We start from the raw sequence: 63,957 nt of genomic DNA, 5'->3' as shown, positions 1-63,957 counted from the left end.
TCATGTGGTCCATCTCCCCATGTGACTAAAGCAGACGTGAAGCAATTTCAAAACAGAGGCTACAGTTGCATTTTATGAAAGGAAGCAGCTGTCATTTTTCATAAAGGTCTGTATTCATTGTCCAAACAGCACACTTTACTGATTAGCCATAAAATAAGAGATTTCAAGTTAAAAAAAAATTATTACAGTGCCATTTTCAAAATTTGAAAGATATCAGACGGGCTTATACTTTGAAAAGATGCAATAAAAATAGATGTAACCTGCAACTAGGGTTGCCACTTATGAAGTTTTAAAAACAAGGACACATTGTCACATTAACTTTAGCAATAAATGGGTTGAGTTAATATGCATTAGTAAATATTGTATATCCTTATATGCTAAAATGAGAACATGCCTGACCCATGACTTATTAAAAAAATGCATCATTTATATGTTAAAAATGTATTTATTTAAAAAACAAAGTTTTGATTAATTGTCTTTATCTTATGTATACATTTTTGGAAGAACAAGGTGTGTACATCATACCTCTTGCTTGTGTATTGTCTTATCAATTGCCTTCAGAGATATCAGCATAAAGCAGTGTTGACCATTTTTAAGGTCTTGCAATTGCATTGTATGGTGACTCATTCAGATAACTGTAATAGCCATGCTCTCTTCTGACAGAGGACAGCCTCTTCAGACCCCTGACCCTCTCTGATAAAATATATATCATTAAAGTAAGCCCTGCTTTGTGCATGTATACAATCCTCGGTTTTGTGTTTCCGGTCTGGTTAAATGATACTTCTGCTTTGGTCAATAAACATGTATGTAATGTATTCTAGTTGAATACATGATAAACGTAAGCTGTATGAGGAGTCACGTGAAAAAGGGGACAAAGTGAGGATACAGGAAGTACAAATCTGGAAACCTAGTAGCCAAGATCATATGTTCTTCCCACACCTGATGGAAAGGTTTACAGAACAAACAGAAAGCATCTGTTAAAGACAAAAGAACAAGAGTTTACATCAAAACATGAACAAACTGACTTTTACGTGAGTCAAACGCAAATGCAATGCTACAAGAAGAAATTAATCCAGACTTACCTGTTGTGGTGAAGCACACAAGTCAAAATGGTTCACCTGAAAGACAGAGCAAGACCACAATATTTGGAAGAGAAGTTAAAATGCCATCAAGATTTAAAGACTATAAAATGTGCTAGAATAGTTATTGATTTTAAAGGCCTCAAAGTAAATGCTATATGGTACAATTAAGTAATAGATCTAATGTTTGGTGATTACATTGTTGACTGTTGTTAGACAAATGTTAAGGTCCTGAATTATTTAAAGAAAAAAAAAGGGGGGGGATATAATATATTCTAGTTTAATATGTGATATGTAAGATGTAGGTATGAGGAGTCACGTGAAAAGGTTGACCGGATAAATGCATGTCAGTTCAGTAACCACCTGTGTGTCGTCTGATTTATTATTAATAAAATAAAACACAATAATACAATGTAGGCCTAATATAATTTAAAGTTGCCCTAAGTAATTTTGTTTAATTTACCAAAATGATAGTGGTCTTGGACTTTATACTGACACCTATCGGTACTGATGCAGCATTACACAGAAGCGAAGGTCTTGCCATTGGTCTGATGGTCTGATGCCATTGTAAACGTATCCTGTTTGTGGGCTTATTTTATCATGATTAAAGGAATATTCCAGGTTCAATACAAGTTAAGCTCAATCAGCAGTATTTATAGCATAATTTTGATTAAAAAGGATTTAGACTCATCTGTAGTTTATTTTAAAAAGAAAATTGCTGTTTACAGTAAAGCACTTACAATGAAAGTGAATGGGGCCAGTTGATAAACATCAAAATATGCACTGTTTCAAATGTTTAGCCACAAGATGTAAACATTATATGTGTTAACATGATTTTTGTGTGATAAAATCAGGGATTTAATGGCATTTACCAGAATACAGGGTTTACCAGTGTTCAATTGTCATCAAAGTTGTAATATTTGATATAACTTTACAATGACATGGTTTGTAAGTAAATTTATAACATTAAACTCATGTTAACATGTGTACTGTTTCTGTCTTGTGGCCATACTTTTAAAATGTTGTGTATTTTAATGTTTATGTACTGGCCCCATTTACTTCCAATGATAGTGCCTTCCAATTTATTTAACATTATGCCACAAATGCTTTTGATTGAGCTTAACCTGTATTGAACTCAGAACATTCCTTTAATCTTTTTCGAAAGTGTACGATAATAGGGAGATAATGGAATAATGAAGTGGGTAGTATTCGACTGAGCATGTGATCTCAATATGGCATCATGTTTAAGCACGCTTATGTATTTTCTGAGCCTCTATATGACTGGAGTCTCACACGAGTGTCATCTTTCAAATATACAGTACTTGTATATCAGGAAAATCCTACTGTTCTCACTCTTACAGGTGAGAGCTGGAGCTGCTGCAAAGGATAACGTATTTCATACAATTGACCCATGGCTAAGCTCTGCCACCTTGGTTACAGTTGCTCGCTCTGACAAGCTTTGCAGAACTTCCCATAGGAATGAAAGGGAGCTTGCTGTGAACAGTGCGGTTCTTGTCAAAATATGATCATAAACAGAATTTACAATATTCTTACGTGGGATTGAAGAGTGACATTCCAAAGCATGTTTATCTAATGTTTTTTGTAAAAGAAATCATACAGTAATGTGACTGAAATCTGTAGAGACAGTGAGTCAAGGGACAAGCGAAGGGTCAAGTGTACACACTACGCTGAAAAGTCACTACACATTTCTTTTTTTTTAAAATTGCGTCTCTCTTGGGGGGTATTTACAATTGGTAACTTCACACCCACTCGCGGGGCAAAGCCACTTGGAATCAAATAAAACATAACATCTTTTAAATTCGCTGCCTGCCGTTAGCATAATCACAGAAGAGAACTCTGTTTTCCTTGTATATAGCACGGGAATTCAAGATCTGATTTATATCCATTTGGCGGAAACACTTTTATGTGGCCAAGTGTTAATGGAATGTGCTTGTTCAATCGGACAGCTATTCAATCAGTTAAAACGCATTAAGTGATCAAGTATAAATACCCCCTTAGACTATGATCTGTCCTGTGATAGACAGTTATAGTTTGAGTCAACTATAGGCCTACTCTGATTCAGAGGAAATGGATTGAGACTATTTTTATAATCCACATTTGGCTGGACAGTCATGACTGAAACCATTTTTCTCTGTTGCAGTCCTGGTGTGGTTACTACATTTTGTCTATGTATGGTAGCATACATTTGCTACACTAATTACAAAACAATAGTAAATGTATATGTTTTGTTATAGAATTTTTGCCACTTTTAAAATGTGATACAAGACCCAGGTTACTCTATCTTACAGTACATTTTCTCACACAGTGTGTGAATGCTGTACTGCTGGGTGTCGCAGTACATTACCAGTTCTAGCCAAACCCATGGGTGGTCTTTATTATTGTCCTCTATGAGGGTCTGTTAGGAGGTGCAGCCTATGTGAATTCCTTCTACTTCACCAGCAAGGAGGTATGTGAGCAGTCATCAAATTATTTGATTTATGCATATCAATTTATGGTCCATATTATGCATTTTCTTACATTGTGTTTCTTGGCAGACTGCTGACCATGAGAGAGAATTCGCCATGGCTGCAGCAAGTGTAGGGGACAGTCTGGGAATTGCTCTCTCTGCAGCTGCCACCTTCCATGTTCTTCATTATTTCTGCTTGTTATGAGAGGAGACAGAGTGTGTGAAAGAGAGAGACAGAGAGAGAGACGTTTACATTGTTATGATTTAATCTATATCCTGTATATTTCCTTTGTGGACTAATGATTTGACTAAGGGTGTTTTCACACCTAGTTCATTTAAGCACTCCAAGCAGTCTTCAGAGCGGTATTACCCAAGTGGTCTCAGACCCTCCTAAAAGGACCCAAAAATGAACCGTACTCAGACCACCTCCTGATCCGTACTTATGCCATAAAATGCAAAGCAGACTGGTGCCTCTTTGCCATGTACACCCCTTCATGGCAACAGTATTCCCTGATGGCAGTGGCCTCTTTCAGCAGGATAGTGCAACCTGCCACACTGACGAAATTGTTCAGGAATGGTTTGAGCAGCATGATAAAGAGTTCAAGGTGTTGACTTGGCCTCCAAATTCCCCAAATCTCCGATTGAGCATTTGTGGGATGTGCTGGAACAGCAAGTCCAATCCATGGAGGCCCCACCTCGTAACTTACATGACTTAAAGGATCTGCTGCTTCACAGGTCTTATGGAGCCCATGACTTGACGGGTCAGAGCTGATTTGGCGGCATGAGGGGGACCTACATGATATTAGGCAAGTCGTTTTAATGTTGTTGCTGATCAGTGTAAATAGAAAGAAAGCAAGCAACTTAAAGCAGATCCCAGACCTTTTGTGGGTTTGTTTACATTTTAATTTTTGGACAGTTGGCGTTTGAATTAACGAGCATTCCATTGGCCTGTTTGTACATTCCTTTAATGCAAGTCTATGGGATTTTTCCAGATTTTTGATAATCTGATATGTGAATTTGTAACACCCAGTCTACACCAGAAACGAGTGTCGCGTCAGAAGTAATAGAACCCCATTATAATCAATGAGTCTGTCTACACTGGAAGTGTCCATTGCTGTACAATATATGGAAGGTCTGATACATTTCTAGTACCGGTAAGTCAGTTTTTAACCATAAATTCTCCCTGCCCAGTAAGGGGCGATATGCATGAAGAATGCCAATCACTAAAAACAAAAAAGAACTTAAATATTGATCTGTTGCTCACCCACACCTATCATAAGGATATAAATCCTAAACTGCGATTATAAAATCGAAATCTTTGTGAGTGACTCTATACACTTATGGTGGAATATGAAAACGACTAAAATGAACCAGTACATGAGATGATAAATCGATTATGAGAGTGTGACGAGGGCTTTTATTTTGAAACGCTGTGTGTCTGTCCACCATCTTGGACATCTTCAGTGTAGCAGACTTCACATGTTCAGATAGATACAGGAAATCATCAGAGGGACTGAGTAATATCGAAACTGGTGAGGTTTGCTTATGTTTTAGTTCACTAAATCAAAATAATGAAAAATATGTTCTATAAAGATGATATAAGTGTAGTTGTACTTATCCTATCTATTCTTATTAACGGCGTTTGAGGTTTACCTAACTTAGCAGCATTATTAACAGAATAAGGTTATCTTGGTAAATTCATTAGGGTGCTTTCATTATTTGTTTGGGTCACGAATAACATTTGACTTCATTCTGTTGTCGTGAGTGCTAATTGTGCAGTGGATATCAAATGAGTAACTGATATCAATCAATGAATTGGTATCACTAAAAATGACACTGGTTAAGTTCACTAGTCAAGATCACTGCTGTTACACAAAAGTCATTTTATACTGTAATTAACTGATAGTAACTACTCATACATGTTTATGTGCACATCAGCAAAGTTCTCATCAATCCTGGTTTGACTCTTCTTTCTAATCTTTCCTTTGTTCTTGCAGGAAGTGTCTGGTGTTAAACTAACATTGTGGTATTGTTCATAGGAAGGGCTCAGCTGTGCCTGGGAGCCCAGGGAGCCACTGCCTGTGTCCCTAGAGGTAGACACCGTTAAATCACAGGACATGAACGCAGACAAAGGAGGCCTGGTCATCTTCACGGCCAACTCCAACCCCTCCAGTAAAGAGCTGGCAAAGAGGATCTCAGAGTAAGTTGCCTGTATAGTAAGGGAACAAATAATTTTTAGATTTTTTTTTTTTTTTAAATAGGTGACATTTGAAAAGAAGGTGCCCTCCAGTATGTCTGGGTTAATCTCACGGAGCCCATCAACAAAATGTTTGGGTCATATTTTGCACCAAATCAAAATTAAATTATATTTAGCATACAGACAAATATGCCAATTACTCTTGTTTCCCACAAATTATCATTACTATATTACTATAAAAGCTTATTCTCTGTGTAATAAACAATAGAGGTTGACGATAGTGGATTTTGCCGATATGATGACTAAGGTGGTGGAAAAGGCTGATAACGACTCGGTTACTAACGTAACCTCGGTTCCCTGAGAGGAGGGAACGAGTATTGCGTAAGTAGCTTACGCTATGGGAAAACTCCGTTTCTCGAGAAATATTGAAGTCTTTATGTAAAACGCATTGCAGCTGCACAGCAGACAGCAATGAGCGAGGCAGCTCGGTTATTGGCTGTGCTGCAGCAACTTGCTCGACCCAATGACGGGGCGACTCTGAACGCGCGACCAATGGGCGCGTGCTTCGCGCTCGCACGCTCAGAGCCCGCCAAGATGGCCGTGGCTTAGGGCTATATATTAGGCGCCCCGTCATGAGAGTTCTTTAGGTTCAATCAACTGAAGCGAACTGACCAAGCACTAGCACGGCAGCTTACGCAATACTCGTTCCCTCCTCTCAGGGAACCGAGGTTACGTTAGTAACCGAGTCGTTCCCTATCGAGAGGTCTCTCCTATTGCGTAAGTAGCTTACGCTATGGGAACACCATGCAAAACGCCGTGCATGCTGACTTCGCTCTATAAAGCCAGAGGCAGATGCCTGAGCCTTAAAGCAAAGTGATTATTCCACGAGCCGGCCAACGGCGAGCTACATAATGGGATAGTATAGAGCGCCTTCCAAGGTGGTCCATGGTGGGGCGCTCATAGTACATATCTTATGTACTGAGTTTTTTATGTACTGATATGCATAAAAAATCCTTTAAGTCAGTCAGAGACGGACCTATAAGGGAGGAGATAATGCTCAGCATATACATACTCCAGTCCATTCTATTAGTCAGGCTGATAGAATGTTGGAATGCAATGAGGGGACCTGTAGGTTATAAAACCTGATAAATGTTGAAGGTGAGGCCCAGCCGGCCGCCGCACAAATATCTTCAATGGGTATCCCACTGGACCACGCCCACGAGGAGGCCATGCTCCTCGTAGAGTGAGCTCTGACGCCTAAGGGGCATTGAAGGCCCTTGGCTTCATAAGCCAGCGCTATAGCATCCACTATCCAGCGCGATATTCTTTGCTTTGAAACTGCGAGACCTTTAGTGCGGCCGCCAAAGCATATACGAATAATTGTTCCGTCTGTCTGAACAGGGCAGAACGTTCCAAATATACTCTGAGCGCCCTGACCGGGCAGAGTAAATTAGCGTCACTTTCGTCTGCTGGGGACGATAGCGCTGCCAGAGATATCACCTGTACTCTGAAGGGTGTGGAGAGCACTTTAGGAATATACCCGTGCTTTGGCCTAAGGACAACTCTGCAGTCGTTAGGTCCAAATTCCAAGCAAGCAGCGCTTGATGACAGCGCGTGCAGGTCGCCCACTCTCTTGACTGAGGCGAGCGTCAGCAAGAGTGCAGTTTTGAGCGAGAGCTGTTTAAGGTGCACGGTTCGGTAGAGGTTCGAACGGGGCACTCTTGAGTGCGTCCAGGACCGTGGCCAGGTCCCAGATCGGCACCGAGGGGGGGCGAGGAGGGTTCATCCTCCTAGCGCCTCTTAGGAAACGAATGATTAGGTCGTTTTTCCCTAATGAACGTCCTTTATCAGGATTGTGTGACGCCGCTATGGCAGCCACATAGACTTTGAGCGTGGAGGGTGTGCGGCCCGCCTCCAGCAGCTCTTGCAAAAAAGGCGAGTACACTTGGTATCTCGCACAATTTGGGGTTCAAGCTCTTGGTATCACACCAGTCACTGAACACTTTCCACTTTTGGGCATATAAGCGCCTCGTAGAGGGCGCTCGCGCCTCAGTGATGGTTCTCAAAACTCCACTGGGGAGGTTCTCGGGAACCCGTTGAGGGGCCATGCATGGAGGGCCCACAGATCGGGGCGGGGATGAAGAATCATCCCGTTGGCCTGCCTGAGGAGTTCTAGCCTCAACGGAATCGGCCATGGGGCAGATTGCATCATCTGCATCAGTTCTGGAAACCACATCTGGTTTTTCCAGAGTGGGGCTACCAGGAGCACTGCACATTTCACTTCCCTGATCCGACTGATGACCTGAGGTAGCATCGCGATCGGGGGAAAGCATACAAGGGGCGGCTCGGCCAGACTTGGGCGAAGCGTCCGTGCTCTTTGAGAAGAAAAGGGGCAGTGCGCATTTTCCCTGGAGGTGAAGAGGTCGACCTCTGCCTCGCCAAAGGTTTGCCATAACCACTGAACCGTCAGGGGTGGAGAGACCATTCTCCTGGGAGAACCTTGTCTCTGGACAGCATGTCCGCTCCCTGGTTCAGGGCCTGGCACATGCGCTGCTCTCAGCGAGCGCAGGTGGTGCTGTGACCATAAGATGAGCTCCCTGGCCATAGAGTGCAGGGAGCTCGACCTGAGTCCACCCTGGCGATTTATATACGAAACTACCGTCATGTTGTCCGTTCGGACCAGGACGTGTTCGTTTTTCAGGTACGGAAGCAGGGCTCTGAGAGCCAAGGCGACCGCTTTCATTTCCAGACAGTTTATATGTAGGCGCTTTTCCGGGTTTGACCAAAAGCTGGAGACAGGCCTGCCCTCGTAAAGGGCCCCCCATCCTATTTTGGAGGCATCTGTCGTGATCATTTTTCTCAGCGTATTCACGCCCAGACTCACGCCGGTTTGATACCAGTTGACAGCTTTCCAGGGCGTCAGGGCTTTTATACAGCCGTGATTCGCTCTGATCAAAAAGTGGCCCGAGCGCCACGCGTGAGTGGGGACACGGCTCTTGAGCCAGCGCTGGAGAGGACGCATGTGCAACAATCCTAGCTGGAGTACAGCTGATGCCGAGGCAGAGGCCATGAGACCGAGCATTCTTTGAAATCGTTTGACGGGGCGCGCGCGCCCGTTCTGAATGACGTTGCAAGGCATCGAATAGAGAGTCTAGCACTATTCCCAGAAAAGAGATATTCTGGCTGGGGGATAGCACGCTCTTTGCAAAATTGATTCTCAGACCCAGGCATTCTAGATGGCTGATAATCCAAGATCTGTGTGTCGTTAACTGACCCTCTGATTGTGCTATGATTAGCCAATCGTCGAGGTAATTCAGTATTCGCACTCCCCGCTGTCTCAGGGGGGAAAGTGCCGCGTCCATACATTTCGTGAATGTACGGGGGGCCAATGATAGGCCAAATGGTAGTACTGTGTACTGGTATGACTGTCCCTCGAAAGCGAATCTCAGAAAAGGCCTGTGATGAGGCGCTATCGGAATGTGAAAGTAAGCGTCTTTCAAATCCACTGATAGAAACCAATCCCTGGGGTGAACTTGCGCGAGGATATGTTTGGTTGTTAACATTCTGAACGAGCGAATCATTAAAGCTTTGTTCAGATGTCTGAGATCTAGGATGGGGCGGAGGCCAGTGCTTATGGGTGGGGGTGCATATACTGTAGTAGGCACGCGCGCCACTTTCATAAAGCCTCCCGCTCGCGGCGGGGTTTTTGGCCATGCATACAGTGTTTGTGTGTAGGGGTGCATGCATCACAGCAGGCATGCTCGCTACCTTTATAGTATTTCCCGCTTTTACTGGGGAAGTGTGTATAACTGTGGGAACAGTGCTTGGGTGTAGTGGCGCATACATGACAATAGGCTCACGATCTACATTTATGGGGCATCCAGCTCGAGCTGTGGAAGTATTTGGCACTGTTTGGACAGTATTGATATTTGGGAATGCGCACTTTAGTGTGGACACGTGACCCCCGTAGTGACACAGGCAGAAAATGTGATTTCTGTGTGTTGCCGTTAAAACGGCGTTTGATTGCAGGTGAGCGAGTTCTGTGACTGGCCCATTGACTGCTGTACAGACATTTCCAGCCGCCTGTAAGGGGACTGGGTAATGTTTTACACGTTTTGGAGACGGGAGGCGCCGCCCTGGCTCGCTGCTGCTGCTGAGGTGGTCTCTGGCGGCTCTGTGACGAGCTGGAGCGCTTGGGCAGGAAGTGACGCATAGCCTGTGAATCCTTCCGAGCTTCACGTTCAGTGAACTCTCTTACCGTTTTAGACAGGATGCAGATGATCTCTGAGTCCATGCTGGTGCCCGTGCTCGTGTCCGCTAATGTCGACGGCGCGGGGTCGAAGGCCGAGCCCGGTCAGTCAGCGGATGCAGCGTCAATGGAAAGGCTGTCATCCTTTTCACCGTCGTCCCCTGACGCGCCGAACAAGACGAGACCCACCGCTCTGTAGGAGGGATGCTGGTCCGCCTGCGTTGAAATGGAAAGGCTGTCATCCTTTTCACCGTCGTCCCCTGACGTGCCGAACGAGACGAGACCCACCGCTCTGTTGGAGGGGTGCTGGTCCGCCTGCGTTGAAATGGACTGGCGGCGGGGAGTTCTCGGGTAGTGGTGAAGCCCGGCGTGACGTCACTGAAGTCCGCGTGCTCTGGCGGCCTCCGTGAGCGGCGCTTTTTCTTGCGCGGCTTGAACAGAGGGGACGGCAACACGATGGTAGCAGGCTGGTTCGCGGCGAAGGCGGCAAAGCGCGCGCAGCTCGGTGAGGCCCAGGGAGTTACATTCGGGGCATCCGCCTCGAGTGAGAGCAGCTTCTGCGTGGTCAGGTCCCAGGCAGCGAGTGCAAATGATGTGACGATCCCCGTCAGGAAGAGGGCCTCTGCACGAGGCGCAGGCTGAAGGCATTTGCAACAACGCCTTGAAAAATTACTCTTTTACTCAATCAAAAAACGTCGCAGAGGCGAGCGCTTGCAGTAAAAGGATATAGCGATGCGTGCCGGATGGCGTAGCAGAAGACTTCGAAGGCGGCTGAAGGCGCCGGCGTCCTCTTAGCGGTCCTGCTGTAGGCTTTTCGACGGCGGGCGAAAGACTCCAACAATCCGGAGGATCCAGCGAAGAGAAGGTCTTTGCTGAAGGAGATTAAATCTAAAGAACTCATGACGGGGCGCCTAATATATAGCCCTAAGCCACGCCCATCTTGGCGGGCTCTGAGCGTGCGAGCGTGAAGCGACCCATTGGTCGCGCGTTCAGAGTCGCCCCGTCATTGGTTCGAGCAAGTTGCTGCAGCACAGCCAATGACCGAGCTGCCTCGCTCATTGCTGTCAGCTGTGCAGCTGCAATGCGTTTTACATAAAGACTTCAATATTTCTCGAGAAACTGAGTTTTCCCATAGCGTAAGCTACTTACGCAATAGGAGAGACCTCTCGATAGGGAACCGATTAAACGTCTGATAGATTTTAAAATAGATTTATATGATGCTTAAAAAAGATCTTTCCTTTCTGTGACGGGTGCAGACATAGAGGCTACAAGAGTACAAAGTAAATGAAATCCCAGTTCCATTTTATTTGTTTTATTTATTGATTGATTTTTTTTTCCCCCACCAATTTGGAATACCCAATGCGCTCTAGGTCCTCATGATGGCATAGTGACTTGCCTCAATCCAGGTGCTGGCGAGGACAAGTCAATATAAGAAGTTTTGGTGCATAACATGAGACTTTTAACTATAAACAAGCCTGAAACACACAAATGACTCTTATTTTGAAGTTGCGTAGACTGGGCTCCATTACAGTGCTCTATATAGTTAGTACCTAATTCAGTTTTTTATATCCTATATATTTCACCAGATGAGGTTTAATGAACAATATAGTTTATTACTCACAAAGATATTAATCTGGAGAAACAATGTATGTGCTGACGGGAGACGTTTTTATATAGTCACTTTTTGTCTTTGCCTGCCCTCACTTCAATTTAAAACACTTGATTATCTAATCAAAAAATAATGAATATGCAATGAAGTGAGGATAAAAAATCCAGTAGTTCCAAAGAGCAAATATTGTCACTGATTAATTGGTAATTCAAATATATTGGTTTACATCTAATAAATAATGATATATGATTTAAATGGTTAACTATTTTCACATTATGTTAGTATTTGTTGTACTGCCCGTAATTTATACTGAAGCAATTACTGCATTGCAAAAATAAAAAGTCTGGATACTCTATAGTAATGTAAAAAATGTGCTTAACTGACATGGAAATGTAAAAAAGGGTCCTTCAAATATGCTTAATTTTCTTCATGCAAAATGCATTTTTTATTTTGGGGTAAAAATGTTATGTTTTCATGGGATCTCAATTTGACATTTGTGCATAAAAATGCCACAGATGAATTAATGACTTTTTAACAAGATGAGTCTTTGTGGTCAGCTCTACCTTGAATATCAAAATACTCATAAGTGGTGTTTTGACTGATTTTAGCTGTTATCTTATTCCCTTGAACTTCTGGTCTTTCACAGGCGGTTGGGTGTGGAGCTTGGGAAGGTTCGGGTCTATCAGGAAGCGAACAGAGGTGAAAGCCTCTTTTCTTTGGAACTTTTGGAATCTATAGTCTTTAAATTTATACAAGCCATGGCTGCTGCTGTGAACTGAAGAGTGAATGTTCATTCTTTGCATACCATGCTGGAGAGTGTAGACAAAACACAGCTGAAATCTGAGCTACTGTTGACTAATTAAACCGACAATCTTTGTTTTGGGTCAAGCTTGCGTATATATAGAAATGGCGATATGCTTGCTTTCCCACATATACACATTGTGATGAGATTATCACAGCTTTCCCTGCCCAATCAAGTCATTCTACATCTTGTAGTTCAGCCAGTCTGTTGGATTATTGCAAAAACTATTTAGCTAACTTTTAAGGTAATTTGGAGCAAATTTGACTCAAGTTTGCCAGAACACTGTATTTTTGTAAGGTTTCATATTTACCACAGACCAATGTGAGGCATTGTTAGTATACATTAAAATATTTAATTCATTTTATTTTCAATTTTATTTTATTTTTTGTCTTGAAAGTTTAGTTTTCACTTTGATTTGTTAGTTTTTCTCTATATTTAGTTTTAGTATTTTAGTGCTCCCAAAGCAAATATGTTTAAAACTGTTAAATTAATTCATTTTTAGATTGAGAGTTATTGCTCTCTCTTTTAGATTAAATTAAGTTTTTCCAATAATGCTAGTTGTTTTTGATTTCAGTTAACAAAAATGTTTTCATTTAATAAAAATTTTCCTTAACGATAAAAACACTGCTTGGTGGATCTAATTGAACATTAAAATAAAATCTCTTTCCTCACAGAAACACGTGTCCAAATCGAAGAGTCTGTGCGTGGCAAAGATGTCTTCATCATCCAGACTGTGTCCAAGTAAGGAGCTCTTTAACTACAAACACAAACATCACAATATCATAATTTTCATACTAGTGCATATCCACGTTCAAAACCGGTAATACTGTTAGTTGGGCACTCAGTGGTGCTTTGCTGTAATTTTCGTTGCTCAATGGCCTACACAATAATGCAAAGCAGATTTATTTCAAACTTTTAATTTAAATGAAACTGAAAAAAGTGCCATCAGATTAAGGTTGTTCAACGAACAAAACTTACATGCCAAACAATAAATATATACAGTGGTCATGCAAATGTTTTGTCAAGAAAGAGCATGTCCACCTTTTCAGGCTTGAGCCGTGATCTCTTAGGGGGGTTTTTGCAATTTTTTGCCATGTTTGCCATTAGCAGGTAACGCAGCTCATTGTCTTTTCATGGGAGATGTCACTCTTTTATGGGAATCATACATTCATTCATTCCGATAATTCCGCCCTTGAGCTAAAACAACACAAGATGCACGTTTTTAAATTATTTTTTTTAACTGACAAGCTGTCAGCTGTCAAAGAGGTCCAACTAGAACATAATTACATTGAAAAACACCACCGACAGATGCAAATACTCGTTGCGAACAGCCCCAACAAATAGGCCTAATGGTAAAAGCTACGACTAGGGAGAAAGGAAAAAAATTATTTCCATGTTTAATTCTAATAAAAACACTACCTTTCCCAAAAGTATGAATCAATGGCGCAAGTAGGCTATTTTTTCTGTTAAGGGATTTCTTCCCTGTAGTGAATATGCCTTTTCCTTTTTTAAATCTCAACGAAAAGCATGCTCTGTTTATAATTGGGCTCATCTGTTTATTGTATTTGACTAACGGCTAAAATAGTATCACTAAAAATACATTTGGCCTTTTAGGGCCACTGTTTTTGTACATGTTAATCATGTTTTTTTGTTTTTTATAGAAAAGGCTTTACACAAATGTAGTGTTAGTCCTTGTTTGAGTCTCTCTCCATCTGCATCATGAATGTCTTTACTGGTGTTTTGAAGTCTGCAGCTGGATGCATCTCTAACTCACACTGAAGGTGTCTGTTTCATGTCAATTACTCTAAATTTGCAACATGTTTGGGTGCAAGTCGCTAAAATACAGGGCAGACGCTTCCCTTTCGCACAGTTGTTGCTGTCAATTTAAAGTAACGTCTTCTGTTATTGCGCATTCACAGTCATTTTGATATGTCGATAAAGAACATCTGGCTTTCAATGTGTTCATTTAGGTTTATTTATGAGTCGCAAACTTGTTTGGTGACTCTATATAGGCAATTCTATTAGTTCGGCTATTGATATAGGAACAGTTGCCATTAACCTCTTAATGACAGGTGGGTCAAAAATTATCCACTTGTGTATTTATTTACATTTAATTTGTTTAAGCTGTGAAATTGCAAAGAAATATTGAGATCCAGTATATCATTTGAAAGATCTGGGTCTCAAGATTTTATATTTTAAACAGAATTTGACTATCACAAAGTTACAATAATATTTTATAAAATGTGTCAAGAGTGAAAATCAAAACATGGAAAACGAAACTGGATAGCACTAAACTAGATAACGTAAAGATTTGCGTCATCCATATTTGTCTCTGGATAAAGCCGGCCAGTTAAAAACCTTGATCATTTTTGGCTGATGGGTCGTGTAGCTAATGAAAAGATGAAAACAATGATATTATGGTTGTATATATATATATATCCCTGATGCTGATTCATGAAGGTTTGGAGTGGAAAACCGTGGACTGTGTTTGTGTAGGTTTTGCGCTTTAACGCATGGTGAGCAGTTATAGCATGTTACTGCCACGCTGTCGACAAAGAACTCTGCTTTTGGACCCACGATCTGATCCACCCTCCTCAGGGTAGCAAGGAGCGTGAGGGTTTGGAGAACACACACTCACGACTGCATTTTTTAATCAATGGTAGTGCGGGTTGTTCACTAATCGCAGGGTTGGTGGTTCGATTCCCGGCCCACGCGACTCCACATGCCTAAGTGTCCTTGGGCAAGACACTGAACCCCAAGTTGCTCCCAATGGCAGGCTAGCACCTGGTGTGTGAATGTGTGTGTGAATGGGTAAATGAGACGCAGTGTAAAGTGCTTTGAATACCGCCAAGTTTAAAAAGGTGCTATATAAGTGCAGACCATTTACCATCCAGCTCTTGCATGTCATTCAAGCCGAGATGAGCCACCCTCTCCAGCTTCACTCACCGTGAGTTAGACCCCAGAGCGCACACACTCCCAATGCATTGACTGACTTTTTTCATTGCTTTTCTTTCAATTTGCATTGGTAACAGGTGTGCTCCAGGCTTCACTGATTGAAGATGGGTAGAGCGAGGCTACCCGGGTTGAGGCAGTGGCTAAAGACCTTGGATGAACGGCAGAGCAAAAGCTCTGAAAAAGTTCATTTGCATTTTTATGGGGAAAAAATGAACAGAAGCATCTTTAGTGTATGTAAAAGTTTTATTTCCATTGCAACATTTCAAATTGCAATGTTCTTTTACCATTGTTTATAAAATGCATAAATATATATGGAATGCATTATAATATATTCCAGCCTTCAACACTGATTTCAGACCAGCAGCCAGGGAGTTTTGTTTAAATATTAGCAAAATGCAAATCAGAAGCCCTCAGTCTGACACTAATACAGATATAAAAACAAATCCCTGTGTATGCTAATTTGATTTCTTAAATCACAACCTTTAAGAGGCTTTTTTCTACAGGGATGTTAATACCGCCATCATGGAGCTGCTCGTCATGGTATATGCCTGCAGGACCTCCTGCGCACGGAACATCATCGGAGTCATTCCCTATTTTCCCTACAGCAAACAGTGCAAAATGAGGAAAAGAGGCTCCATTGTGTCTAAGCTGCTTGCCTCCATGATGTGTAAAGCTGGTGAGAAAGTCTGTCATTGAATTCTGTTTAAGAGCAAGTCAACATTTATTTTGAAATCTTCCTTCCTTAATTTGGTTCATAGGGAAATTGAGCAGTTATGGTCCAGCTCATTTGCATTTTGTCCACTTTGGCTTTGAGTAGGTCTGACTCATCTCATTACAATGGATTTGCATCAAAAGGAAATCCAGGGTTTCTTTAACCTTCCAGTGGACAATCTTCGGGCTTCACCGTTTTTACTACAATACATCCAAGAAGAAGTAGGTCCTTGCGTAATGCTTTTGTAGAGCTCATTTGCATTCATTGCACTGAAGCATTGAAGTCCTCTGGATAGTTGTTCTTGCCGTATTAATTGATAAAACCCTCAGGTTAAGCAAAGGAGCAGTCCATGTTTCACTTTATGCATATGATGTCACCTGATGTTAAAAGGATAGTTCACCTAAATATGAAAATTATCTCATCATTTACTCACCCTCATGCCATCCCAGATGTGTATGACTTTCTCTCTTCTGCAGAACACAAATTATGATTTTTAGAAGAATTTTTCAGCTCTGTAGGTCCTCACGATGCAAGTGAATGGTGACCAGAACTTTGAAGCCCCAAAAACCACGAAGGCAGCATAAAAGTAATCCATATGACTCCAGTGGTTTAATCTATGTCTTCTGAAGCAATCTAATCAATTTTGAGTTACAACAGACCAAATTGTACGATCATGATTTCAAGAACGATTACACTTCCTAGTGTTTGCCACATGCGCAGAGCGCTAGATGGCGTTAGGAAGTGTAATTTAGCTTAAAATCCTGGTCCCCTGGGAGACTGTTGACGCCAAGATTTATAGTGGTGGTGGTGGTGGTGGTGGTCTAAGCACATAACTGGTAATCTGGTAATCAGTAGGACACTGGTTCGAACCCCACAGCCACCACCATTGTGTCCTTGAGCAAGGCACTTAACTCCAGGTTGCTCCAGGGTGATTGTCCCTGTATTAAGGGCTCTGTAAGTCGCTTTGGATAAAAGCGTCTGCCAAATGCATAAATGTAAATAGTGAATAGTGGTCTGTTCTCACTCAAAACCGATTAGAATTTTCATTTTTGGGTGAACTATCCCTTTAATAAGCTATGTTCCCCTTCTGTCGCTCTCTCCACGTTGTGTCAGAGAAGCGACACTAGGGGTCTCTCTTGAGCGCCGATATTCACCTCTGAACTATGAAAAAAGGCCAATGAGAGTTGGCAACCAGTATTTGCATGTCCCGCCCCCGGACATACGGGTATTAAAGCGGCGCAAATACGGGAGTTCATTCAGAAAATTTCTTCGGAGCCGATGGTCGTGTTTGCAGACTGCTGCGTTTTACACACCGAGTTCCTGCTATCCTCTGCTGCATGCTGTTGGATTCTACGGCACACAACAGCGGCTTTCTCCTGTTTGCACGGCTGTGCACTTCCTGCCCCTGAGCGCATCGACAGTTGCAGATAAGAAAGATCTCTCACGAGTTCTTTCATTCATAAAAGAGTGATTTTATTTAAAAGAGTAATTTCCACTAAAACAGCAAAAACACAGCGGCGTTGAACGTCCTTTTAAGGACGCGTCTTTATAAAGATGACTTTCCGCCCCTGTGTTGTTCCTGGATGCGGTAGAGTACTCTCCCCTTCCGACGGCCACAGGCGTTGTCTCGTGTGTCTGGGCAGCGATCACACTGAGGCTGCGTTTGTGGATGGTTCATGTTCTCATTGCGAGAACATGACCATGACAACGTTGCGGTCGCGGCTTGCTTACAACCGTAAGCAGGCCACTCCAGCCGCCCCCCCGCGTCGCTCCTTCTTCCCACGGGATTGAGGATGATGCGGCTGGCAATGGAGGCGATTCGGGGATGGCAGCGGGTGCAGCTCCGCTGGGTACGCCCCCTCGGACCACCCGCGCCCCGGCACGCTCGTTGACTCCCGTCCCCGCTCGAGGTGGCGGCGACTCGCCTCACAGCCAGTCTGCCTACCCTCTTGCGATGGAAGCAGATGAGTTCGCCGCGACATCGGAGGGCGTGGGCTCTGATGCTGAGGGCTCCTCTGGGCTGCCGCCTTCGGGCTTGCACGCCCAGGAGGAGGCCGACGCACAGATGTCCGATATGCTTTCCCGGGCAGCCAACAGCATGGGTCTGGATTGGAACCCTCCATCCTCCCCACAGCCATCACGGCTGGACGATTGGTTCTTGGGCGTTGGGCACCGCTCACAGCCTCGCCCCCCCCCGGTTCCTTTCTTCCCGGAGGTGCATGATGAGCTGACGTCTTCGTGGAGAGCACCCCTCTCCACTCGTTGCACCGCCACCTGCTCATCCGCCCTCGCCACCCTCGACGGCGGAGCGCGCCACGGGTACACGGAGATCCCCCAGGTGGATAGAGCTGTTGCGCTCCACTTATGTCCCGGAAGCACTACCACCTGGCGGGGCCGCCCTGTACTCCCTTCTCGGTCCTGTAGAGCAACATCCTCGCTCACCGCGAAGGCCTACAGTGCTACCGGACGCGCCGCTTCTGCCCTGCATGCAATGGCTCTCCTGCAGGTCCACCAAGCCAAGGCACTTCGCAACATGCACGGGGGTGGCCCTGATCCCGACACGCTGCGGGAACTGCGCTCAGCGACCGACCTCGCCCTGAGAGCGACGAAGGTCACAGCGCAGGCAATCGGGCAGGCGATGGCCACTCTGGTGGTCCAGGAATGTCAGCAATGGCTGGACTTGGTTGAGATGCGTGAAGCTGACAAGACTCGCTTCCTCAACGCCCCTGTCTCCCAGTTCGGCCTCTTCGGCGACACCGTTGAGGACTTTGCCCAGCAGTTCTCCCTGGTGAAGAAGCAGACGGAGGCCATTTCGCACATCATGCCGCGCCGCAAGCTTGCCGCCACGGCCCAGGCTCCACCTGCTTGCCGAGAGCGTCCTCCCGCGGCCAGAAGACCTTCTGCTCCGCCCCAACCTGGGCCCAGCTCTCAGCCCCGGCGTCGAGCAAACCGCAGGAAGCGTACGCCCCTGCCTCACGGACCCCTTCGAGGACCCGGAAGGCTCCCAAGCGTCCCTGAGACAGCGGACCCAGAGGACAAGAAGTTAGCTCCGAAGGTGGTAAGACCACTCCGTCCCCTGGTGGAGGGCCAGAAGGAGAATCTTTTGTTTTTTCATTTGCCGCACCCCCTGACGGGGGCTGCGGTACCCAAATTCTCAATAACAGAGCTATTTCCTTTACCTCTGGGTCACATGGCCCGCAAATGCCGTTCTCACGGCACTGTGCTTTCAGGCCTCAACAGTCTCGGCGCCCAGGATGCGGTGCTCCCGCCCTCAGCCCCACGAATGTTCCCCGGCCGGCTGGTTCAGACGAGTCCAGAGGACGCCAGCATCAGACCTCCTCCTCAGTCACGAACCCGCCCCCTGCCGGGTGCGCGGAACAAGGTAAGTGCTTTGAGTTTATTCTCAGCACCAGAGCCTCGGGACGCCACAGCGCCTCCCGACGCCGCGTTACCTGTTCCGCACCGCTGCGAAGCCCCGCCGGGTACGTCCAAAATACTCGTCCCCTTTGTGCCCCTAGCACGGAGCTTAGAGGCATGGCTTTCACTGCCCAGCTCGTCACGGTGGCTGCACCGGACCATCCGACTCGGTTACGCAATTCAGTTTGCCAGGTCTCCACCCCCCTTCGTGGGCGTTCGTTCCTCCGCAGTGCACGGCGAACATGCCCACTCCCTGCGCGAGGAAATCGCCTCCCTTCTAATCAAGGACGCGATAGAGCCTCTCCCTCCGACCGAAACGAAGAAGGGTTTCTACAGCCCTTACTTCATTGTACCCAAGAAAGGCGGTGGCATACGACCGATCTTGGACCTGCGAGTTTTCAATCGGACCTTGTCCAAACTCCCGTTCAAAATGCTTACCCAGAAACAAATTTTATCTGGCGTCCGGCATCTAGATTGGTTCGCAGCGGTAGACCTGAAGGACGCGTACTTCCACTTCTCAATTCGCCCTCGACATCGACCCTTTCTACGGTTCGCGTTCGACGGCCAGGCGTATCAGTACAAGGCCCTCCCCTTCGGCCTGTCTCTGTCCCCTCGCGTCTTCACGAAGGTCGCAGAGGCGGCTCTTGCCCCGCTACGAGGAGCGGGCATACGCATACACAATTACCTCGATGATTGGCTCGTTTTTTCCTCCTCGCAGGAATTACTATGCGCACACAGAGACCAGGTGCACGAGCACCTCGGCCTTTAAGGGTTTCAGGTCAACTGGGAAAAGAGTAAGCTCACCCCGGTCCAGAGCATCTCTCTTCTTGGTTTGGAGTTAGACTCAGTCTCAATGACAGCATGTCTCTCCAACGAGCGTGCTCAGTCAGTGCTGGAATGCCTCGCTTCTTTCGAAACAGGCACCGTGGTCCCTTTGAAACGTTTCCAACGGCTCCTGGGGCATATGGCATCCTCCGCGGCAGCCGCGCCACTGGGGTTGATGCATATGAGACCACTTCAGCATTGGCTCCAGACTCGAGTCCCGAGACGAGCATGGCGCCACGGCACGCATGGCGTGGAAGTTACCCCTGCCTGCCGCCAAACCTTCAAACCGACGCCTCCAAATTGGGTTGGGGCGCCGTGTACAACAGGCGCGCAGCCGCAGGCCGGTGGAACCGAGGCCCGCTGCGTTGGCACATCAACTGCCTAGAGCTGCTGGCCGTTTTTCTTGCCCTGAAGAAATTTCTTCCGTTGATTCGTGGCAAGCACGTCCTAGTCAGGACAGACAGCACCATGGTGGTGGCCTACATAAACCGCCAAGGCGGAGTACGCTCCCTCCACATGTCACAGCTTGCCCGTCGTCTCCTCCTTTGGAGTCAGCAGCGACTGGAGTCACTGCGCACCACTCACATCCCCGGCAACCTCAATGTGATAGCCGACGCACTGTCAAGACAAAACTTGCCCGGCGGAGAGTGGAGGCTCCACCCCCAATCGGTCCAGCTGATTTGGGACAGGTTCGGCAAGGCCCAGGTAGACCTGTTTGCCTCCCAGGAAACCTCCCACTGTCCGCTCTGGTATGCCCTCATAGAGGCTCCCCTTGGGACAGATGCTCTGGCACACAGCTGGCCCGCGGGGCTGCGCAAGTACGCTTTTCCCCAGTGAGCCTTCTTGCACAGGTGCTATGCAAGGTCAGGGAGGACAAGGAGCAATTCACTCTGGTGGCCCCCTACTGGCCCTACCGGACGTGGTTTTCGGATCTCACGCTCCTCATGACAGCCCCTCCCTGGCGAATTCCCCTGAGGAAGGACCTTCTTTCTCAGGGATGGGGCACGCTCTGGCATCCGCATCCAGACCTCTGGAATCTCCACGTCTGGTCCCTGGACGGGATGCAGAGGATCTAGCCGGCCTACCTTCGGCCGTCATAGACACTATTAACCAAGCCAGAGCCCCTTCGACCAGGCATCTTTACGCCCTGAAGTGGCGTCTGTTCGCGGACTGGTGTTCTTCCCGAGCCGAAGACCCGCAGAAGTGCGCAGTTAGGTCAGTGCTCGTGTTTCTTCAGGAGAGGCTGGAGAGGAGGCTGTCCCCCTCCACCCTCAAGGTGTATGTTGCCGCTATCACGGCCCACCACGACACTGTAGACGGCAAGTCTCTTGGTAAGACGACTTAATCGTCAGGTTCCTAAAAGGTGCCCGGAGGATTCCCTCCTGGGATCTCTCGGTCGTCCTTATGGCACTCCGGAGACCCCCCTTCGAGCCGCTTGACTCAGTTAGACTCAGGGCCCTCTCTCTCAAGACCGCCCTGCTGATCGCGCTCGCTTCCATCAAGAGGGTCGGGGACCTGCATGCGTTCTCTGTTAGCGACGCTTGCCTGGAGTTCGGTCCGGCGGACACTTTCGTGATCCTAAGACCGCGACCGGGCTACGTGCCCAAGGTTCCTACCACACCCTTCAGGGATCAGGTGGTGAACCTGCAAGCGCTGCCCCGGGAGGAGGCAGACCCAGCCCTTTCACTGCTGTGTCCAGTACGTGCCTTACGTATTTTCCTGAACCGCACACAGAGCACCAGACGCTCTGAGCAGCTCTTCGTCTGCTTTGGGGGACAGCAGAAGGGGAATGCTGTCTCCAAGCAGAGACTTGCCCACTGGGTTGTCGACGCCATTTCCCTGGCTTATCACACCCAGGCCGTGCCCCCCCTTTGCGGGTCCGAGCCCACTCCACCAGGAGTGTTGCGTCCTCGTGGGCACTGGCTAGGGGCACTGCCCTAGCAGACATTTGTAGAGCAGCGGGCTGGGCAACACCTAACACTTTTGCGAGATTCTACAATCTCTGAGTTGAGTCAGTATCGTCCCGTGTTCTCTCAGGTACCGAGCCCGTAGAACTCGGAGGCACGTCCACGATCTGACCGGGTGAATCGCTTGCACCCAGCGCCCTTCCCCCTAACCAGGGGAAACAGTGCGCCTTCATTCCCAGGAGATCCCAGGTTTGGGACACTGGTTGACTCCTCCCTAGCCCCCGTGGGTCACAGTTCTGCGGAGGAACTCGCCGACCCAAACCACTGCGGGTACCGCAAGCTACCCTGTACTGGTATAGGTGCCCCACAGGTAAGGCCTCCTGTTCGGACTCCCCCTGTGTGTAAAACCACGGTTCTGTCCCATCACGAGTTGACTCCGTGTTTCCCTTAGGCAGTTACAGCTGCCTCGGTTGCCGTGCTGTATGCTTCCCCCCTCTGCGAGGCTGGATCTACCACCGCACTACTTTTCCGCCTAAGACCTAAGTATAGGCCAAGCGATGTATTTGCCACTCAAAATTTGCCTCCCCTCCCGGGTAGGTGTGGCCTCCGCAGGGTCTTCTCCGCCCTAATAAGGGCTAAGACCCCCTTCCCTCAATGCGTGTAAGGGCCCCGGCCGTAGTTGCTCTATGCGAGAAACATAGAGAGAAAAGAGGCCCAGCCAGGCTGGCCCGTTCCCATGTTGGCGGCCGTCACCTTGTTCCCCCCTCCAGGGTAACGATAAGGAATCCTGATGGCTTAAATGGGGCATTGGGGAAGGGTACATGCAGCCTGATACAGTTGGTCGTTCTGCACGTAGGAATACCTGCTCGCTCCTGTATCAGCAGATCACGTACACGGCTCAGCGCATGGCTCTTTTTAAGTGGACCCCTAGTGTCGCTTCTCTGACACAACGTGGAGAGAGCGACAGAAGGGGAACGTCTAGGTTACGTATGTAACCTCCGTTCCCCGATGGAGGGAACGAGACGTTGTGTCTCCCCTGCCACGTCGCTGAGCCGAGCCCCTGTTGTGGCCGGACCATTTCCGGCTCCTCAGAAAAATCCTGAATGAACACCCGTATTTGCGCCGCTTAAATACCCGTATGTCCGGGGGCGGGACATGCAAATACTGGTTGCCAACTCTCATTGGCCTTTTTTCATAGTTCAGAGGTGAATATCGGCGCTCAAGAGAGACCCCTAGTGCCGCTTCTCTGACACAACGTCTCGTTCCCTCCATCGGGGAACGGAGGTTACATACGTAACCTAGACGTTTCTCTCTTCATTATGTTGTTTAAACATAAAAAGCCAGAACATTTTCGTGACTCTGGCATTTCTCCCCCAAGACATGTAATGCTGAATAAATTCCTTCATTGAAGATTATCCAGTCGTTTTTTATTCATAATGTCATAAACTTTATGTATGCTTGTGTGTGCCTCTACTTTTAGTGTCTTCATGTGTTTTTTCCTTTCTTCTGCATTCAGATTCCTGATTACAGAAATGCTGTAATTGTGGCCAAATCTCCAGCATCAGCCAAAAGGTAAAGTCATATCTCACTTGTTTGGTTTCACGTCATACAGTTCACTAGACTAACATGAAAGATGTAGAAGATTCACACACCTAAGAAGCTACTAACAGTTTTGAGTAATGATTTAGGCACATTGCTCAGACTTTAAATGCATACAGATGCATTGCCTTTGTCACATGATTGTCATGTGGTGTGTGGATCTTTAACGTTTGTATTAGTTCTCTAGTGTTTTGTTTTGGGATTTGTGTGTCCCTTTGGTTTGTGTTACTGCAGTTCAGTACAGCCAGACACCAAAAGTGTCCTTTCACAGGGCCCAGTCATTTGCTGAAAGGTTGCGACTGGGCATTGCTGTGATCCATGGTGAAGCCCAGGACGCTGAATCGGATCTGGTGGATGGACGTCACTCCCCCCCACCCACTGTCAAGAACATTGGAGCTATCCATCCGAGCCTAGAGATACCTTGTGATGATCTGTTCACAAAAACTCATCATTAGATCATTCACTCATTAGATCATTTAGATTATTTTTCTTCCCATTATCTGAGATAAGACTTTGCATTAAGTGGTCTTTTTTCTTGCACAGTGCTGATTCCCAAAGAAAAACCCCCGATAACAGTGGTTGGAGATGTGGGTGGACGAATTGCCATCATAGTGGTGAGTTCAAGATGATGTGAATGCTTTCCTCTATCCAGGGTGGAATCTCCAAGTCATCACTCTTCTAATCAATTATTATTATTTTTTAGGATGACATCATTGATGATGTTGATAGTTTTCTGGCAGCTGCCGAAACTCTGAAAGAAAGAGGTGCCTACAAGATCTTCGTCATGGCCACTCATGGAATCCTGTCCTCTGATGCACCTCGGCTAATAGAAGAGTCTGCCATAGACGAGGTCATTATTTTTTCCATTTTAATTTCATGTTAAAGATTATGGCTGTGTCTGCGGATTTGCAGAACAATGTAAAAGTGTTGTCTTATTTACATTTTGAATGTTGTCTTTGTGTACAGGTAGTTGTCACCAACACAATTCCACATGAGATCCAGAAACTACAGTGTCCTAAGATTAAGACGGTGGACATCAGCATGATATTGTCGGAAGCCATTCGGCGCATCCACAATGGAGAATCCATGTCCTACCTATTCCGTAATATAGATATGGACGATTAACAGAGCCATATATAGCCAGTCTTTCCATGTGCATGTCTCGTTAATTAATTTTTGCTCAAAGCATAACTGGTTTTGTATGTGAAGCATTTTAAATAATACCTCAAAGGGCCACCAAACAAGAAGTTTAGCATTGTCACATGTGTCCAAGAAAGCTTTATGGAAGGATGATCTAATTGCAGAATTACTCCACACTTGATCTTTAAAAAAGAAGAAAAAAAAAAAAAAAGTTTAGACTTTACTAGATTAAAAATCTAGATTAATGGATGTAAAAATTCTGTCTTTAATCCATTTTTTTAACTGTAGATCAGCTTTTGATGTAGCTCTTAATGTTTCTATTGAAGGATTGTGATCTCCACTATGTGGCCAACAATTACAGAATGTAACGATTTACATGTACAAGTCAGAAGTTTATATACACTTAGTTTGAAGTCATTTAAACACCGATTTAATATTTGCAAACTATTGTTTTGGCAAGTTGTTTAGGACATCTACTAATTTTTTCCAACAGTTGTTTACAGACAGATCATTTTACTTTGTATTGATTATATCACAATTCCAGTGGGTCAGAAGTTTACATACACTAAGTTAACTGTGCCTTTAAGCAGATTGGATAATTCCAGAAAATTATGTCAAGCCTTTAGGCAATTAGCTTCTGATAGGAGGTGTACTGAATTGGAGGTGTACATGTGGATGTATTTTAAGGCCTACCTTCAAACACAGTGCCTATGCTTGACATCATGGAAAAATCAAAAGAAAGTCAAAACCTCAGAAAAACATTTTTTGAATCTCCACAAGACCAGTTAATCCTTGGGAGCAATTTCCAAAGGCCTGAAGGTACCACGTTCATCTGTACAAACAATAGTACGCAAGTATAAACACCATGGGACCACACAGCCATCATACCGCTCAGGCTTCTGTCTCTTAGAGATGAACGTAGTTTGGGTCGAAAAGTGCAAATCAATCCCAGAACAACAGCAAAGGACCTTGTGAAGATACTGGAGGAAACAGATAGGCAAGTATCTATATCCACAGTAACATTTAAATTATTTAAATTAAATGCTACCAAATATTAACAAAGTGTATGTAAACTTCTGACCAACTTTGAATATGATGGAAAAATAAAAGCTGAAAAAATTATTCTCTCCACTGTTATTCTGACATTTCACTTTCTTAAATAAATTATTGCTCCTAACTGACCTAAGACAGGGAATGTTTTCTATTATTAAATGTCAGGAATTGTGAAAAACTGAGTTTAAATGTATTTGGCTAAGATGTATGTAAACTTCTGACTTCAACTGTATGAAAGCTCTATGCTGTGTCATATCAGTGTCAGTGCCTCATCACTTGTGTAATTATTGTGCCACTAGATGTATCTCTGTGTTGAACACTGGGCAGTGCTGATGTTAGATTCAATAATTATTTTGTATATACCAAGTACATTCATAAACTTAAATTATTGCTTAAAATATAGAAGCTAAAGCATTGTAATGCACTTGATTGAATGTTTTTCCCCTGCTATATTGCTCTGCTAATGCTTCAACATGAGCACTTGTTTATTAATTTATTTTCCAATAATGGGAATATGGGACCATCATTGCCTCATAAATGTTTGGCCTTGGCAGCCAGAATTTCTAAATATCTTGCCTGAGAGCTTGACTTCTCATTTTAGGTGAAATGCAGGGTTTTTGTTAAATGACAAAGAATTCAGGTTTTTGTATTTATTTAAGCAATTAATGATGAAGAATAAACTATTTAAAGTGTTTTTGAATATTTTAATGTAGTATTTAATTTAAATACATCTGATTCATCGGTTCTGATGGGTTTTATAGATTGAAAACTTGTTCAGGACATGAGTTTCCAGTTTGGACTTTGTTGTACCATGCAATTCCATTTCAATATAGAGTTCAGACACATGTTTCTGGAGTTACACTTCTCTCTGACTTTTCACATCCATCTCCATTTGATTGATCAAACACTTCAGACTTCACAAATAAAGTCAGTCAATAGAGGGCACTCAATCCTTCAAACTCTTTCCAAATGATTTGCACTAAACCTGGTGAACTGAATTGACTCTGAAGTCTATGATGGGGAAACAACTTTGTTGTAACATCTTGCATAGCTTCTAACAGTATTTAGCAGTTTTGATAATTTAATGATCTAAAATCGAGGTCACAGTGAAGCACTTACAATGGAAGTGAATGGGGACAATGAAAGAGAATGAGGCCAATTTTTGGAGGGTTTAAGGCCAAAATGTACTTGGCGCGTCCGCGTTGATGATCGCAGTATGCGTGATGTAAATTTCGTCATAATCCGGTCCGCGCGGTAGGACCGCACACCGGCCAGCTTTTCTGAACTGGCGCACACGGTCATCATCTGTGCGCATCGTCGGCGCATGCCCAGGTCATTAACTACTAAAGAATCACTTTCTGCCTGGTGTGCTGAATACTTACCTTCCTAACCAGAAACTCCTGCTTGGGTTTAGCCTTTGGCAGGTTCTTTTTTTTACATGATTTGGCAAAATATGTCCCCCTTCTTGTTTCACCTCAACCAGCAGTTGGGTGACATGTGTCCTTTCTAAAAATACTGTAAAGATCATGATGTAGCTTATCTATACGCATTCCATTGTTGTTTGTCTTAAGTTCTGTAGGCTCAGTTTTGTTTCTTTTCTCGAAATGGTTCTCACAGTGGTTCTCGTGGTCTTTTGGAGATCAGAATCCTCTACTATTAATTGCAAACAGTTTATTCATTTTCAGAAAAGCCTTTTTAGGAGAGTCTTCCTCAGATTTCCTCTTTGACACTGTCTAATGGCTGACCTTACCTTTCTGCAGTAGACGGTGGGCCGAGGGCCCGTATCTGCTTTACTTTTCGAAATGGATGATCCCCATGGAGGGAGAACCTGAATTTGTAAAGTTGGGATGGTTGTTTTATTCTCAACGATATGAAAAGTGTTGCCACTCCCATTTATTGCACATTTTCCCCCGAAATCATAATGCACGACCGTAAATATGCAGGCAAACGCGGTTGCCTACTATATCAGTCGAGCCAATAGCGTGGCAAGATACTGACATAGGATTATTGTTAACCAATCAGATGTAGCTTATTTAGAACAGCTGTTACACGGATGATTCAGCTGTCAGACACGAGCAGCATCTGCGGCGGCAGCAGCAGCAGCACCACCACAGTGACTATCGCCAAGGACATTGTTTTTGTGATTGTAAGTATTAATTTAATTAGAATATGATATCTATAAAAAAATGTTTGTTTTGTACACTGTGTTGTTCAAACGTATGTAAGCGTCTCGTTAGTGTCGTTTTAAGTAGGGTAGTTTCAGCTGGCTAACTAGCAGTAGCTAGCATCATGCGATTACATATTTGATTTGGTGTAAAGTTTAAATACTTAATTCTAACGGTAACACTTCGTCCAACTCACATAGGCTACAGCTCCACTGTATGTCCGCGGATAATTACCTCCGACTGTTTTGCAAACGTTCGCCAAAAACTCAAGGTAAACATGAACCTCTTGATGGTTAAGACATATATTTAATTATCAGTTACATCTGACATAACATTTAAAGGGTCAGCAAGCAGCCAATATTATAACCGGAGAGCTAAGAGCTCAAGAAGAACGGCATGTAATAGAAATAAGATTATACTGTCAAAGAACATAGGCTATCAAACAGAGCAGTTATAATGTACATAAACATCGTTCAGATTTACTTTGCAGGAGTAGCCAACACACCCCTCCCCACATGTGTATTTACAAAACCACATGTGCCCTAGTCATCTTCAAGTGACTTATTGTCACAGTTTACACACTGACAGAGGTTTGTACATGGCAGCTCATGCAGTTTACATGTGCATCTACCCTTAACACAATTTGTTTTTTTACATGAGCAGTGCACAAGTTCCAGTATGGCCTCTGGAGCTGGTGGAAGTGTCATCCAGTCCACTCCGTAGAAATCTCCTACCATCTTCCAGCCATGATTTACAGGAAGAGGAATGTCTGGCATGCACTCAAGACTCCTCCTGTGTACTGCAGCCTGATAGCTTGCCTGCTGGACCTTCATTTGCAGTTTCTTCAACTAATACTGCCTTCTCTCTTCTTCTTTGTGCTCGTTCTATCTTCGTGATATTTGTGAAATGGCTGTAGCACTCCCTGTGGTAGCCAATGTTAGCTGGTTTGACTAACTGGTTTGTAGGTTCCTGGTTTTGTAACTTGTATGCCTGTACTGCCTCTTCTGCTGTAAGACTTTCTCTGCATTCAAGGTCTTTCCACAGAAACACCGATTTAATAAATTTCTCCCAACTTATGTCTGTGAAGGGAATGGTGGGTCCATTTCCCTCACATATATGCATGCAGCACTTCATGTTTTTGCCATTTCTTCCACAGTAAAAATGTGCGGGAAAAAGAGTATTGTCTGGCTCGTTTTTATCATAGACATAATAAATACATAGACGCCCAATTGCCCACTGGAGCGTACGTCAAAGGTGCCGCCACATAGCGGAGGGCAACTTTCCCATAACTTTCATACTGGGAATTGAGAAAAATGTGTTTTGTGTGCTGCTTGGGGCTGTACAAATCGCCACACAATTGAAAACAGGTCTCGAGGGATTACCTTTCACAAGCAAGAGTGAACATTTGTTTCTGGTTGTATTTGGCCATTATATAATTAGAAATTTCAAAATACTACTGTTATTGTGTCACGAAATGTAGTTTTAATAGTTTTTCAGTCGACAATGTAGTTGTCTAAAGCTCAAATCTATGGTTTATTCATAAAGATAGAGCCTATTTAAACGTTTTCGGAGTGAGAGATCCAGGCGCTCAGCGCTCATGTACCCCACCTGGAACAGCCTTACCTCGGCTAGTGCTTCTGACGTTTGCCGCTGGCTCTGATGTCTAGTGGTTAAACATGAGATATAATTCATCTTGTGTGTATCTAACGGGCAATCTTTGGTCTCATTAATCTATCATTTGTTCCTTGGCAAATCGTTTTGGCTGAGGGCAAAGTGAAGTTTCGTAACTTTATATTTAGGCTATTTTAACGTTGTATCCTGCTGTAGATGTCTATGGTTTTTATGATGTTGTGTTTCCAAGCAATACCATGGATCAAATGTGTGAAATCAGAACGGTATATTTATTAAAGATTACAACGAAATGACAGGACATCGTATGACAAAAGATGGTTACATAAAATAAAAACAGTGAAAATGCATAACGTTACCTCTACATTCACATTTTGTGTCAAACTGAATATGTAGCATAAGTGGGCAAAATGAGTTAAAAAGTTCAATCTTTCCTGGGCTAAAATCACTTCTCGAAAAGATGTGCACAGACAGCAACTTCATATCAGCGCGCCAGTGTGTTGACAAACGCGTCACCAACACCGACACTTTCCCACACACGCTATTGGATGAAGGCAACAAATACGTCATGCATGTCGGACCCCACACGTAGCCGCCTGCTCTATTCGCCGGGAAAATAACCTGGAGAAAGTTACCGATATTATAGTAATGTGCAAAGTATGTGAGTGGCAACAATTTTTATTTGCTTTGTTGAGAAGTGTATTGGTTATATATATATAAAAAAACTGGGTTATCCATCCCCACAGATCGTCTGAAAACATGAAATCTCCCCTCGGCCCATCGTCTACAGCCTCTTGCCATCATCACGGCCCGGCCACACCCTACTCACACACTGTTTTAAAGCTACCTCAAGGTTGGGTGAATGATTTAATCCAGAATGTAAATTGGCCAATTAGTTTTGCAGTTACTTACTTTTATGCAACTCTACAGACTTTGTCACAGCTGTCTTTTCTGGTATTACAGGAGTTACAGCTGCTTTATCCTGCAAAGTTGTGCTCTAGACAGATTCACTGTCTGTTGTCGAATGCAATTTGCTGACAACATTAGCTTCTGAAGGTTTGAAGATGAGCGCACATATTATGTCCAGGTATTCATGGGGCTGTAAATCCTGTAGTGGTGTTTTCTCAGCTAACTGTACAGATTGTTCATTACAGATTAAATCCAGACTTACTTTAGACTGCAAATCTAGTAGTGGGGCATTTTTCAGTTTTCTTAGCTAACTGTAAAGATTGTCCATCACATATTAAATCCAGACTTATTTCAGACTGTAAGTCTTATTTTTCTCAACTAACTGTATAGACTGTCCTTCAGCCTGAATCTCTAACATCTTCTCATGTGTATATATCTCATGTTCTTGCAAAAACTTGCATAGTTACTCGCTCTCTAATATTGGCCCTGATTTAACTTCAGGCTCTTGTGTTTGATGTCTATGAATTTTCTCATCCAATTTAGCTTGAGTATTATCATCAGACTTTAAAACTGCCTTCAAGTTCTCTTTCTCCGAGTGGTTGTGAGCTCTGTGAGTTTCGATTATGTGTGGGACTTCAGGCTGTTCTTGTGATCTAGACAGAATTTTCATGTTGTGATGGCTTGGCTCAGAGTCACACTGTTTCTCAGTTTCCTGTATGGTTATTTCTGACAATTTCTTTATTTTCAGTGTAAAAGAGGACATGGAGTCTTTGACTGTGTCATTTAGAGCATTTAAATCCTCCTCAATATGCTGTGAGTGTGGTTCCATCTCATGAAACATCCTGACATCTCTGACTCAAATCCCAGCATGTCATTACATACAAAGTGTTTCTATTAAGTTGAAGACAAGTTGAATCCATCGTTAGGAATCTGTGCGCAATAGCAGTCACTTACTTGCTTGGACAGTGGTGGCTTTGAAATTGAATTTGGGATTGGAGTGTTGGACTCTTTTGATGAGAAATTGAATGCAGTACTGCAAGAGGCTTTCAGAAGTTTTGGAATAATCCAGGTCTGTATCAGACCATGTTTGCAGATAATGGATTAGGTTTTCCTTTTCCAAGTTGTGCAGTCCTGGGTGAACTGGTAGCATGACTTGTGTATCTTTAATTTGATTGATGGCTTCTGTCTTATTCTTGGTGGTGCTGTTCTTCGCACTCATCTGATCAGATACAGGTCCATTGGTGGTGACTGCACAGACCAAAGAGTTTTGGGGTTAATGAGTTTGAGAGCCATTGTGGCTGAGGGAAAAAGAGTGGGTACTGCCTGAGAGACAAACTCAGGTTCAGGCTCACTGCTCAGATTAATTTTGTTCATGCACACCTCATTAGATATCACAAACATGTCTTGAAAGAATCTGTCAAATGTGTCTACTTTGTGGCCTGTGACCACAGTAATGAGGTTTCTGTCCAGTGTGGAGGCAGTCCATGTGAAACTGAAAAAAAAAAAAATAAATAAATTTAAATCATTGTTCTTCAGAATCAGAATGAGCTTTATTGCCAAGTATGCTTACACATACAAGGAATTTGTCTTGGTGACAAAAGCTAGGTTTGTTTAAAGTGATTTAAAGCTATTTCCTAGCTTTAGTAGTAGTAATACAAGCGAGAGCTGTTGTATGTAAACGGCTGACGCGAATTCACTTCATGTCACCTAACTGGCTCATATTACATAAAAATTATCTTTTGCCACCACCTGTTGCATATGTAATGTAAAAAGAGACACATAGCCTACATTAGCTCTTAACACGTATGCACTGCTCTTACACTTTAGTTTAGAACAGCACGAAAACAAGCGTGGTGATACATACAGTGAAGCGTGTCAATGCTCATGGAACATCTCTCGTCCAATCAGATTCGAGGACCGGAACTAACTGTTGTATGTGTGTGTGTGTGTATATATATATATATATATATATATATATATATATATATATATATATATATATATATATATATATATATATATATATGTATATATATATATAGTTGAAGTCAGAAGTTGTTACAAACACCATAGCTTGTCACAATTCCTGACATTTCATCATAGAAAACATTCCGTCTTAGGTCAGTTAGGGTCACTTCTTTATTTTAAGAATGTGAAATGTCAGAATAATAGTAGAGAGAATGATTTATTTTAGCTTTTATTTCTTTCATCACATTCCCAGTGGGTCAGAAGTTTACATACATTTATTAGAATTTGGTAGCATTGCCTTTAACTGGTTTAACTTGTGTCAATCATTTTGGGGTGCCTTCCACAAGCTTCTCACAATAAGTTGCTGGAATTTTTGGCCCATTCCTCCAGACAGAACTGATGTAACTGAGTCAGGTTTGTAGGCCTCCTTTCTCGCACATGTTTTTCAGTTCTGCCCACAAATTTATTATCAGATTGAGGTCAGGGGTTTGTGATGGCCACTCCAATACCTTGCCTTTGTTGTAGCCTTGCATTAGCCATTTTGCCACAACTTTGGAGGTATGCTTGGGGTCATTGTCCATTTGGAAAACCCATTTGCGACCGAGCTTTAACTTCCTGGCTTGATGTCTTGAGATGTTGCTTCAATATATCCACATAATTTTCCTTCCTCATGATGTCATCTATTTTGTGAAGTGCACCAGTCCCTCCTGCAGCAAAGGACCACCACAACATGATGCTTCCACCCCAATGCTTCACAGTTGGGATGGTGTTCTTTGAGTTGCAAGCCTCATCCTTTTTTCTCCAAACATAATGATCGTCATTATGGCCAAACTGTTAAATTTTTGTTTCCAAGCTGCTTAAACGCACAGTGAACTTAATGTATGTAAACATATGACCAACTGGAAATGCCATATAGTCAATTAAAAGTGACACATTCTGTATGTAGACAATTGTTGGAAAAATTACTTGTATCATGCACAAAGTAGATGTCAAAACTATAGTTTTGTTAAAAAATGTGTTTAAATGACTTAAACCTAAGTGTATGTAAACTTTATATATAATAGAATGGCATGTAAAAAATATCCCTTCGTCCTGAAAGATACCACAGGGAAAAAAAGGGTCCTGAGATACCTTATCAGTCTATGTGACAGCAACAATAAATAAATAAATAAATAAAACGTATCCGTGGTTGTGTCTTTCTCCTTGGTTTTGCCAAATTTCTAAAAAGGAGTGAATAATAATGTCTGACACATTATATAAAAAACACAATCTGGCCACTATGAACTACACAGAGGTGTATAGTAATGAAGTACAAATACTTTGTTACTCTACTTAAGGAAAGTTTTTAAATTATTCTACTTTATTGAGTATAAAAATTTCTTTGGACTTTTACTTTCACTTTACTACATTTTGAAGAGAAAATTGATACTTTTACTCCGATAAATTTCTCCAGACAATATCGTTACTTTTGTGACTGAATACAGCAAAAACAAATAGCAACTGTACGAGTAAAAATGCATGCTGATTTCGTTAAAAGAATCAAAAGAGTCTAATCTTTTAAGTTTTATTCCTTTGAACTGAACAAAAAGATTCAGAAAGTGGTCTGAATGAATTGTTTTGTGAATCACGAATCTGAATCAAAATCACAAGCGAAGCGCGCGCCAGATTGCAAATTCACATTTTATTTTTATGCAAAATAAATTTAATTTAATTTTATCTATCAGGTGGATTGCTTCACTACGTGCAGTGTAATGTAGTGTTTATATTGGGTGTAATCTAACTACAAAGTAATTAATTTCTGTAATTGAATTACGTTTACAATTCAGAAAGTAGTGTGGCACAGTCAGTGATGGGCAGTAGCTTAGCTACAAATAGTTCAGCTATTAGCATCATGACAGGGCGTGGTCGGGTCGTGATTCTACACACCCGGTCCCTTATCAGGCTAATCAAGATTCTGAGAGGGATAAAGGCCGATTGCGGACGGTGGTGCGACAGAGAGAGAGCGTTAATGGTCAGCTGTCCGACACAGTTGTGTGTTTGTGTCTTTTTGTTTAAGTTCTTTATTAAAAATATAATTTATATTGTCAAGCCGGTTCTCGCCTCCTCCTTTCCATTAATACCTTTACACATTACTACATTTGTCAGTAGCGATGTGGTAGCTTTGCTATTTTTTAAATCAATCTGAATGACTTAGAAAGCTAGCGCAGACACTGCTAAATAACCAACACACTAAGGGAATACTTTAAAACACAGAAAATTAAGTTAGCGATTACTATTTGATGAAGTAATCCATAATCATTAATGGCAAGCAAGTAGTCATTAATCTAACTACAATTTTATAGTAATTAGACATTTTAAGCAAATTACTTTTTTGAGTAACTTACCCAACACTGCCTATAAGTAACAGCAATGAGTAAAACTGGTCTAGAATTAATTGATGTGGGGAAATTCTGACAGAAATTCATGGAATAGAAAACATTTTGTATCTTCACCCACATACTGCACTGTCCAAGTGTCATGAAATCTGCATTTTCTGCACGGTGTGTAATAATATTAAAAAGGTGTGCGGAGAAATGAGGGGAGAGCATCGTCTGTGGTCCAGCCACTCTCCTGAAAAAATGGATGTTGCATTCAAACATTTCAGAACACACTGATGGAGAGCCTGTAGCATATCATAGAGAAGATATGGAACTCTTCATTCTCACACCATACAAATACCAGGGCAAATACACTTTTTATGACCAGTGCTTCTGAACAGTCAAAACGCAAACTCATGAATAAGACTAATAAATCCATAGATGTATCATATTTCTCCTACTCACACATGCCATCATTGTCTTCCTTCACGTGCAATGTGTAGTCCAATCTGTTAATTCCTCAAAAAAGATCTTGACAGAATGAATATCCAACCACTTCTGAAGTATGCATCAGAAAGATAAACTCTTCAAGGATTATCTAGTGTTTGATCTGACTGAAGTTGCCTTTCATCACAAAAAGTGTTTCAGGCCTCAAAAAGTCTGTGAGATTTTATTGTGTAATTAACCAGTTGATTAATTAACAAGTGTGTAACATATATGTGTAATCTTACAAGATAATTAGGCTATATATCCCACCTAATTTACTTTTTAAAATAAGTAGTGACAATCAAGAAAATAGTAATTTTGATGTCTATTTTTAATTAAATTCTGACATCAATATACTTTTAACATGATAGAAAATTACTTTAAATTTTTTTTATATTTAATTATGCCTTACTTTGACTTTGCAGAACATCAGAATGTGAATTAATGGAAGGTGAATTCATCCTGAATGCCCCTGAATTCTAAACTGGCACTTTCCCTACATAGATCTTAATTGGGCATGCGTATTCATCACAATAGTAACATTTACATTATCATACAATAAATAAGCCAAAAAGCAATATAAACAATATATACATTAAAAAAAAAAAACATGTGCAATATGAAGGAATTAAAGGATTGTAGTTATTATCTAAATTTACAAGCAAAGAGCAAAGAATAATTGTGTTCAGAAGAAATGCATTCAGAATTTTTTATGCAATTATAATCTACTAAAGTATATCTGGGTATTATTTTTGTATATAGTGGCCTTTAACCTAAAATGCTGAAAAGTGTCAACTTAGTGTCAACTGCATGATTATACTCTAGGAACTGTGGCTGAATAAGTCAATTTGCTTGTTCCAAAGACCTTTTCAAACACAAAAAATAATTTGATCATTCCAGTCATACCGCACCAACAAAATTTTCCAACAATCGACTACTCCCATATGAACACGCGGTATTGTGTATTGTCAATGGGTGTCAGTGATAAATAGGCTGCACATAATCTGGAGGAAAAAAGCCCACATGTCCTCGGCAGCGACCTTTCCAGCGTTGAGAATCTGAGCAGTCCAGCAGATCAATGACATCACCCCGCAGGAAGTGCAACTGTGAGTTGTGCTGTGGATTAAAGTCATACAGGGCATGGGCATGATGGGGCCTCTGCTGGGAAACAATAACAGACAAAGTTCATCACAGTTGTAATCTTATACCACAGAACAATTACTGCCTTTACATTTTCCACATGTAGGTTTTAATACCACCATAACAATTAAAGTAGAAATGTTCATCATAATATCATAGCTGTCAGGTATTTAGTTTGCTTTTCCTTATGTGGATTGCACTTTGTTTTGGATAAATGACAGTCAATATCCTATTGATCTTTGATTAAAATTAAATAAATAAAATTTCAAGAAAGAGCTGCATTTGTAGGTTTTCTCTCACCCCGAGTGTGTGATCTGTGTCTCTAAGAAACACAGTCCTTTCCTTTGCAATGCTGTTGGTCTTGTAAAACTCCACAAGTTGATTTAAGGAAGGAAAGACCTTCTCCCAAACAAAGTAATAGCCATCTCTGTCCTTTAACACCTTGAAATGCTGTACATGATCACCATAGCTGCTCAGAGGAGACAAAAAAGAAGATAAATCTAAGCAGAGCAATTACAGATTACTTGAGCACTTACAAAATAACTTATAAAATATAAATATAAAATATAATACAGAAGCCCCAGAGAGTTTGGACACTCAAGCCACTCTTACAAATGTATTGTCATTGCATTCGATAACAAAAGAAATGTGCAGCACACCTTTCAAGCAAGCAATTTCACAAACAGACGTTTTCTAGGGTTTAAATTATCTAAACATATATATAATTTATGTGAAGTGAGTACCGGAATATCAAAATATCCTTTCTACACTCAAACCAGGGGCATAGCAAATACATCATTATGATTTTGTTCCTCACATATTCTTCAGGTGGCTTAATGTGAGGAATATTCCACATGTATCTTACTGATTTCAGGAGGGGGAAAAAAAAACACTTTGGGCATTATACTGTAGATAAACATCTAATAATTAAAAATAGCTACATCTACACATGTGACATGGTAGGAGACAGGGCAGATTGTCTTTGTTGTCTCCCTGTCTTTGCAGATGGAAAACAAAGTCTTGCAACGTTTTACTCCAACAAACAGGATATTACTATATAAAACTATTTCATGATAACAAAATGTCTTCCAAATAATGTTTAGATGTTTCTTTATTTAAGGTGAAGTCATCAAACTCATTTATGTTTTTGCTTTGAGACTCTGCAAATCTTCTGCAAGCATTTTTAAAGCTGTGATATCATTTCAATAAAGCAGCATTTAACACATCCACCATTGTTCTTCAAACTGTGTGATGAAAATATGTTTAAGCATGGACTATGCTTTATGCATATTAATAAGATGTCTTGATATCAAAGTTATAAGCATGAGTCATGTCTAATTGAGGACTCAAAATGATACATCATGACATTTCTCTCTTAAAAAGGAATTTGTCGCTTTTGTGCAATTTAAGTAAGACTAGCTTGTCGCAAGAGAGTAAAGCCATACATAAACTTGAACTTGCTTTTTTTTTTAAAACTAAAAGCTGGTGATTCTCAATGTGACACAGAGTACTTCCTCAAAACCTTCCTTATAGTTAAGGGTTTCAAACATGCATCATGTAATGCTATTTAGGTTCTGCTAAATTAGTCAAAAACTCAATCACAAGACCAGTAGAATAAAAGGAAGTTTCTTTAACAGATATGACTGCTTGTAACAGCTTTTACAGTTCACTGAACACATATTATTGACCATTTGTTACAACATGCCCCAAATAGACTAGGTGTTAGAAACTAACATACAAAACCACCACTAGAGGAAGCACACACATACGGTATGTGGAATTGGACTTAACGTCTCTGAGATATAGCTCTTGTGACAGCTTCCCCTGTCCACCATATTATAAAAGTGATCAGGGCATATGAACAGCATATAAGGAACTATGATTTAATTTCCTAGTCAGCTGATTAATTTTGATGAAGGATGTCTTTTAATTTGCTCTGGGGGTCCCTATGTGCAGGAAATGAGGAGGTTTGGGCCAAGGGTGATCTTTAGAAGATGTGCTTAAAATATAGATGTGCCAGAGTTGTGCTTCGTCAGCAGATACTACCGCGTCTCTCAGTCCATCACTGTCATTAACAGTGACCTACATTCTGTGCCCAAATCTTCCGCTCTGTTGTGGCTATGCTTGCATATTTTAAGGCAACTCAGCTGTTTAAGGGAGCAGGCAGCTGTAGTATGGTGCATGCCCCACAGTTTACAGCTTCTAGTTTCATTTCAATCCGTTCACTAAATTCTTTTTATTACATTTCATTATTTTATTTTAAGAACGTTTTTACACGCAATTTAATTTACTTCTAATTAATTTAGTTTCATTAAACCAAAATAATTTAGTTGGATTAGGTCAAATCAATTTACTATAGTTGGCTTAACTCAACTTTATTAGGGTAGTCAAACGTCATGGTTACTGTTGTAACTTCCGTTCCCCGATGGAAGGAACGAGACGTTGTGTCGATTGTAGTGACACAAGGAATCTCTTCTGAGAGCCTCGCTTACCTCTGAACTTGAGATAGGGCCAATGTCTAGTTGGCAGACAGAATTTGCATGCCCCGCCCCCAGACTTACGGGTATAAAGGGGAGCGGGTAAGCGAATGTCAGACAGGTTTTCACTGAGGAGCCGAAAATATGGTTACGGCGCATTACATTGGTAGGGATAGTGACGTGGCAAGGGGAACACAATGTCTCGGTCCTTCTAACGGGGGAATGGAGGTTACAACAATAACCATGACGTTCTCCTTCTGTCACTCACTCGACGTTGTGTCAATTGTAGTGACACAAGGGGTGGCACTTCAAAACACCATGCACTACCCATGTTACATGACTGCCGAGCCAGGTGCAAGCAGGCTGCTGCGTGCTAGAAGCAGCTGGGAAGGCTGCACATAACCCTCCCCAACGACTCCAATAAAAAGTGTCATATACCACTCTTAGGTTCCCAGTACCCATACAGGAACAGCCGACATGACTTGTATGGGAGCCAGCCAGCCAGCCACGGCCTTTTCTCTCTCTATGTTTCTCGTCGTAGAGTTAAAAAGTTAAAATCTTAACGCTATAGATGCGTCTGGGAAGGCGTCCTTTCCCGTTCCGATTCTTTCAGGGGGAAAAGCGGAGGCCACGACCTGCCCAGACTGGGGGGAGGGAACTTGTGGCCAATACACACAGGTGTTGTCAAGCCACCCATATATAAAATTCATAATATAACACTTAGTTCCAGTCCCATGCAAAGCATGCTGAGAAATCAAAATCACTTAGCCAGTTTCATCAATGCTACAAAAAATACGAATGTAGAACTTACATTTTTACAAGTTTAATTGAATTTAACGTAATTAATTTAAATTAAGACAAAATGTTCTAGAATTGTGTTGCTTTAGTTCATACAGTACGGTAATCAATTTTTTTGAGTGTGATTGACAGTTGAATTTACTATATGTACTGAAAAACACTGTGGTAGCTTTCTCTCCCCAATGCAGGATTACCTGCTTGCTGGCATTCCCTCCTTTCCATCTGTGAGGTGAAGGTGATGATGACTGACAGTCTGAGATACTGTCTGTTTTGTCATATTAAGCAACATCATGGAATCAGTTGAGCAGCAAAGTGAGGATTCAATGCAATCTACATGAGTAAAGCGCAATATTTTTTATTATTTAATGGGCAATTCAATTTAATTGAATTGCCCATGCAAAAGTCACTTCCATGTTACTTGGCTGTTCTGAGTGATTTCCATGACATTGCTAGGTGGTGGAGTGTTGATGATGATGTTTTGGGTGGTTGCTATTAAACCCAAGTCAATAAGCTGACTCCAAGTCTCTATAAAATTATAGTCTCTAGGTATGAATCAGGCCCTTCCTTCAATGTTAATCAATGGGATTTTTTCCCCCTGTTTTAAATTGTAAGTTTAATGGCTTAGAAACAGTTGAGCACACTTCTCCTCAACAAGCTGCATGATTTGAGGTGTCATGCATGCCTGTAAAACTAAGGTTGCATGTTGAAGTTTAATATGTAGGGTTAGGGGTGTGTTCAGTGATGGTTGCATGCACCACTAATTACTATCAAAGTGAAGAATATACAGTATAGAATGTATACATTACATACTGTATAGTGTACACATATAAGAATGCCATAGCTTAACACTTTGTTGGTTAAAATCTGGTTTTGTGGAAGATCTCTGAAGACTTTTTCCTTTTAACAATCCATATCCAAGACAGTGTGTGCCCCACTTTGAGATAGAGCAGATGGTACATAGAGATTGCACAGCTGAGTTATCAGCACCAATCATTCACCAAAGTGTAGTGACTAGACGTGTGGCACAATGCCCGAAGACACACACAGTATCTCCTTAGCAGCAAGCCTGGGCAACCTCTGTGAACAGGCTTGACAGATGCTCTGCTCACAGAGCGAAAGCTCCAGCAGGTTTTGTCTTTTTTTTTTAATTCAACGGAGATACAATTTGTACAATTTCTGTTATGTAATCATTTAAAAATATTATTTTAAATATCTTTACGAAATCGAAGGCATGTTTAAAAAGCTCTCTAGAATGAGAATATCCCTCCTCCTAATACCACCTACAACTGAATAGCACATGGCAGATCAGGCCTTGCATACCAAATGGGATAAATCATCCTCCGAAGGGCACTTTGAAGGGAGAACAATCATGGCAGCCACATTGTAGAGTCGTTCCAAACTAAAGTGCTCAAAAATAAAAGGCACTTTAAAATCAATGTTTTCATAGGGTTGAACGGATGGACATTTCACTCACAAGTGGACTGAAACCAGACCATTTGTCATAAATCTGCACAAGGTTTGCAGTTCTATCACGAATTAAACCAGCTGCACCTGCAAACACATTTTGGTTCTGTAAATGTGCGACAAACCCTTTATCTCTTAGGTTCATAAACAGTGCTGGGTAGATTATTTCTGAATCATAATCTGGTACTGATTACAAATTACATGAATACAATTGTAGCCAGTAATGTAATCTCTTGTTTTACATTTGAAAAGTAATCTAATCTGATTGCTTTTAGATTACTTTTGGATTACTTCTGACCTAATTCTTGTTTATTTGATGTCACATGAATTTGACTAGGATTTGACTTGGATGATTTGGGACATAATGTTACTTAAATACATTAAAGAAATCATACTTTAAAGAATCTCATATTTTGACTTAATGGATCAAAATATGAGAATTGATATGATTGTTTTGTGTGTTTTACTGGCTATTTGCCTGTTTCTGAGTGAAATAAAAAGGTACTAAATGTACTACTTGGCTTTACAAATGCCATCCATGTGTAGTAACATCAGACCAGTTCGATTTGTGAATCAATGTTACAAAAAAGTTGTCACAAAAACAAAAGCGCATCCATATGCATTTCTGAATACAAAAGCTATTTTTAAAAATGTACTTTACCGCACAAATGCAATCAGCTGAGAATAACGTTTGAATTAGCATTCCATATTTAGTTTAATTATAGCCACCTGGTTGATGGCTGGTATCAGGTCTGTATGTGCAATTCCACAACACACAGCCCCTTATGAAAACACTCGTAGACTTACCTTCTGTGACAGTCTCTGTTTTACTTTTAGTTTGTGTACTTTTATTTTGAAATTCCTGTTCAGTTCCTAGTTTTGTCACATCCTGTTTTCCCTCCATGTTTTGTATCTGGTTTTTATTGGTTCATTGTTTGATTACTTTGATTCAGTTCTTGTTTGTCATTGGTTTTAGTTAATTATCTTGTTATCCTGTTTCAGAGTTCTGTTTGTTGATTGGCCTTGTTACCCTTGTCCTTGTGTATTTAAACCCTGCTGTTTCTCCATTCCCCTGTTGATTGTTGTTTGTGCATGTCATTATAGTCTGTGTGTTTAAATCCCGTTTATGGTTTTTCATGGTCATGTTTATGTGGTGTTTTCCCCTCGTGGTTGTTTTGTTTGTTCCTGGGTTTGTTTTATTTTGGTTATCCTGCTCACGCCTCGTCTGCCTCCTTCTGCCAAACGTAACAGAACGATCGACCCAATAATGGATCTAGCGGTTCAACAGGCCAATTACCGTCTGCTCAGTTTGAAGCAAGAGGACCGACCTGTGGAAGACCACATCCGCGAGTTCCTCGAGCTGGCGAATATTGCGGACTTCCCAGACTCCTCCCTTGTGGCTTTCTTCAGGGGCAATCTGAACGCCGCACTGAAGGAGCGGTTGCTGCAGGCGACGCGCGACTGGACTCTCCATGACTTCATGGAGGTGACTTTGCTGGTCTGCGGCTCGCCGTTAACCGTGGGTGTTGCTGAGGAGGACCCTAACTCTGCTCCCTCGGTGGTGACTCTCCAGTCGTCCATGGCGCCTCCTGTCACGCCAGTCCCACCTGTCAGCGAGCTCACCCCCATGCCAGTCACTTTCCATGAGCCAGCACGGTCAACTTCCTGTGCCCGGAGGAGGAAGAGAAGACGGTCAGCGAGCCTGAGCCCTCGTCAGCCACGGTCAGCGAGCCTGAGCCCTCGTCAGCCACGGTCAGCGAGCCTGAGCCCTCGTCAGCCACGGTCAGCGAGCCTGAGCCCTCGTCAGCCACGGTCAGCGAGCCTGAGCCCTCGTCAGCCACGGTCAGCGAGCCAGAGCCAGCGCCTGTCGCCACGGTCAGCGTGCCAGAGCCAGCGCCTGTCGCCACGGTCAGCGTGCCAGAGCCAGCGCCTGTCGCCACGGTCAGCGTGCCAGAGCCAGCGCCTGTCGCCACGGTCAGCGTGCCAGAGCCAGCGCCTGTCGCCACGGTCAGCGTGCCAGAGCCAGCGCCTGTCGCCACGGTCAGCGTGCCAGAGCCAGCGCCTGTCGCCCCGGTCAGCGTGCCAGAGCCAGCGCCTGTCGCCCCAGAGGTCCCTGAGCCAGCGCCTGTCACCCCAGAGGTCCCTGAGCCAGCGCCTGTCGCCCCGACCGTCCAAGAGGCCCCGCCCCTCAAGTCTCTCGAGCCTCCCAGGGCTGCTCCTCTCGAGCCTCCCAGGGCTGCTCCTCTCGAGCCTCCCAGGGCTGCTCCTCTCGAGCCTCCCAGGGCTGCTCCTCTCGAGCCTCCCAGGGCTGCTCCTCTCGAGCCTCCCAGGGCTGCTCCTCTCGAGCCTCCCAGGGCTGCTCCTCTCGAGCCTCCCAGGGCTGCTCCTCTCGAGCCTCCCAGGGCTGCTCGTCTCTCGAGCCGCCCAGGGCTCTGCCCCAGAGCCTCCTACGGCTCTGCTCCCAGAGACTCTAGCGCCTTCCAGGTCTCAGCCTCTAGAGCCTCCTACGGTGCCACCTTCCTCGGCTCCGCCTCCTGAGCCTTCCTCGGCTCCGCTTCCTGAACCCTCAGCTCCACCTCCTGAGCCTCCCTCGACTCCGCCCCCAGAGCTTTCCATGATTCCGCCTCCCTTGGCTCCGCCTCCTGGGCCTCCCGAGCCATCCTCGGCTCCGCCTTCCTCAGCTCCGCCTCCGGAGTCTCCAAAGCCCCCCTGGGCCTCCCTCGGCTCCGCCTCCTGAGCCCCCCACGGCCCTGCCTACGCCCCCTTCGGCTCCGCCTCCGAAGTCCTCCTTGGCTCCGCCTCACACGGCTCTGCCAGCCTCTGCCCCATGGCCCGCTCCCAGACCTCCAAATCTGGTGCTCGCCTCGTGGCCAGCTCCCGAGGCCCCCAGGTCTATCCCCACATTGTGGCCGCCTTCCAGGCCTCCTGAACCTGTCCTAGGGCCACTTTCCTGGCCTCCTGTCCCAATCCTGCGGCCTCCTCCCTGGCCTCCTGACCCTCTCCATGTCCTGTGGCCTCTTCCCTGGCCTCCTGTCCTGTGGCCACCGCCCTGGCCTCCTGTCCCAGTCCTGCGGCCACCTCCCAGGCCGCCTGACCCTATGCCCGTTCTATGGCCGCCTCCTGAACTAGTCCCTGTCCAGTGGTCACCTTCAAGGCCCCCTGACCCAGTCCTTGTCCTACAGCCGCCTTCCAGGCCCCCTGACCCAGTCTCTGCCCTATGGCTGCTTCCCAAACCCCCCGACCTGGTCTCCACCTTGAGGTCATTCCCTTGGTCTCCTGGCTCCCCTGTTGGTCTGCTCCGGTTTGCTTGGTCTCCTGACCACCCGCCTATCTGCCATGTTCCCCCCGACCTTGCCTTGAACTGCCTGGTTGCCCCCCGTGACTCCCTGAACTGCCTGTTTGCCCCCTGTGACTTCTGAACTGCCTGTTTGCCCCCCGTGCCACTTCTGTTCCCCTACACTCCGTGGACATGTTGCCTTTTTGTTTTTTTTTGTTATTTTCTTTATGGAGCATCTGGAATCAGCTCCTTAAAGGGGGGGGGCTTCTGTGACATTCTCTGTTTTAGTTTGTGTACTTTTATTTTGAAATTCCTGTTCAGTTCCTAGTCTTGTCACATCCTGTTTTCCCTCCATGTTTTGTATCTGGTTTTTATTGGTTCATTGTTTGATTACTTTGATTCAGTTCTTGTTTGTCATTGGTTTTAGTTAATTATCTTGTTATCCTGTTTCAGAGTTCTGTTTGTTGATTGGCCTTGTTACCCTTGTCCTTGTGTATTTAAACTCTGCTGTTTCTCCATTCCCCTGTCGATCGTTGTTTGTGCATGTCATTATAGTCTGTGTGTTTAAATCCTGCCGGTACTCCCCGTTTATGGTTTTTCATGTTTATGTGGTGTTTTCCCCTCGTGGTTGTTTTGTTTGTTCCTGGGTTTGTTTTATTTTAGTTATCCTGCTCACTCCTCATCTGCCTCCTCCTGCCAAACGTAACACCGCCGTGAAACAGCTCTAGGTTGATACAGAATGAAACATTTAAATATTTAAGTTATTAATGAATAAATAATAATGTAAAATGTACAGTTGACTGATTAATAAGTAACATGTAATTCATAAAAAGTAACTTTATAAGTAATTAGATTTGATAACATTTTAAAATAAAGTAATTATTTTTGTAATCTGATTACATAATACAAATTGCATGTAATCTGTTACATGCCAGCACTGTTTATAAAAGCCTTTAATCAGTGTAACCTTTTTAAACCAATGGCTTTCTGTTTTATTTTTGTTTGAAATAGAAAAATTAAATAAAGAGTTAAAATTAAAGAAATACATATACTCTACATTTCTTTACCCTGCAAAACATGGAGCTTAAACGTTTTTCTTAATATTTAAAAAGATAACCATTCTTTTTGATTTGGAAGTTAACAGTAGTTCAAGTATAAAGATTTCTGATTTATGAACTTATTTTCATTGGTGTCAGTGTTTGTGCAACAGTGACAGCTGCTTAGAAGACGTTAAGGTGTGTTCTGAATTACCATTATATTGGCTATTTAGAAAAAGGTGGACAAGCTCTTTGATATGTCCAGCTCTACTATTGGTATTAACAGGAAATATAAAAGCAGGAAAGAAAAATGCGCTTGATAAGCAATTTTGTGGTGTCTTTATAAAAAAAATTCTTTGATCTGACAAACATACTGTGGAAAATAAAAAACCAAGGGCTTTTATTTTTTTTCATTGTCCAAGGTTTTTCCCATTAATCATTTCAGGTCTGCACTAAAAATAAGTATTCATATTGCTCGTTTTGTGCCGTGGACGTACAGTACGACCTTGATTTTGTCATTTTGTATGGACATCAGGAATGCATAGCAAAGGACAGCTGCATGCACAGACCTCAGCAGAGACAGAGGCGGAAGAATAAAAAAGGCACATCGTTTTTTCCTGTTTCATAATTCTTTTTACTTTTCTCATCTCTGCTCCCTTGCTTTTTCATTTAATCTCTTCTGCTTCCACTCTGACCTCATCACCCTCTTTATACAACTGACACTTCTTATATTATTTATCTTCATGTCTTTTCACATTAATATAATGTTATTTACTGTATTCTGTCATTAACATTTAGGACCTTATAGAAATAATATGGCTGAACCATGTTACAGTGATGGTGTCAGTATGGTAATTATGGTAGCCTACATGTCCAAAAAATGATAATACCATGGTATTTTTCAGAAAATTAGTAGTCTAAGCTTATTAGTTTAAACAAAAACAAACTGGCTCTTGCTGAATCAGACATCTCCTTCAGTTTATGTCAATATTCTGTAAAAGACGTATTACATTTCTATCACTGAAAGCGACTCGAATACTCCCATTATAATGAATAAATCTGTTTACACTGCAGGTGTGCCATGTTGGAAATATGGTTGCAATCGTGTATTATTCTTTTGATGTACTTACAACACAATAAATAGAGTGGACTTTTTATCTGACCTGTTACTGCCCTGTAATGCCACTTTGATGTTCCGGGGCGAATTCAAAATAAAATGTTTGCTCCCTTGAAGGGTACCGCTACTAGAGGGGATGCCACTCGAAAGCTTGTTCAAATTAAAGTAAGAAAACTCATCTTCCTTCAAAGGGCCCTTCTACAAGAAGAAGGGTACTTTCACACAGTAATGCTGTGTTCACTTCAAGGCTCAGGAAGGATCACTTGCTATTAGCATCCGCCCCCGATCTGCTGTAGTGCACTGTTAAATGCACCTCCACTTAATTTTCTCTAATCTCGTAACAACACAATATTCCTGTTATTGTGAGATTATTTTTAGATTTTACTTCTGTTTTATTCAACTATTTTATTTAGTTATTTATCCTCTTTTCTGGATGACCAGAAGGACACTTTTATATTTGTGAACGAAAGCCCCGGCTGCCTCCCTCCTTTCTCTGTCACTGGCAAGGCAGTGTGCATCTGCGTCACACATGATCTCTGGACCTGCAGACCAGCTGCCATCCACTTTCCACAAGGTGCTATGCATTCATTTAATCTCACAATATCTGGAGCCAGAGCTTTCACACCTGGGGCCAGCCCAACTCAAGACTGCAGAGCTCATTATCTCTAAAACCAGCCAAATCGTTCCTGTGATCCCAGACAGGCTTTTGCTCTGCCATCCAAACTCAACACCATAAAGCCATAAAGAACTTGATGTAATGAGCCAGACTGAATAAAAATGTGATCCCATTGCTAGCGCACTTGATGAATTTTAAATGAAATCTCTGCTTCGACGTAATAGCTTTCTGATGCTCTCATTTTCAGACAACTTCATGGTACATTTTCTTAAGCAGCAGGGGTTATTGGTGTCCCTTGCTAAGTAGGTCACATGCGTTTTAATAGACCCAGCAGTCTTCCTTGTTATTCAAATTATATTAATGCATTTACAAGGCATGCAGAAAACAGCAAATCATGGTGATCCTTGTAACAGAATACATCAAAGTTGGATAGACAGGTTGGGATAGTGCACATGACTTCCTCACCTTACTGACATCGAGAATTCCCCTGGGGCACTCTCACTTTCTCTCACTAAAAAGCTTCCACACTCCCGCTGGCGTAGCCGACCCTCTGACACGTGTCTGGAGATACGGCCCGCAAACCATCTGTGAACAGTTGATCCAAATTATAGGAGCACAGCAGCACTGTTAGACATGCAATAAACAACCAGCTAGGCAGCATCCAGTTCACATCCTGCTTTATGTTAAAGGAATATTAAGCTCATTTGACAGCATTTGTGGCATAATGTTGATTACCTCAAAAAATTATTTCAACTCGTCCCTCCTTTTCTTAAAAAAAAAAAGAAAAGGAACAATCTGACTTACAGTGAGGCACTTACTATGGAAGTGAATGGGGACATTTTGGAGGGTTTAAAGGCAGAAATGTGAATCTTATAATATTATTAAAGCACTTTCATTAATTCTTCTGTTAAAACATGTATTATTTGAGCTGTAAAGTTGTTTAAATTGTAATTTTTATGGTCGTTTTAAGGTTTTAATTTTTATGGTGTTACGTCGACATGGAAACAAAGTTGTAAAATTTGAAATAATTCAACCCAGCTTAGTGAATTTTTTTTTCACACTAAAATCATGTTAACACACATATTTATTACATCTTGTGGCTTTGAAACAGTAAGTAATTTAAAATATACATATTGGCCCCATTCACTTCCATTTTAAGTGCCTCACAGTAACATCGATTTTAACATTTCTAAAGAAATGGAGAGACGAGTTGAAAGTTTTGTGGTATTCAATATTATGCCACAAAGACTGGCCACATTCACTTCTATTGTAAATGCACTCTAAGTCCTTGTGGTGGCATAGTGACTCTGAAGAAATTCAGTTGCATCTGCGTCTGAGACCGTCAATCCACGCATCTTATCAAGTGGCTTGTTGAGCTCGTTATCGCGGAGACGTAGTGCATGTGGAGGCCCACACTATTTTCCTTGGCATCCATGCACAACTCACCACGTGCCCCACTGGCAGCGAGAACCACATTATAGCGACCATGAGGATGTTAACCCAACATGACATGGTTGGAGTCACTCAGCACGCCCTGGATTCTGGATTCACGCCCTGAGCTACCCAGGCCCAAAATGTATTTATTTTTACATAAATGAGGGATGAGTCAAAAACATTAATGGCAACATTTTACCTCAAATGATGTCAATTGAACTCAGCTTACACTGAACACAGAACATTTCTTTGCTTTATTATAGCTCAGGAAACATAGTGTAGTTACTGTTTATCTAATGGAGCCTTAGATAGTTTCTACTAAAATTCCTTAGAATGAATACAAACGGACACAAATTATAGAGCTATAAAATTTATGTCGATATTGTAGTTTAAAAGAATTTAATGTGAAATGTTTCAGAGTTTGGTGTCTGAGCACAAATATGACAATGTTCAGATCTATTCTGGAACTAAAGATGACTCATGCCATGATTTGTGAGAGATTCTTGGGAGTCTTTTTCTCAAGAGAAACTTTTGAGAAGCGGAAGACATAAGCAAAAGCCTCAAAATATCTTCCATATTTACTTTCATTACTGTCCAGGAAAAACAATAGCTTATATTGAAGAGATCTCATTTGTGATTATTTGTTTCTCTTGTCTTTTGCTCTAGAATGTGACAAGACTGCAATACCAATTCCAGACAAATCAATTCTTTCTTGCAATCCACCATTCTGGCAATCTTTCTGGCAAATGCCTACTGACTTAATTGATGTTTGATACTTACGTGTGTGGCCTTACACTGATATAGTTTTTAGGAACGTAGCCCTTCCTGTTTACAAACTCTGCTGTGAACCAGTTAGGATCATCTTCCATATTAGTGATCTAGTGTAAGAAAAAACAGTCAGCTGTGAACAAAGCATCCCAAAGGATCGATTTGAATTAAATAAGAATTTTGACTCCCCTCACACAGGTACTTCTGAAACAAACAAACTAAAACCTATAATGAACAAAAACCCATACATATGCTCCTACCTTGAGTACATCTCCCTTCTGAAAGCTTAGCTCATCGTTTTCCGTGGCACAAAAGTTGTAAAGAGCTACTGCTTCCATCCTGAAGATCACTGTGCTGGAGATAAAGCCAGTCTACAGAAGATCAATGAGGTCCCACAGCCACACTATACTGAACAGAGACAAAGATATGTCACCCAGGGAGCATCCAAGAGAGCATCCACGCTGAAATAAGCTCTCCGTTGATGAGCACACACTATCAAATACTCTGCCCTGATAACTGAACTGAGAGAACAAGCATGAGAATATGTTAAGAGAGAGTGAGAGCATGTAGGAGACAGGAGGGGGTGGCAGTTCCTGTCTAAGCGTAATCTAATAGAAGGAAATGTTGCCATGTGAGAAACAGGAAAAGTTGAAACAATTATGGGAGGACAAAGAAAAGAATAGGCTTTATAAAGCTTCTCATCTGCTATGAACTGGACCTGCGTATTATAAGTAAGAAAAACAGGCAAGTGCTGAGTGGTCATGGGCCTCTGTTTTAATAGACAGGTGCAGATCTGAAGGAATTCAAGATTGATGAGCAAATGAGTTCTACCAAAGTGGTGCTGTTTAATTAAAGGGATTGTTGATCCAAAAATGTATGTTCTGTAATAATTTATGCTCTCTCATGTCGCTCCAAATCGATTTGGCTTTTCTCTTCTAAGGATCACAAAAGGAGAAGTTTTGAAGAATTTTCATGCTGCTCTCTTCCATATAATTAAAGGGGAAGGGTTGTCAAGCTCCAAAGCAAAATAAATAAATAAATAAAAATGTATAAAAACATAAAAGCACCATAATTAGTCCATATGAATTATGCACTATATTGAAGTTCTGAACCTATACAATAGCATCATGCAAGGAACAGACCGAAATGCAAAATGCCTGACAGCCATTGTCACCATTTTCATGAATTGCTGCTGCTTTTGTGTTCCACAGAAGAAAGAAATTCATATGGGTTTTAAAATACATGAGGGCATGTAAATGATGACAGCATTTTAATTTTTGTGTTAATTTCCCTTAATGGTAGAAAACGAGTTCATCAACAAATTAGCCTGTTCTCTCAGCAAACACATTGATGTCACACTCTAGACATCAATATGAAATTTCAAATATGTACGGTTTGTCATTGGCTATGCAAGAGAACAGTAATAGGATCCATTATGCACGCAGACTGTCATTAGTGCTGTCTGCGCTGATGTTATGAACACTCCCCGGGGCGAATGAGGACTGCTCACTAATTCTTTTTCAGAACATTTTTAGCCTAAAAGGAAAATGTTTGCTTCATGATCGAACTTAAAAGTGATAAATCTGTTTGTACAGATGGAGTCTCAGCATACACTCAGAAGTCAGAAGTCAACACTCATTATGGATTATGACTTGCAAAGGCCCCGGGGCCAATTATCTCCAAGGGCCCCCCCTCCATCCCTGCTTGACTTTAACTGTTACTTCAACACAGAAACATCTTGCACCAGGACATTTGCGGCACTCAGATTTAAGATTACATGTGAGAAAATGCTATTCTTGGTGTGCAGTTGTTGAGAAAATAAAGATGTTTAAGCACGAAGCAATATCATTTCATTGGATGAAACAGTTGACTCTCCTGTATTTGATGCACTTTATTTTTTAATATTGAATGAGACAAATAACTACCTCTAACAACTTTGTGATGCTCTTTAATCATTTAATATTTCTGCAACATTAATTGTACTCTCAGAAATGGCATGGCTCCAATTAAAAATCTTTAAACTTTGACATCTCACTCAACATTTATGTCAGGAAACAAAAACTAAAGTATGTGGAGGGTGGGGCATGAAACAAGGAAACCACAAACAGAGGTTTCTCACTGACAGAGTGCAGAAGGAAATATAGATGTGCTGCCAGCATTGTTCACTTACTAATAATACCCCTGTGACCTGTGATTAATGACCACAACATTTACATTTAAAAGAAAGCAGATGCACTATTCTTTATAACAAAGACTGGATTGAATATTCTCTTTTTAACAGATGAAAACATATCTGACACCTAAGCCTACATGATGGCAAAATCATGAAAAAAAAAGAGATTACTTTGATGTTCTAAACAACTTTAATCAATAAATGATTTTCAGAATATGGCAAATCTTCAACTAAAATAGTAGATTTGGTATGATTCCCACCTAATGGCTCTTTTAGTAAAAACATTTTGTCTTTATGTTGGTCCGGTGCCTCATCATTATTCAAACCCATCAAATTATCTATATACCTCACAACAAACTCTCTCTCAAACACTACAAAGAGAACACCAAAGGCAGATAGAGGCCATGTGAAGAAAACTATGCAGGTAATGGGAAATATTTCTACATTGATAAATGCAAAATAACACAAATATGTGACATGGTCTGTAAGCAGGAAGGCATCTAGCCACACAGGAAAAAAAGGAACTGCATATTTCAACCACAGTTGAAACAATACAGGGGTTTAGCTACCACATTTTATACTAATGACGAATACTGACACTTATTATCTGGGTTAAAAATCGGGGCAACGGTTGTACATAGACTTTCAAAGAGGATCAATTCATTTAGATGAATGAAATGGCACCATATAGATAAAATAGACCATTTTGAGCATGCTGCCCCCTATTGCTTTACTGTCAATACGGTTAATTCTACTCTTAACTCAGCCTGCAGCAGGCCTAAAGGAGTGCTAGGGGGTCCAGAGAAAATAAAGTGTAAAAAAAAGCTTTAGTGCAATGACAATATAAAAGGGGTCTTTATACATGAAAATATATAACTATCTTTATATTTTAGGAAGGGGGATCCCTTGCAATGGTATCTGAATTTTTGGGGCCCATTGTATGCAATCAATAATTTTTTTTATGTAATTAACTTTGTATTTATATGTAGTTTTTTTATGAGAATGACTGAATTTATGTGCTGAGTAAAATCCAAGAGGTTAATTTCCAACAATAATGACGGAAGATTCACATTATGTTTTATTTAAAAATAATCAGTCAAGGTTCTGAAAATGTTGTTTGGCCATTCCTCTTTGCATAAGCAAATATCCTATTACATTTATCATGTATACTCTAAGGTACTCCAAAGAATGCCATGTTGCATCAAAATATAGCATTTTTTTGATAGTGGGGCTATGAAGCGCTGCGGATTAATTGCTTCCTCAATTGTAAGTAGCTTTGGATAAAACACGCATTTGCTAAATTAATAAATGTAAATAAATGTAAAGCAGCTCATGAGGCCTTTTGTTTCCTTTTTTTACCTATCCTCTCCTCATAGTAAAATCTCTAGTTAGAACCATGTGCCATTGTACTGATATGCTGGGTGCAAGTAAGTACACTTAAAGTGGCTTAGGTTAGTGTGCATTTGGCTAATCAACAGCTTGTTGTTACAGCAAGTAGGCTTTGACAGGGAAACTATTAAATGTGCACATTTAGACCTTTCTATTCAATACAGACATATCTGGACACTCATATTTAAAGGTGCACATTTTTTTCTCTCTCGGTTTAAAGTTTAACTCCTAAATAAAATGAGTTGTAATTTTGAAGATATGTATGTATACATATATGAATAAAATCATGACCATTTACTTTAAATAAAGGCTCCAGTCATATCAATGACCTCATAAAAGCTGTTTTATTTTACATGGAGAGGGTCCCCTCATGGGGGCTGCCATTTTTGGATCACATGAAGAGCTTAATCTCAATAACAATCCTGTTGATGGATATTTACGCTCATTAATTAAATTAATCCAGGCTAATTGTAAAGATTACATTTAAAAAATGGCATTTGTAAATGAATACTATTGTGTTTGAATGATGCTGCAACCACACCCCTTGGTGTCCTTTTAAGTCCAAGACATTTTTAACATAAAAATACTAAAAGAACTGTTGATTTGACTAGTATTGACACATCTGTTTAAAATAGCACAATTATATTATGTATATCTGTAATATATTAAAGGTAGCTCTCCAAATCATGTCTATTTTGTGTTTTTGGCCTTGTGACCTAGAGATTATCATGTTATGGCCTATACCAGACATGAGCAATATACAGCCCGTGGGCCAGATCAGGCCCTCCACATGGTTTAATGTGGCCCGCGGCTCATTTATCGTAAAAGCATTTTTTTTTTTCATTGGATATTTCAGTTAACTTGCATTGGGACCTAACACATCTCCACAAGCATTTAACATGCTCAGGCCCCATTTGAGGTTTATACTTGTGCAAATTGGAAATATTCCGCCTAATGTTATACTTATTTAGTGCAATCTGGCAACCATGCACGTCTCGCTTTCCCCTTTGAACAAACTTAGCCATCTGTAGTGCAATATTCTGCTCGAGGAAAAGTGTTATATGGCTACTCTGTGTCCATTCTTGAGGCTGCTTGTGATGTTTGGTGCTACTAATTTTGCAGGTAAACATTCTCAGTGATTAAATTAATATAAAAGTAGATCTCGGCATCATTGACATGTGAGTAAAAGCAAGTCAGAGACGAATATATATATGTATTTTTGATTTGTACAATTTAGAAATGTTGAAGTCAATTCGCACCTGTATGTTAATCTAACTCTTGCAGTAATTATTTATCATAGTCATGCAGCCTGTGTTATTCAGTTGTTTGCTGAAAGTCAATCCATCGAAGAGACCAGCATCATGACTCTTTTAGCACGTAAACGGGTAAAGTTTTAGAAAAAAACAAGTAAACTTGCCCGCTTTGTGACAAACATAAAAAAAAAAATGTTTAATATTAAAACGGACCCCTGACGTAGAGAGTGTTGAATTGAATAATAAATTAACAGGGAAGTAGAGGTGGTAAAATACATTTATAAGCCTTTATTCAGTTTTGTAATGCCTGATAGAAAAGTATCTATCTTTGTAGAGCAATACAATACTTTAGGCAAATGCAGAATAGTCTCACTAGTCACAGAAACACTTCAGAAAATTGAGTACACAAATATTTCTGGGCTTAAAAGATACAAAAACCAAATCAATGCAGAACATTTTATCTCAAAAGGAATACAATGTGGCCCCCATGCACTACTTAAAGCCTTTACCAAAAAAGTTGCCCACACCTGGCCTATACAGTAATTCACTCACTCTGTTAGTTACACAGATGTTTGCTATTTTGAAGATGAGGGACATTCTAAATTCTTCCCACACCACCCCAGAAACTCTTCAGGGTCACAGTCAGATATAAATAATGATGCAGCCCACTTGGGGGCTACATTCCACCAACTTCATTAGTTTTGTTAAAGGAGCAATATGTAATATATTTTAAAGCATAACATTATCATAATACGTAATCAGAGATTTAGGAAACATGCTAAATTGAAATACTGGCTTCTCCGAAAACAATGCTACAGCCTGAATATTCTACTTTGAAATGTCCGTTCCTGCCCGGAATTTCTGCTTGTGTTTTGGTCTGTGTGATCCCGCCCGCTGCCCAATAGTATTTCGACACCCTGGGTTGCCAGATTTGAAACAATTTAGCGGGCAAACACAGCGAGCTGCAGCCATAGAAGTGAGCAATACATTATAGCTAAAATTGACAGAGATATAAAAACAAATCCACATGAGCTGGTTTATAAATCGTAAGCAATACAAAATTGCAAACAGCAGCTAAACAAATTAGCTGATTAACTTAGAGTGGAAGGCTTGTCGCATGCCATTGCCAGTTTACTTGTTCCTGTTGCGTGTCCTCAACCTGGCAACCCGCAGGAGCTTCAAGTCTGGGGAGGAGCCGGTGTTATGCCCAGCTGCCCGGCTAAAGCCTACCCCCCCCAAAAGCGTGCACGCGTACAGTACCGCTGTGCTTCCACTTGATGGCACTAAAAAGTTGGAATTTCGTCTTCCCCCAAGCCATCTGAAAGTTCAGTTTGGATGATAAGTTATACATTTTCCAGTAGATGGCAGCACAGACTCTGACATTTAATTCAAAGGATTTCAAATGTCATTGCCCTATGTCCTTTTGATTCTTATGGAAACAGTGTTTCTACACAACATGTCGATTCTAGGTCTCTTTTGTCTGTATTTGAACGTTAAATCACTAGTCTACTAGTAGATTTTACACTAAGGTGTCACATGCTTTACAAAAGAAAATTAATTCACACTCAACTCTTGTTATGTTACGTGTTATTAATAATGTTATGGGTATTATAGCTAAACTCTTGTTAAAATTGTACTTGTAGTAGATGTAGTAAAGTTCTGTAATTGGCTCTTGGTGGAAATAAATAATATACCTTTCAGATTTTAAGAAAAACGTTTTTAACAAATTAATAAGAGAAATGTACATAAATGAATAACATAAAGAACATTAACACACAAGAATATCATATATATATATATATATATATATATATATATATATATATATATATATATACTGTGTTCTGACACAAGCAACACTGTTTGTCCCATAACATATTCTATTTACTTAAACAATTTTTCTTCTTGTTTTGAAAATGTTTTATCATACAGTAAGTGCACACACAAATCCCATGTCAACCCAAATAATAATGTAATTTCTTTATATTATTTGAGCAGGCCAGACATAGACACACAACAAAAGGAAAATAGAGCATTAAACATGCACAATTAGAAAACAAACATGACAGTAAAAAAAATTAAGCCCGCCTAGACCCTGCCTCCCTCATTATTCTGCATGGATGCCCAAATAGTCATAAAAATAGGTATGGTCAATTGACACAAGAAGCACTGTATGTCCCATAACAAATGTGATTTTATTGACAAACACTTATTATTCAGGGGGGTATTATCTAGGCAGGACAATTTTTACACCTCTGCCTGGATTCTACCTCCCTCATTATTCTGCATGGATGCCCAAAAAGTCATAAAAATAGGTACAGTGCATTGACACAAGATGCACTTTATGTCTCATAACACACTGGATTCTATTAACTTAAACACTTATGTCATGCCCAAACATTTAACATTATCCCACTTTCAGGAGAAACAGAATACTTATCAACACGTATAATTATTTTATTAACTATAGCATGCAGTGTTTGAAGGAAATAACATAATAAATATTAACAATATACAATTAAATAATAAACAAGTTATATTTATTTAAACAGATAAATATGTGAGAGAGCGAGAGAGAAATTTAGCCAATGGCACTGTAGAGGGTATTTTCTGCCCATCCATCCATCCATCCATCCATCGTCAACCGCTTATCCTGTGTACAGGGTCGCAGGGGGCTGGAGTCTATCCCAGCTAACATTGGGCGAAAGGCGGGGGACACCCTGGACAGGTCTCCAGTCCATCGCAGGGCCACACATAGCCAGACATACACTCACACTCACCTCCACATCCACAAAATATGTACAAATATCCTAATTTACAAATAGCAGCCAGTGTTTGAACAATGTACACTGTAACTTATTAAATAAATAGATATTTTTATTTTACATAAAAAACAAGGGTATTAAATTAACAAGAAACCACCAAAAAAAACTTTTTTTTATATAATTTACACAAGGCTCTTTGTATGTGTTCTTCATGTCATCAGAATTTTAACAGGCAGGGCACAGAAAATGCACATTTGATTTCCTCTCGACACATGATTGTACCAATGGTTGCAGGAGTCACAGGCAATCTAAAATTAAGCAAGAACTTATTATCTTTCAGCAATAAAAAGAACAGAGACTATAACGGTTGGTAAAATTGCTGTAGATGAAATGAGTGAACAAAACTGAAACATAGCTGTGATGGTCCCAAGCACCATGGGTTCATTTCCACCTTTTGGCTTCAAGTTTTGAAACACTTACTCATTTTTATTATAATTTTTCACATTTTAGAATAATAGTAAGTCATCAAAACTATGGAATAACAAAAATAGAACTAAACAAAATCCAATCTAAATAAAAACTGTGTTATATTTCATCATCTTCAAAGTAGTCACCCTTTGCCTAGAATTTGCAGAAATGTACTCTTAACATTTTCTCAACCAACTTATTGAGGTATCACCCTGGGATGCTTATATATATATATATATATATATATATATATATATATATATTTTAAGCCATTAAGGTATTTTGCCTTGTCATCGCAACACTTTTCAATATACCAAAAATCTGTTCACAATTTAGCATCTACAATGTCTTGGCATAATTTTGCTGAAATGTGTTGCCAGTCACATGAATCCTGTTGAAAGTGGTCTAGCTTGATGAGAACAATCTATGTACCAAGTAAGTGAAACTGACCCTACTACTTTAGTTAAAAAGTGGCACTGAAAAGCAGACTTTCCACCAATGTGTTAACTAGATATGTGAGCCAACTTTCTTAATTCTTTAAGCAGGCTAAGTGCTTTAAAAGCACCCAAAACTATGAAAAAAAAAATTACATTAATAATAATAACAATAATACTGTTAATAATACATTATAATCCCAGCAAAAATAAGGGCCCACCACACCTTCAGTGACTGAGACCTAAAGATAAACACTGAACAGTTTGTAACTACTTACCCAGTTATAATCTCCACTTTCTTCTCCACAGGCATGGCACAGCTGGCTCAGGTCATCTAAAAAAAAATTTTTTTTTTAATTTGAGAAAGGTAACACAACTGATCTAATTCAATCAATGTACACAATGCATTTTAAAATAAATTTTGCATCCTTTTAAAATAAAAATTAGCATGTTATGTTTTCTAAAGAAACCTATGCAGACTTGAAAATCAAAGTGTTATATCAAATATTATATAAATACATTAAATTAAACATACCACAGTTTTGTAGAAGAGTGACAGCTATTGCTTTCCTCAATTCTTCCACTCCCTCTGCTGTATTAAGAAAAACAATTGGGTCCTCTCTGAGTACACATTCTGCAAACTGAAAAAGAGCAAAGTAATAAAAGAAGCAATCAAGCAATTTTATAATATAGAGAAATCAAACATATGTTACACATTAACTGACCATATATGCCATACATTGTCCAAGATCATGCTTGAGGACATTGTCAGTTTAGGAGGATAGCATAAAAAAGCTATTTTACATCACTTACTTTCAAAGCAAAGACACCACATGATGTGCCATCATTTCGTTTTGGGTGAGGCAGCGTTCGGCAAGACCACCTTGACACATCGCATCCCTTGTGTCGCAAAAAAGCCCTTAACAAATAAAAATCATAATTATTCTGTCACTGAAACACAACTTATTTATTTTAAATCAATTTAGCACATTAAAAGCACATTTTCTAGTCTAACAATTTCCGGTACCTTGTTGCATCCTGCCACTTTTTTTTTAGATTTGAAGAAATTTCTCCCATGGGATCAAGGAACAAAGCCCTCCTTTGGGATGGCAGCATAATCTTATAAAGCTTTTAAGTGTAGAAAATAAAAAATGTAGGAGATAAGGATACTTATTTATGCTTTATATTACGTTAAAGCAAACATTTCTATTCATTCAAAGTAAATTCAAATTCAAAGTAAATTCAATGTACATCACAAGGTTTTAGAAAAACTATAAAAGATTATATAATCTTATTAATAATTCAACATCTGTCTTGTAATACGAAATCTTGCAAGTGTCTTATTTACATGTAAAGTCAAATGTTTTGTTTTTACCACAACTGTCCAGTGGTGATGGTCATTCACAATGCCAATTAGATATTTGTACATTGTGGGATCAACCTGAAATTCAGAAAGAGTATTATAACATTTCTGTACTACATTTCAAAATTGCAACATACATTGACCTGAATAAACTAACCTTTAGTTTTGATCTTTTTCCATTCCAGATGTTTGTCATTTTGAATGAGTCAGTTTGGAATGCTTGTTATTTTGAATGTGCATTGAATCTCTTTACAAGAAGAGACATGTATGCATTTATGACCTTAAGCAAGACAATGAGGGATTTACAGTTAAAGTTAAAGTCAACATTTGATACTATGATAATCCCCATGACAGCTTCAACTGTGTTGTCGATCTGAAAAAAGAAAATGTATTTCCTTGATTTCTAATTTTAAATATCTGTGCATCTCAAGTTCATGTAGATAAGTTCACACTGAATGCAAGACAAAGAAACAAAACAACAAAAGCACGTCCACCCTATAATATTCAGGGACCTCAGATGGGTATCGTGCCTCACGACCAAACATTAGTTTTTAAACTAATTTGCAGAGAGCCCTATAAAATGTTTATACATTACAATGATTTTACATCCATAGTGTAAATATAACATTAGTTTAATTCATAAAATCGGATGTATAATTATAGTACAGTACCTCTGTATTGTCTCATTAATGAGCAGGTAGGGTCAAGGGCCCAACAGCGGCATCTTGACAGTGCTGGGGCTTGAACCCCCGACCTTCTGGTCAGTAACCCAGAGCCTTAACCGCTGAGCCACCACTGCCCCCAGGTGTGACAGGGCAGAAGGCAGAGCCAGCCCCTTATCAGGCTAATCAAGCCTCCAAGAGGAATAAAGGCAGACTGCGGCAGTGCGACAGAGAGAGAGCTTTTACGGGCAGTTGTCCGATACATGTGTGTTTGTGTCTTTTTGTTTAAGTTTTTAAAATATTATTTGTATTGTCCAGCCGGTTCTCACCTCTTCTTTTCCCTCATACTTTTACATAGTAGTAGTAGTAATAATAATAATAATAATAATAATGGATTAATTAAAGCATCAGGAATGTATAACATGACATTTCTCTGTACAAACAAATAGAGACAATATGTTGTTTTTAACTATTAGACCTGTTTCAATCGGTCATAATTAATTGCCTAATTGTTTGAATGTATGATTAAATTTCAATGTAAATGCACATTATTAATACTAAACTGCAGTCTGGAGCCTTAAAAGGAAATGATGAAGTAGTAATATGCATTATGCAGTTACATGTAATTTGATAACATTTATTTAAGTAGCATTATTGGTACTATTAGTACTATTACTGTCACGATCCCCTGTTGTCTGCCCGGTGTTGCACTACAATTCCCATGATTCCCAGCCCTCATCACTCTGTCATTGTTCGCACCTGATTGTCGTTTGTGATCATCTTGTTTCTGTGTATTTAAACCCTGTTTGTTACTCCATTCCTCTGTCGATGGTTGAATGTGGATGTAGCTGTCTTGATGTTTACCCAGTTTGTCTAGTTTACCTTTGCCCACCGTGGATGTTTCTTCAGCCTGTGTTCCCTTTGGATGTTTTCGTGTTTTGTTTTGTATTCCCATCCTGAACGTTTCCTTTGTTCCAGTCTTGTTTGTTTTCACTTTGTTTTCAATAAAACCCGCACTTGGCTCCTCACCCCTCATCTTCCTCCTGCCTTCGTTACAGAGGTAAACTAGACAAACTGGGTAAACATATCAAGACAGCTACAATCAATAGAAGAATGGAGAAACAAACAGGGTTTAAATACTCAGACACAGGATGATCACAAACGACAATCAGGTGCGAACAATGACAGAGTGATGAGGGCCGGGAATCATGGGAATTGTAGTGCAACACTGGGCAGACAACAGGGGATCGTGACAATTACTATTGGTAACCAATTTTAAATACTGTTAAATTTGATTGAATATTATTTTTTTAATGACATAATTTAAAATATTTAATCATTTTATTTGCTTTTTTATTGTTTGTTTGTTTTTTAAGCAGGATTCTCTCTGGAGCTATAATCTGAAAGCTTGGTCAAAACATGGCTAAATCAGCTGATAAACCAATAGTTTGAGATAAAAAAAAAATTAAAAAAAGAGCATAACCACTTAGATATGTTGAGATGAGGTTCAGTGGACATCTTAATCCACCTTCCCCTTATTATAAAATCATACACTTTTCAAATATGTGTGACAATATAGCACTTAATGTTTTGCAATTTTTTGTTATTTGTTTAATTATTATTTTGGTCTAAGATTTACAAATAATAGTGGACTAATATCATGTGCAGAAAACGTATGATTAGGGTTGATTGACAAAGTTTTTGATAAGAGAGATTACTTAACGTTTAATAACCTTCAAACACACCGTTTACAAAATGCCTAGCTGTATAATAACTTAAGCTTTATTCCATGCTGTGTTTGAAGAAACCCTCATCAGCCCTTATGTAAGTGAGTGATGCTATAATTTTGATTCAAAATAAACAAGTGACAGTGGAAAAATATTTACCTCAAACTTTTTATTACCTCAAAAAAGTGACAATTTCGAGGGAGTATTCGATTTCTTCTCGTTCTACTGTAAACACATGGATATTAACCTGCGATTAAAAGAGAGAGAAAAAAACACTTGTATCTAAAATGAAATATGTTACATCTTAAGTACATTTCTGCAATGTCGTTCACAATTTGTCATTCTTAAAGATATTGGCCTAATTATTTAACTCTATGATTACCTTCATGGGATTCTTCATGGGAAGAGCACCTCCTCTTTTGCACACATCATTGCAACTGATTGGCCGATCTCCTGCATGATCGGGGCATGGACAATGTATGGCAAGCCGTTTTAACATTTAATCATTTTAACCTACTAGTCTCTATTTTCAGGCTACTAGTGCTTATTTTTTAGATACTAGTATCTATTCTATTAAGTACTAGTACTTATTCATTAGCTACTAGTGCTTATTCTTTAGGTACTAGTGCTTATTCTTTAGGTACTAGTACTTATTCAATAGATAGTAGTACTTATTTATTAGATACTAGTACTTATTCATAGATACTAGTCCTTATTTATTAGATACTAGTACTTATTCATTAGATACTAGTCCTTATTTATTAGATACTAGTGCTTATCAATAAGCTACTAGTACTTATTCAATAGATACTAGTACTTATTCATTAGATACTAGTACTTATTCATTAGATACTAGTACTTATTCATTAGATACTAGTACCTATTAAATAGATACTAGTACTTATTCATTAGATACTAGTACTTATTCATTAGATACTAGTACTTATTCATTAGATACTAGTACCTATTAAATAGATACTAGTACTTATTTATTAGATACTAGTACCTATTAAATAGATACTAGTACTTATTCAATAGATACTAGTACCTATTAAATAGATACTAGTACTTATTTATTAGATACTAGTACTTATTCATTAGATACTAGTACTTATTCATTAGATACTAGTACCTATTAAATAGATACTAGTACTTATTTATTAGATAATAGTACTTATTCATTAGATACTAGTACCTATTAAATAGATACTAGTACTTATTCATTAGATACTAGTCCTTATTTATTAGATACTAGTACTTATTCATTAGATACTAGTACCTATTAAATAGATACTAGTACTTATTCATTAGATACTAGTACTTATTCATTAGATACTAGTACTTATTCATTAGATACTAGTCCTTATTTATTAGATAATAGTACTTATTCATTAGATACTAGTACCTATTAAATAGATACTAGTACTTATTCATTAGATACTAGTCCTTATTTATTAGATACTAGTACTTATTCATTAGATACTAGTACCTATTAAATAGATACTAGTACTTATTCATTAGATACTAGTACTTATTCATTAGATACTAGTCCTTATTTATTAGATACTAGTACTTATTCATTAGATACTAGTACCTATTAAATAGATCTAGTACTTATTCATTAGATACTAGTACTTATTCATTAGATACTAGTACTTATTCATTAGATACTAGTACCTATTAAATAGATACTAGTACTTATTTATTAGATACTAGTACCTATTAAATAGATACTAGTACTTATTCAATAGATACTAGTACCTATTAAATAGATACTAGTACTTATTTATTAGATACTAGTACTTATTCATTAGATACTAGTACTTATTCATTAGATACTAGTACCTATTAAATAGATACTAGTACTTATTTATTAGATAATAGTACTTATTCATTAGATACTAGTACCTATTAAATAGATACTAGTACTTATTCATTAGATACTAGTCCTTATTTATTAGATACTAGTACTTATTCATTAGATACTAGTCCTTATTTATTAGATACTAGTGCTTATTCAATAGATACTAGTACCTATTAAATAGATACTAGTACTTATTTATTAGATAC

General features: G+C 41.0%; 2 protein-coding genes across 5 annotated transcripts; one reads left to right on the top strand and one right to left on the bottom strand.

The window, feature by feature from the left end:
• The first annotated feature begins 4,986 nt into the window (after positions 1-4,986).
• LOC127647533 (phosphoribosyl pyrophosphate synthase-associated protein 2) lies at positions 4,987-26,881 on the top strand. 3 transcript variants are annotated; one of them, XM_052131809.1, is made up of 11 exons: positions 4,987-5,078; positions 5,586-5,746; positions 12,248-12,300; positions 13,078-13,144; positions 15,862-16,034; positions 16,176-16,291; positions 23,736-23,791; positions 24,090-24,241; positions 24,362-24,432; positions 24,522-24,668; positions 24,785-26,881. In XM_052131809.1, the coding sequence occupies exons 2-11, from the start codon at positions 5,664-5,666 to the stop codon at positions 24,941-24,943; spliced, it is 1,077 nt and encodes a 358-aa protein (XP_051987769.1). In that variant the 5' UTR covers positions 4,987-5,078; positions 5,586-5,663; the 3' UTR covers positions 24,944-26,881. The 3 variants fall into 3 exon arrangements, with proteins under 3 accessions (XP_051987769.1, XP_051987770.1, XP_051987771.1); XM_052131811.1 differs by lacking the exons at positions 4,987-5,078; positions 5,586-5,746 and adding an exon at positions 15,436-15,588 and having other exon boundaries at positions 12,249-12,300; XM_052131810.1 differs by lacking the exons at positions 4,987-5,078; positions 12,248-12,300 and having other exon boundaries at positions 5,617-5,746.
• An 8,553-nt stretch (positions 26,882-35,434) lies between these two features.
• LOC127647735 (GRB2-related adapter protein-like) lies at positions 35,435-50,209 on the bottom strand. Of its 2 annotated transcripts, none has more exons than XM_052132176.1 (5): positions 49,914-50,209; positions 49,666-49,763; positions 47,917-48,036; positions 36,966-37,134; positions 35,435-36,686 (listed from the first exon to the last, which is right to left on the bottom strand). In XM_052132176.1, the coding sequence occupies exons 1-5, from the start codon at positions 49,989-49,991 to the stop codon at positions 36,504-36,506; spliced, it is 648 nt and encodes a 215-aa protein (XP_051988136.1). In that variant the 5' UTR covers positions 49,992-50,209; the 3' UTR covers positions 35,435-36,503. The 2 variants fall into 2 exon arrangements, with proteins under 2 accessions (XP_051988136.1, XP_051988138.1); XM_052132178.1 differs by having other exon boundaries at positions 35,436-36,683.
• Between the last annotated feature and the right edge of the window lie 13,748 nt (positions 50,210-63,957).

This window comes from Xyrauchen texanus, chromosome 8, assembly GCF_025860055.1.
Source record: "Xyrauchen texanus isolate HMW12.3.18 chromosome 8, RBS_HiC_50CHRs, whole genome shotgun sequence".
In the NCBI taxonomy this organism is placed as follows: domain Eukaryota; kingdom Metazoa; phylum Chordata; class Actinopteri; order Cypriniformes; family Catostomidae; genus Xyrauchen; species Xyrauchen texanus.
Note: the sequence above shows the minus strand (reverse complement) of the source record. Positions and strands in the feature narration are given on the sequence as shown.

Bases quoted from the DNA above. Each gene is read 5' to 3' on its own strand.
- LOC127647533 (XM_052131809.1), top strand. From the start codon at position 5,664: ATGAACGCAGACAAAGGAGGCCTGGTCATCTTCACGGCCAACTCCAAC. The intron at 12,301-13,077 runs GTGAAAGCCTCT...CTTTCCTCACAG, and splicing joins CTATCAGGAAGCGAACAGAG to AAACACGTGTCCAAATCGAA. The intron at 24,669-24,784 runs GTCATTATTTTT...CTTTGTGTACAG, and splicing joins AAGAGTCTGCCATAGACGAG to GTAGTTGTCACCAACACAAT.
- LOC127647735 (XM_052132176.1), bottom strand. From the start codon at position 49,991: ATGGAAGCAGTAGCTCTTTACAACTTTTGTGCCACGGAAAACGATGAG. The intron at 49,764-49,913 runs GTAGGAGCATAT...TTCTTACACTAG, and splicing joins AGAAGGGAGATGTACTCAAG to ATCACTAATATGGAAGATGA. The intron at 48,037-49,665 runs GTAAGTATCAAA...AACTGTTCACAG, and splicing joins ATCAGTGTAAGGCCACACAC to ATGGTTTGCGGGCCGTATCT.